Below are 71,016 nucleotides of genomic sequence, written 5' to 3'. Positions count from 1 at the left end.
TTATTGAGAATAATGATATCAGACTAGTTGAGTAAGGTAATATCCAACTTGATGATCTATGATAGGTTCACGAGTTCTCAGAAAACTACAATGCTATTGCCTTGTTAGCTTCTGCTGTACTCTGGTTGTGTTGAACAGTGACTAGCACTTTATTTTTTACGGTATTGTTTGTGTTTGCACTGGTATTTAATAGAAAATCATTTGGTAAAACTGATAGCTACTTTGAAGAATTACAACCATCGGGTGCCGAGTGGCACTTGATTGAATGAATCCCAAAGAAACAATCAAGTAATTTATAGGTTATTACTATGTAGTAACCATTTTATTTCTCAGTAAATACCTGGTCATTTCTGTACTGTAAAATAAAGTACCATCTAGATGTTTTCAGCGAGCCCAAACAGCTTCTCTCTGCTACCTCTCCCTAGTTGGCCTCAGTGAAGTCCCTGCAGATGCCCCTTACAAGGGGCTGCTGGAACTGCTGCAGGCCAGTGAACTCCCTGGTGAAGAATGTGTGGCTATCCTTGGGCTCTGACGCCATAGTTTGCAGGTCATCCATTGGAGCCCAGGCCACCCCCACAGAGTAGATGGTGATCCCTGTAGAAGAGGGGGGGGGGGATGAGATCAAACGAGTGCTGTAATTGGAAGTGATTGGAATAGGAAGAGCATCATCTAAGAAATCTGATAGTTCAGTGTGATGATCTTATAGCTGCGGTTATTGTCGCTAAATTGTCACCTATTTCTCTACTAATAGCACTCAATGTGACAAAACATTTCAGCTCAGCTGTTTTCTTATGTCATACAAACATATTTTGATCTCGTTCTACATGCTAGCCCGACACATGGCAATACTTTTGCCTAAAAAGGAATCCACACACCTTCCTTCTGGGCAGCCAGGGCCGGCCCTCTGACGTCATCGTAGGACTGTCCGTCAGTGACCACTATGAGGAAGTTCCTCCCAGGGCCAGCCTTGCGGGCCAGGAACAGGTTCTGGGTAGCATAGGCAACGGCGTCTCCCGTGGCCGTGCCCCCACTCATGTAGGGGATCCCCTGCAAGGCCCTGAGGGCATCATCTTTCACTGGGTAGTCGTACATGTTAAACTCCATCCGCTGGTCATAGGTGAACTGGACTGCCCCAACACGTGACCCTATGTCTGAGATGTCGAAGCTACGGGCCACAGAGGTAATGAAGTCCAAGATCAGGCGGAAGTTCCCCTCCCCGATGCTGCTGGAGCCGTCAATGAGGAAGCCCAGGTTGACCGAGTTGTAGCAGGTCTTGGAGCAGAGGAGCTGGTCCACTGAGCACAACTTCTGGGCCAGGGGCTTCACATGCTTGGTGGTGCCGAACCAACTGGGTATGGCGTATGTGAAGTAGCCGTTGTCCTTGCACACTGCCTGGCATGGCACACACAAACACAGTCAGTCAGTGACATATCATCATGTAGATTAGAACACAACAGATATGGCTGGATACTGTAAGTGATGACATCACTGTGATATAGGCCAGTGAATTGATCTTTGCATTACAGTATGTGGTGCCCAGCAAAATCTGCGAAAGACTATGGGTAGGGCCAGAACATCATATATTTTTCAAACCACTAAAGTAGAACAGGATGCAGGCAATAAGACAGAGTACCACAGAGTCACACGTCTCTTGGCTCCCTGCTCACCTTCTTCATGTAGTCCTTGTCTCTGACCATGCCTAGCTCCTCCAGGGCAGGCTTGGCCACTGGCACCAGGAACACGTTGATACCAGACTCTCTGGCCAGCACGGCCGCATCTTCCAGGTCGTCTGAGGGCCAGCCATCTATAAACACCACTATGACCCTGGGGTGACCTCTCCTCACCCCCGTCTGGAAGAAGGACTCCACCGTGTGCATGATGGCCTTACCTGTGGGGACCAGACAGACAAGATGGGGTCAGATGAGCTTTGTTGGGAATCCCCACTACATTTGGCATGCAAATCCATCATGTGGTACTATGTGTATACCAGCAATAAAAATCAGTAAGAACCTGTGTTAGTGTTGCCTCCCAGGTATGCTATCTCTTTGATGGCAAACACCACATCTTTGGGTTGAGTATAGTTAGTCAGGATAAATTCTGTCCGAGGTGTGTCACTGGAAGGACAAGAGCGCTGTGTTAGCAAAACAGTACAGTATTGTATGAAGCTATGGAAGTTAGTGGCTAAATGATAACACCTAATTGGAAAATGTGCTAATTGAACACCAAATGAACTGACTCACCTAGCTTGCACCACACCAACATGTGGTCCATTCGGTCCAATCTTTAGCATCACCGCTAACTTGCTGATGAAGTTCTTCTGAAGGTTGAAGCGACGCTGCCCAATGTTGTTGCTGCTATCCAGCAGCAGGGCTATCTCCATCTGGCAGTCTGGAAGGAGAGAGCAAGACGTGGGCATTCTGGAAGCAAAATAAAAATGTTCGACACAATCAAAGCAAAGCACAACATGACACAAACATACCTCTATTTCCTCCTGTAGTCATTTTCTTCACCGGCTTCTTTAATGTTTTCTTCACTGCAAGACAGACAGGCTCTGGTTACGGCATGTGGTGCTCGTACATGTTAAGAGTTTCAATAAAAATACCCGTATCTGTAATGTAAATAAGGAAGACTGGTATCTCTGTGGAATACGTCATGGTAGCTCTGGAGGGTCTGAAAACAGAACCATTTAGTAATGAAGATATCAAGCAATTGTACTTTTGGATACGTAGTCAGCAGTGAAATTCAACTTCTAGTCAGGTATGAGGACCAAGAGAGGATGTGTCCATAAAATATAATGCGTATCCAATGTAGTATTGGTGACCATCATGGGCAGTTTAATCTACATGTTAGAATTGTACCTGGTCCTGGTGCAGGGAGGACAGTTGTGGCTATCTGGGAGGACACCTCCTGGGGCACATGAACAGATTCTGACAACAAAGAGTCAGATGTTTTATCAAAACGTGTCATTAATGAAACTTCATTGCAAATCGTTCAAAAACATCAACATTGAATATGATTAAATACCATTCGAGTCATTCTTCATGCCTACTCAGCCTTCGAGTCACATTTTCCCCTGTGGAATGTACGATATTAAACATGTTTGGTATTTGGCGCCACCTACGGGCCACAGTGAATGATGCGGTCCACCTGGACAGGGCCTGAGATTGGACTCCATGGGAGTAGGAGCCGAGGTAGTTCTGTCTGCCTTGCAGTTTGTGGACCTTCACTGGTCCCCCCGAGGACCTTATCACCCCCCTGAGAAAAGTGGTCAAATACAGTGAAAAATGTAAATGAGTAGTAAGCGGCCCGTCACTGCAAACTGTGAGGGAAGGGAAGATAGATGAAGAATGAAGATGCTGTAGAAACTATACTGACTCTCTCTGTACATCAATACTCATTGAGAAAGAAAAGGAGGTGATTGTGGTGAAACTTTATAGCATGTGCATTAGCCAAACATTATCCCTCTCCTGGCCTACACAAAGCCTCTTATTCTTAGCCCTGCTATCGATCTCTTCCAGCCTTACTGGTGCACGGCTGCGCCACACACGCTGGACACGGCGGCGTACACCCGAGAACCAAACACAGACACCCTCCAGAGGGTGCAGTTAGGTGGACAGAGGACCAACTGCTTCTCCTCCGTCAGGTCTGCCCCACGGGTCGTACAGGTGATGGGGGTGGTAACTGAGACAGAAAGACAGAGACAGAAAGAGGGAGAGAATAAATGGAGAATACTGCCTGCGCTCTGTGTGTTTTCTGCCAGGTAGCCTATACCTATTCGTTTGGTATGGCTTTCCCTTCCTCGGAGCCACAACTCGATACCAAAGCCTGCAGGCTATAATAAAGAACTCTGAAGACAAAATACCCTCAGTCACACCTCTACGTTAATTACATTTTGAAGAAAAATCATAAACATTACCGTTTGCTTTTGAGGAATTTCTTCCAAATCAAACAGACTGGGCTTACCGTTGAACATGTCTCTGAGCCAAAGGCCACAAGGCTCGAGCTGTGGCTCTCAACAATAACATCCTGACACTTCTGCCTTAATGAAATAAGTATCATATTTGGTTTGGAAGTCTTCCAAGTAAAACCGACTGGTTAACAAACTAAATAAATCCACTGATACAACACCATCAAATATATATATATGTTTCTTCACATACAGCAGCTACTGTTCATCAATAAACTCTCACATTTTTAAATATATGACTATCTTGCTGAGCTGTGCAGTTCTCAACGGTCTCTCTGTGGGACTACATTGGATCAAATTCAGATGAGAAACATTAAATGAACACATAGTTAATTCCCAGAATACTAGTAGTATCACACCTACAGTATCTCATCTGCCTAATATTGACAGAGGGGGAAAAAAACAATGTGTTTATGAGATTCAAACCACTAACCACTTGAGTCAGATCCAGATGCTCTGCATGTCAGAGACAGAATGCCTGTGGGAATTAAACAAAGTGATCATTGAAGCTTTGACAATAATGTCAAAGTTCACTCAATAATATTGAATATGCATTCATGAAATCTTAGTTACATATTATAGTTCATTACACATAAAGCTTTGACATATTTTTTTGCACAGTACTAATTTCATCATTATGACAAAACTCTACAATGCCTTTTTGATCAGATATGACCGTTTTTGAATTATTCCATTCCATTGTTATTTTGAGAGAAACCGAAAAAGACATTTCCTAGACAAGTCATACAAGGTAGATGATGTGGCACATTCAGTGTGTCAATTGCACCAACCAGTGCTTACCTAACAGGTGTAGAACAGCAAACAAAATTGGCATGATGACCCAAACACCTACAATGTAATAAGCAACCAGGAAAACATTTTACATTTCAACAATTAGAGATATACAATTACTAGGAGTTGATAAGACTAAATGCATAAGAAAAAAGCACATCAACTAACAATGCAATTAGACAGGTTTGAAGTTTTTGGTTATAAATTCATAGAAAACTACGCCACTCTTATTTAGACAAGTTAGATATCTGCAGCTTGGACGATGTTCAGCCATGCGTTCATCACAACAGAGCACCTCTGTCTCTATGGGATTAAAGCTGAAAGAATGTATGAAAACACATTCATTACAGCCCCCCCCCACACACACACACACCTTACAGACAATTTGTAGAATACGGTTTCCTTGAGATCTAAGATTCCATATGGCAAATTCTTGCAGGGGGAAGGAAAAAGGTGCTATTCATTGGAAGTGTGTAGTATTCCTTGGATCACATCTGAACCTCCAGAGAGAGCTGGCCCCTTAAATAATGTCCTCAAACTTCCCAGTCATCTCCCTGTGACATCAGAGGAGGAGGGGTCTACTAGAGACCTGCGTTCAACCTGAGAAGGGTCATCTGAACCAAGCAGCCAGGACAATAAGGTGGCCTCAAAATTAGCCAGAAATGAAATAGGAGTCAAATAAAGTGAGGTTGACGTGATGATTGCAGGTACCTTGTTAGAATATAAGGCAGATTAAGAAATCAAAAGTAATTAAACATAACAGTAGAAGACTGATCATATTACCAGACAAATACTACGGGGATCACATATACTGAAACATCTGCATTCAAGTCTGTAAATTGCTTTGGATAAAAGTGTCTTGACAATTGGCATAAAGACTCACTGCAATATATGCTGCCATGTGCTTTGGTGACCACGTTTCGATCCTCAGGTCTTCACCTACTTCTAGAAGCTAGTATGTACAGTACTGTCAGAAAGTATTCACACCCCTGGACTTTTTCCACATTTTGTTGTGTTACAACCTGAATTTTAAATGGATTCAATTGATATGTTTTGTCACTGGCCTACACACAATAACCCATGATGTCAAAGTGGAATGTTTCTTTTTGAGCTGAAATGTATTGAGTCAATAAGTATTCAACCCCTTTGTTATGGGAATCCTAAATAATGTTCAGGTGTAAAAAATTGCTTAACAAGTCACATAAGTTATCTGGACTCTTTCTGTGTGCAATAGTGTTTAACATGATTTTTTAAAATCTCTACCTCGTCTCTGTACCCCACACATATAATTATCTGTAAAGGTCCCTCAGTCGAGCAGTGAATTTAAAACATAGATTCAACCACAAAGACAAGCGAGGTTTTTCAATGCCTCTCAACGAAGGGCACCTATTGGTAGATGGGTAAAAAAGAAAAAAGCAGACATTGAACATCCCTTTGAGCGTGGTGGTTATTAATTACACTTTGGATGGTGCATCAATACACCCAGTCACTACAAAGATACAGGCGTCCTTCCTAACTCAGTTGCCAGAGAGGAAGGAAACCCCTCAGGGATTTCACCATGAGGCCAATGGTGACTTTAACACCTTTACAAAGTTAAATGGCTGTGATAGGAGAAAACTGAGGATAGATCAACAACATTGTAGTTACTCCATCATACTAACCTAATTGACAGAGTGAAAAGAGGGAATATTGTAAAGAATACAAATACTCCAAAACAAGCAACAAGGCACTAAAATTATACTGCAAAAAATGCAGCAAAGCAATTAACTTTTTGTCCTGAAAACAAAGTGTTACGTTTGTGGCAAATCCAATACAACACATTACTCATAACACTCTCCATATATTAACAAACATAGTGGTGGCTGCATCATATTATGAGTATGCTTGTAATCGTTAAGGACTGGAGATTTTTCAGGATAAAACATTTACGGAATGGAGCTAAGCACAGGCAAAATTGTGAAGGAAAACCGGGTTCTTTCTGCTTTCCAGCAGACACTGGGAAATTAATTCACCTTTCAGCAGGATAGTAACCTAAAACACAAAGCCAAATCTACACGATGACAGTGAATGTTCCCGAGGTTAGAGTTTTGACTTAAATCTACTTGAAAATATATGGCAAGACATGAAAATAGCTGTCTAGCAATGATCAACAACCGACTTGACAGAGCTTGAAGAATTTTTCAAATAATAATGGGCAAGTGTTGCACAATCCAGGTGTGGAAAACTCTTAAGAGACTTACCCAGAAAGACTCAAAGCTGTAATCACTGCCAAAGATTATTCTAACATTTATTGACTCAGGGGGTTGAATATTTATGTAATCAAGATATATTGGTGTTTTTTTCTTTTTTTCTTCCAAATGATAGCATTTGTGTAGAACGTTGACAATTTTTTTTGCAATTAAATCCATTTGAATCCCATTTGTAAGACAACAAATTGTGGAATTAAGTCAAGGGGTGTGAGTATTTTCTGTGGGCACTGTTACATGCTCCATAGATACACATGTTCATCATTGTTATAAAAATCCCCATCCCTTTCATTGTCAGAGAGAAAAGGAAGAGGTCACCATGACAACCCCTACAGCTGCTTGATATTCTCATCATGTCTTTCTGTCCTCCAGAACAGCAGAGTCTCATGTGCCATCCTCTCAATATTTTCTTCTGGACAGAGTCCCAGTGGAGCTCAGTGAGATCAATGTTAGACAGATAATCTAGGGATAACCTGAACCTCTCCTTTTGTTGAAGCCAAAGCCACTAGGGTGCCATCGGACACCATGGTCCAGGTGTTAGTATGGCCTTTCACCATCACAGCATCAGTGTAGCCAGTGATTATGTTCATTTCAGCTTTAGTTGTTGTAGTTATGTCAAAAAGGCTACGATCACGTAAATCACCTGGGGTGACGTGTCGTCTGCCCTCACTGCCGACATTCAGAAACAAAGAGATTCAATAAGAAGAAGGTGAGTATCTAAAACCTGTTCTACGGTGTCTTTGTACGCTCAAAATCAAGCTCAGTTTGAAGTATTTGAAATAGTATTTGGTCTGATTTGACCTGGGAACGTTCCCTCGAGAGGCAGGTCAGAATGCGTTGGTTCTCTCTGGGGACTGGGACACATATTCCACACATTCTAATGACACACATTTCATTACTCCTCCAGCACTACATATAAACCTCTTGGTGCATGCATTTACAGTACATTACTCCGCCTAATTGAAAACACCAACACACATTTCAGCATGGCAGGAGTTATACTATAAAGCTAACGGAGAGTGTAGGCTTGGCTGGGTGTTGCTAAGTAAAGCAGGTGATGGTCACAAGGAGAACTTGGCCTGTGACTCCATGCTCAGCCATGTGGGGTGAGACTGAGGAGCTGACAAAAAGAGAACTGACATAGCTGTTTCAGCATGGGCCAAGCAGAACGGGCCGCTGTAATGTATTTAGTAGAATGGGAGACTTGATTGGAGAAACACAGCAACCTACTCAAGAGTTCAAGGCTCATCCTCTGACCATGCCACCATAGACCAAGGAATATCAAATGCATTTCTATTCCTTGCCATTAGCCACAAGCAACAAGGCGCATCAGATTGTTATTCGTTTTGGTATACACTTTCTAAACAATTCAACATGATTTAACCTTTATTTAACTAGGCAAGTCAGTTAAGAACAAATTCTTATGTAGAATGACGGCCTACCCAGGCCAAACCCGGACGATGCTGGGCCAATTGTACGCCGCCCTACGAGACTCCCAATCACGGCCGGATGCGATTCAGCCTAGACTTGTGAACGCAGACTGCTTTCAAGTTCGAACCTTGATGGTCCTATGTCTGAGGGAAAATGTATAGTAATTTTCTGTTAAAACATTGTCAAAGTAAAATGAATGAGAAACTATCATCTAAAAAGTTGAATATCACATTTAAACGAACATAGATTAGAGATGCTCTTTCTTCCAGAGAGGGATTTCACTAACAAGCTGATGTTTTTGTGGTATTTTCTTGGAGGGGTGGATTGGTTTATTTTGTGTCACCGTGCTCGTGGTGTTGGCAGGGCTGGGGTAGCTGTGTTTGGTCAGTTATGGGGACCCCTGATGGGTTATTGTGTGCCTGTCCCATGTCATTAGTCCTGCTGAAATTCCAGCTGCCGTGGAGTCCTGAGGTAACTTTCACTCTGAAGTCACTCGTGTGTCCATAATGGCACCCTATTCCCTATAAAGTGCACTACTTTTGACCAGGACCCGCGTCAAATGTAATGCACTAAAAATAGGGAATAGGGTGCCATTTCGGACGCAGCCACTGTGTTGTGGTTTATAATTACTCATAGAAGAGAAAGGGGACTTACGGCAGCCATTACCTTGTCATTATCTTAGACAGGCTGTTATTACAAAGGGAGACTATTGTTAACTTGTTCAGTTATAATTCCATTGTTGAACCCAACTGGATTACAGTGGCTTGTGTTTGTTTTATTGAGGGGAGACTTGGTAATATTTATTCAGCAGACGCACAAGCTGACCAATAAAACCACAGCCTCTGGAGTGGAGTTACCCTCATACAGTATATCCTATATCCTTCCTAATTGCAGGCCACAGTACAGTACACTCCACAGTACTACAGTAATCCTACTTGTCATTTGCACATGACTTTACACTGACATTTATTGCAGTTCCTCTTTCACAGTCATTGTTTTTATGTTACCCGTGTCTATGGATTGTTGCTCTTGTTTCAGTGTGTTGTTGCACTGCAATAAGAGGACAAATGAAGCTGTACTGAATTGAACAGTAACCTCTTTCCATTCTGTGGTTGTTGTGTTGTTTTCCGCTTTCTCCTCTTGGTCCAACAGATTCAGCTGTGCACCAGCCAGTCTCCCTGTGAGGGCTGGCTCACATTCTCCCAGTTTCCCAAGCTCCCTCAGGGCTCCCACAGGGCTCCCACAGGGCAGAAGGGGGACAAAACCCAGATTAGCGACTTCAGGTCAAGGCAGAGCCTTTTCTCACTTCTCCACCTCATTATTTCTGCACACAAGCCCTCTGTGAGTGACTGAGAATTAATGTACAACATCAGCGCCTGATATAACCCCCTTTGAGTCAAGTCATCGTTGATTGATGAGCTATTGGAAGTTATTTTTTGGACGGCGCACAAACCTATAACCAAGTATTTATTTTTAGAAAATAACTAAATTATTTACAGCTTTAGAGTAACATGTAAAATAGTAAAACAAATATGATTTAACTCAGACCCTAAATTGATAGTGCCGCCACATACTGTAAATCCTTCAACATCAGTGACTCCAAATAATTCAGGTGAGGCCAAAACCAATGTCTTCTCTTGATAAAAATGTTTAAAAAAGTACGTCCAGACGGTTGCAGTGCTGTGAGAAAAATGTACGTGTGTACAGGCGATCAGAGTGCTGTGGAGGTGAACAGTTAACAGTGAGAGCTGAGCGCCACTGTGGCTCAGTACGTAGGACAAGAGAGAGAGAGAGAGAGAGTGGGAGAGACAGCGAGACAGAATCAGAGAGACAGAAATAGAGAGACAAATAGAGAGAGACCGAAAACAGAGAAACAGAGGGACAGAGACAGAGCTCACAGGCGCCCAGAGTCACTGAGTTTCCTCAGGAACAGGCGATGACTGGGAGCCGGGGCTATCATCGGGGGCATAAGAGGACTCCTCTGGTTCTCCCCCCTCTCCTCCACACCCCTTTCACTACCCAGCTCTACCCCAGAGTCCAGGTCATCCACCCCACCATTCACCTCCATAATGTCCAGGTCAATCTGCACCTCGTCGGGCCTGTGGGAGAGGTCCGGTTTGTGGCGCAGGCAGTGGAACAGGGCTCTGAAGTCTTGTCTGAACTTGGAGTTCAGGCCCAGGTAGATGAAGGGGTTGTAGGAGCTGGCTGACTTAGCAAACAGGCTGGCCAGGATGCTGTGGAGAGGAGGCACCTGGTGACCACAGGCAGACCACATGGAGATGACTGCGTATGGAGACCAGGCCAGCAGGAAGGCTGAACACAGGATCAGAGACACCTGGGGGAGGAGGAGGGAGTTGGTATAACATGCACACACAGGACAGTTTATTAGGTACACCCATCTAGTAGCGGGTCGGACCCCCCTATATAACATTCTGAAATGTTCGGGGCACAGATTCTAGAAGTCTGAAATGTTCCAATCTCGGGAGTTGATAGGCTTGAAGTCATAAACAGCGCAATGCTTGACGCACAACGAAGAGCTGCTGGCAAAACACACAAAAGTGCTGTTTGAATGAATGTTTACACACCTGCTTCTGCCTACCACCAATCAGTCAGATACTTAGATACTTGTATGCTCAGTCAGATTATATGCAACGCAGGACACGCTAGATAATATCTAGTAATATCATCAACCATGTGTAGTTAACTAGGGATTATGATTGATTGTTTTTCTAAGATAAGTTTAATGCGCGCTAGCAACTTACCTTGGCTTACTGCATTCGCGTAACAGGCAATCTCCTTGTGGAGTGCAACGAGAGAGAGGCAGGTCGTTATTGCGTTGGACGAGTTAACTGTAAGGTTGCAAGTTTAGATCCCCCGAGCTGACAAGGTGAAAATCTGTCGTTCTTCCCCTGAATGAGGCAGTTAACCCACCGTTCCTAGGCAGTCATTGAAAATAAGAATGTGTTCTTAACTGACTTGCCTAGTTAAATAAAAAGGTATCAAGCCAAAAATACAGATTTCCGATTGTTATGAAAACTTGAAATTGGCCCTAATTAAATCGGCCATTCCGATTAATCGGTCGACCATGCTGACGCGCTGGCATCATGCAGTTGCTGCAGATTGGATGGTGGTACACAATGTTTTTCCATTCCTCAATTTGTCCTGCTGTTGGTGATCGCGTGCTCACTGGAGCCGCTTCTTGTTGTTTTTAGTTGATAGGAGTGGAACGTTGTGTGGTCGTCTGCTGCAATAGCCCATCCAGTGATGCCTTTCTGCACACCACTGCACCGTTATTTGCCCGTTTGTGGCCCGCCTGTTAGCATGCACGATTCTTGACATTCTCCTTTGAACTCTCATCAACGAGCAGTTTTCACCCACAGGACTGCCGCTGACTGGATGTTTTTTGTTTGTCGCACCATTCTCTGGAAACCCTAGACGCTGTCATGCGTGAAAAGCCCAGGAGGCCGTTTCTGAGATACTGGATCTGGCGAGTCTGGCACTGACGATCATACCACACTCAAAGTCGCTTAGGTCACTCGTTTTGCCCGTTGTAAATGTTCAAACTAACAGTAACTGGATGCCTTGATGCCTGCTTTATATAGCAAGCCACGTGACTCGGTGTCTGTGGGAGCGATCCAGGTTTGTGAACGGGGTGGTGTACCTAATAAACTGGCCGTCGAGTGTACACTACATACATAGCCACAAGCACTGACCTTGACGAATACCTTCTGAAGACATTATAACCTTGCATTGGACTAAAATGATAATCAAATCAAAGCAGTTTACAGCTAAAAGAGCAGACCATCAGCAGACACAATGCTAGATGCAATTTGTACTTTGAATCCCACAGCATTCACCATTATGTAACATGTACCAAATCCTGCAGCTATGAATCGTTTGTAGACTGGGAGCTCCCTTACTCACTGTTGTTATACTGCGCTCCATCTGATTCTCTCGCTCGCTGGCCGCTCCCCCTCTGCTGGACTTGTGGCTGTTGTTGACTGTCCGGATGATGGACACGTAGGAGAACCATATGACCACGAATGGGATGAAAAAGTTGAAGGTGAAGATGAGGATGACATAGAGTCTGTACGACACAGAGGACCTGGCCTGGACCCAGTCTATCTCACACGTCCCATACTTACGAGCTGCAAGGTGGAAAACAAAGAATTGACCAGGTTGATTGGTTATAATGATCATTGATCAATCAACTCCTTTTAACCACATATTTTTGCATGTGCATATATTACAACAAATATGCACACAATGAGGTCACCCCATCAAATTAGTAGTTTGGGCTATTTCAGCCACACCCATTGCTGACAGGTATATAAAATTGAGCACACAGCCATGCGATCTCCATAGACAAACATGCACCCGGCCCGCCACAGGAGTCGCTGGTGCGCGATGAGACAAGGACATCCCTACCGACCAAACCCTCCCTAACCCGGACGACGCTAGGCCAATTGTGCGTCGCCCCATGGACCTCCCGGTCGCGGCCGGTTACGACAGAGCCTGGGCGCGAACCCAAAGTCTCTGATGGCACAGCTGCAGTAGAGCGCCCTTAACCACTGCGCCACCCGGGAGGCCCCAGTCAAGAGAAATCTTAACACACACACACAGCATACGATGACATTCTAGATGATTCCAACTTTGTGGCAACAGTTTGAGAAAGATCCTTCCCTGTTTCAGTATGACAATGCCCCTGTGCACAAAGCGAGGTCCATACAAAAAGAGTTTGTTGAGATATGTGTGGAAGAACTTGACTGGCCTGCACAGAGCCCTGACCTCAACCCCATGGAACAACTTTGGGATGAATTGGAACGCCGACTGCGAGCTAGGCCTAATCTCCAGCACAAGTGCCCGACCTCACTAATGCTCATGGCTGAACGGAAGCAAGTCACCGCTGCAATGTGCCAACATCTCGTGGAAAGCTTTCCCAGAAGAGCGAAGGAGGGTGTAGCAGCAAAGGGAGGACAAACGCCATATTACTGCCCATGATTTTGGAATAAGACGTTCGACAAGCACGTGTCCACATACACTACATGACCAAAAGAATCTACTTTATCAGAGAGGTGAGCGAGATGCCCACAATGTAACCAATGTTCTAATGCGGTTTCCCTAGGTCTGGGATTTCAGAGGCAACATTGAGAGGGTCCTACCTGTGTAACTCCCCCAGCCCACCAGGGGCGCTCCAGCCCAGAAGAGGGCACACAGCCACACTGCCACAATCACCACGGCAACGTTACAGTGGTTATTATAATGAGCTGAAAGACAAGACATGTAGTTACTAAACAGAGATGGCATTATATGACGAAACATGGGGAATAAACAAATTATTTGGTGATTTCACAAACAACAAGTAGGACAACAGATTATATTTATGATTCTCTCTCTAATAGTGCCATCTAGCCAGCGGTCAGGGAGCACTTGAACAGCATAAGGCCTTAACTTGGAGCAGCAGAATAATGAGTTTATAGTGGCTGCCATTGAGCCAGGGTGCCATGCCCTGAGCAACTTGACCAGGGGAAGCTTCAGCCCCAACCCTGCATGCCCTGGCATGGGACCTAGCCAGCAGCCCTCAGGCTTGGCAGGGCCACAGCATAGACTACATACCATAGCTGGGCTGGCATCCTTTGATGTAGCGAACGACACTGATGGATGTCAGTGTGTTGATGCTGATGAGCCCAAAGAGCATGATCAGGAAGCCGTCCACCTGACGGACACACACACACACACACACACACACACACACACACACACACACACACACACACACACACACACACACACACACACACACACACACACACACACACACACACACAGAGAGATTAGGATGAAGTGCTTGCAGCTCTCTGCCAACCTGAGGGAACGGAAGGAATCTTTCCAAACCATGTTGTGTCATCACCCTCTAACCAGACTCTCAGGGTACAAGCCAGGTAGACTGACTAATGCAGGATAAAAGCACACACTCTTCTCTGGTGGAATGTGATGTTTTTCTTTCTGTCATTTATTCCAGTCATCTGTCAAGTGGAGTGGTGGGAGTCCTGGGTAGCCACGGTAACAGCACTAAGGGAAGTTGCTTTAATTTCCTGTTAAACTGATACTTTATTTCTTAATAGTCAAAAAATGCTAAGTTACAATACCATATATAATATGTTATTGTACAAGTTGTCCTTGAGCTTATTCAGATCAGAGAATCACCTCTTGATTTCACCCTGAAAATTCTAAGATGTTATTGTGCTGATCTTATCTGTGTAGCTCTAATGTAGTGCTGTGTTGAATTTCCCAATATCTGGGATAATGTCAAAAATGCTTTCAATGTAAATCTATTTCGTGCTCTTGAATCTCATTCAAGGCATTAAAATAATTAAATAATAACAACTAGAATTACAAATCTTCTTATAAGTCCATATGGGTAATATGAATCAACAACAACAAAAAAACTACTAACCAACGTTCCTACTGTACCTGGCAGGTCCAGATGGTCTTGATCAGCAGGCCGTCGTCCCTGAACAAGTTGAAGATTTCCAGTATCCCTCTGGAGTAGCCGAAGATCGCGACGCCAGCGTCAGACACAGCTAGATTGATAGTGAGTAAGTCCTGTGGCTCAAGACTGTGTCTCTGCTTGACCAACAGTAGAATCACCACTCCATTACCTAGACAGGAGAGCCACCCTGAAATTGTAAACAAACAAAAAAAAACGTATAACATTACCATAACAATGTCACAACAAAGTCACCCACAGGGTTGGAGAGTAACTCACTACATGTAATCTGTTCAATGTTATCTGATTACAAAAAAAGGAACTGTAATCAGATACGTTATCTGGGAAAACACATTGTAATCAGATTACAGATACTTTGAAAAAACTAGATTACTTTTAAATTCACAAACAAAATAAAATGTTATTTGTCACATGAGCTGAATACAATAGGTGTAGACCTAACAGTGAAATGCTTGCTTACAAGCCCTTAACCAACAATGCAGTTAAGAAAATACCTACAAAAAGTAAGAGAAGAATAAAAAAATAATTCAAGAGCAGTAGTAAATAAAAATAGCGAGGTTATATACAGGGGGTTCCCGGTACAATGTCAATGTGCGGGGGCACCGGTGTCAAGGTAATTGAGATAATATGTACATGTAGGTAGAGTTATTAAAGTGACTATGCATAGATAATAACAGAGTAACAGCAGCGTAGGGGGGCAATGCAAATAGTCTGGGCAGCCATTTGATTAGCTGTTCAGGAGTCTTATGGCTTGGGGGTAGAAACTGTTTAGAAACCTCTTGGACCTAGACTTGGCACTCCGGTACCACTTGCCGTGCGGTAGCAGAGAGAACAGTCTATGACTTGGGTGGCTGGAGGTTTTGACAATTTTTAGGGCCTTCCCCTGACACTGCTTAGTATAGAGCTTCCTGGATAGCAGGAAGCTTGTCCCCAGTGATGTACTGAACCGTAGTGCTCTGCGGTCGGAGGCCGAGCAGTTGCCATACCATGCAGCAATGCAACCCGTCAGGATGGTGCAGCTGTAGAACCTTTTGAGGATCTGAGGACCCATGCCAAATCTTTTAGTGCCCTGAGGGGGAATAGATTTGGTTGTGCCCTCTCTCTCGTCGACTGTCTTGGTGTGCTTGGACCATGATAGTTTGTTGGTGATGTGGACGCCAAGGAACTTAAAAGCTCTCAACCTGCTCGACTCCAGCCCCATCGATGAGAATGGGGGCATGCTCTGTCCTCCTTTTCCTGTAGTCCACAATCATCTCCTTTGTCTTATATGAACTTATATATGCCATTTAGCAGACGCTTTTATCCAAAGCGACTTACAGTCATGTGTGCATACATTCTACGTATGGGTGGTCCCGGGAATCGAACCCACTACCCTGGCGTTACAAGCGCCATGCGCCATGCTCTACCAACTGAGCTACAGAAGGACCACAGTCTTGATCACGCTGAGGGAGAGGTTGTTGTCCTGGCACCACAAGGTCAGGTCTCTGACCTCCTCCCTCCCTATAGGCTGTCTCATCGTTGATCAAGCTTACCACTGATGTGTCATCGGCAAACTTAATGATGGTGTTGGAGTCGTGCCTGGCCGTGCAGTCATGAGTGAACAGGGAGTACCCATACTGTTAAAGGATATTTGCGAAAAATATATATTACGACACCTTTTTGTTTTCTCAATTACATTAAATTCTGTTTTTTTTTTTTTCAAGTGCAAGTTTAAGTTTGTTCCACTTGAGCAAGTCAGAGTTTGATGGATCCTTTATGTCTTCTAATGCCTCTTAACGGGAAAGTAATTCAAAAGTTATCAGATTACATTACTGCGTTTGGGTAACCCAAAAATGATATTACGGATGACAATTTTGGACAGGCAACTAGTAACGGATGACATTTAGAAAGTGACCTACCCAACATAAGTCACCACTTATTTATTTCGTGAAAGTTGTCTACTCTATATTATCAACAGTATGGGAATACATCACTTTGGCAAGGAAGACAGAATAATTACCTATTATCAACAAGTAAACACCAACGGCAGTCTCCCCCTCGGCTGACAACCTGTAGACAGATACATTAGGAGGGAATATGTTGGTGTCCTCCATCAGCACCCTCGTCTTCTGAGCACCTCACGGCCAAGATCCAAGCTTTTATGACGGTCTTATTTCAAAACACACATGGTCTGAAGACCCCGGTCTGTTCTGATCCAGGACAGCTGAAGTGAATGGTGTCCCAGGGACCCCTCAGGTAGATGGTAGCATTCTCGGTCGTAATTCCAACTGAGACAGAGTTGAGAATGCCCCTCTCAGTCTCTCCATAGAATGACCCTGTCTGTGTATGCAAGGCAGGTGTACAGTAATAGTACTGGCATGGTTGTGTCCTACATACATTAGCCTAATCCCTTGATCCGGTTAATGAGAGTGGCTGCTGCAACGCTAGCCACGGAAGTTAGGTCAGCTAATAATACACTTCGATACATACTTGGTGGCACCTAAATCTGGTCAAGGTAGCAGTCTTAGTGTATGGTGTTTGGCAATACAGAAAATAAACCGCAGCACCTTGTGTAATAGTGGTGAGTCCTCCATGCTTACAACTCTAACTCAGCAACTAAACTGACACTGGCTTCTTGGCTCATTCGAGATCAGCTCCAACTCGCCTCAGGGGAACGGACACAGACAAACAGGGTTATTTGTAGACTGTAAATATTATTTATTTGTATCCTTGTTCGCTGCAAGAGGAAGTCTACTAAAACACCCTGTCCTGATCCTGAATAAGATTAAACAAAGGACAAGTTGAAAAAAACTCTGGTTGATATACTACACAGCAACCGTGTTGAGTAAAGACTATTCAACTTTATTTGTTGAGAGTGCAAAGCAAATTAGTTAAAGGCCCAATGCAGATGTTTTTATATCAATATCAAATCATTTCTAGGTAACAATTAAGTACCTTACTGCGATTGTTTTCAATTAAAATGGTCAAAAAGTAACGAAAATAGCTTCTTAGCAAGAGGAATTTCTCAAACAGGAATTTTGGTAGGACTGTCTGAGTTTTCTGAGTGGGGAGGGGAAAACTGAAAACTATCTGTTATTGACAGAGAGGTACGGAACTCTCTCATTCGCCTATTAACTAATTTACCACCTGGTGATCTCACCAGGCAGGACAAAACTCCATCCCACCAAAACAGGCAATAATTTCAGGTGGTCTTTTCAAAAAGCTCTTACACTAAAAGGGCATTATCAGAATTTTTGCAATATTTTCCCCAACCTCATAGTATGGAAATATAAAACACAGGAAAATCATGTTTTTGACTGGAATGGGCCTTTAAACAAACAATGTAAGTATAGTACACATTATAAAACACATGGAATATCAGAGAGAGAGAGACAGGATCTAGTGTAACTGAAAACGATCATCAATGATTAGAGAGGTCTTGATTGCAGTTGTGAGTATTTAGGAGAAATGGAATCCAAGAAAAGAAAGTGTTGATATGTTTTCTTGCTTTTACTTTTGGCCGAGTGAGGATAGCTGTGGAGACAAACACGGAGAAACAATAAAAACTACATTGCACTAAAGAAATCTAAGATCAACTTAGCAGTGTAGGTGATTTAACACAAACCCACAGTATGGGTGTCATCATTCCATGTTATGAGTCAGGCTTAAATGATTGATAATTACTCAACAAAAAGCCTGCTTCCCAAATGGCACCCTTTTTTAAATCAAGTCACATTTTATTTGTCACTTGCACCAAATACAACAGGTGTAGGTAGACCTTTACCGTGAAATGCTTACTTACAAAGCCCTTAACCAGCAATGCAGTTTCCCTATTCAGTGCACTACTTTTGACCAGGGCCACATATGGTAGTAGTGCACTATATGGATAATAGGTTGCCATTTGGGACGCACACCTAAGGCTGGTGGTCCTCCTACCTGTTTGATGAACTGCCCTGCATTGAAGAGCTCACTGCATCCGTACAGCACCCTCTTCCCTGGCTTTGCCTAAAAGGATGCCACAAAATACACATTGTTCAAAAAAACTAAACTGAAAATATGAAGAGTTTTCACAAAATACAATGAAAACTTTTGTCACAATGTCACTTTTGTCACAATGTTACATGTAGATATGTTACATGTAGATATAAAAAAACGAAAACCATTTGGAATGATAGTTTACCTTTGTGTAGTCCACCAGGTTTTGATATTCTATGTAGTTTCCTCCTCCGACCACAAAGACAATAGCCTGAAACAGAAGGCGAGATCTCACTGACAGGTTGAGGCTGCTAGGTTCATGTACATTATACACACAGATTAGTGTGCCCCCCCGTCACACAGTGAGTCCAAGATAGGCACCAGGCACCAGGACAACACACAACAGTTGCTGGATTTAGTGGAGGCCCTGTTTGTGTGTTTGTGCTGACCATGGCAGGACTCACCTCTTGAAACGGGTTCTTGTTCCTTGGGGTTGAGCTGTTGGGAGAACAGGAGTGTTTAGACACAGATCTTACGGACAGAAAATGCACATTACTATTTAGAGGCCTTAACTGTTATCCTTGGAGCTCTTGAAGTCTTACCTCTCACTGCCGCGCAGCATCTTGGGATCAAAGTATCTGTAGTCATCAGTCTCCTTCACATCATAAAAACATCATCAATAAACCAACAAACGTATACATCACATGAACAACAAGAAAGAGACCATTTTCGGACAACTCTAGAAACCCCCCAAAATCCCCCCCATTGCTCAAGGTCACCCAGTTCCTCTTATTAAAAGCAACTCCTGCATAAGCATGGGTCCTGTGAGACAAAGTCAACCAATTGACTCAAGTGCGATCAGATTCAGGCAGAATTCAGATTCAGGCAACACCTGCTTGATTTCAACAGAAACGTCACATTTACCAGAACTAGTTTTAAATAAGATCAGTGAAGTTAGTTTCTTCCCTCCCTCTCTCTCTACTCATACATCCTCCTTAAACCCAGAACCAAGTCTTTAGTCTGGGTTGATTCCCAAAATGCATCCTATTCCCTATAGTGCACTACTTTTGACCAAATCAAATTGTATTGGTCACATACACATGTTTAGCAGATGTTATTGCGGGTGTAGCGAAATGCTTGTGTTCCTAACTCCAACAGTGCAGTAGTATCTAACAATACACAACATATCTAACAATTCACAACAAAGCCTTATTGCCACTGGTCAAAAGTACTGCACTAAATAGGTTGCCATTTAGGATGCATCCCTAGTCTCTCTCCTCTCTTCCCAATGGACCGAATGCATCTACCTCTATCTGGCAGAGCCGTGGCCCACTCACATTCTTCACCAGAAGAGAAAATACTTTGCAGTCAGGCTGGTGAAAGAGGAGCTCCCTGTCTCTCTGAACTGACTAGATGCTCCAGATTTTTGTGCTATCGTCTTTCCCCACACAGGAGAGAGGCAGTTCAGCAGAGGGCTTCTGATATCAAACCTGAACACACTGCTAAACCTGCCTGGGAGAGGAATGGCATTGTGTTCACACAGAAGAACCACCGATAGATTACACCTGTCCAAGAGGGCCATCGGATGCGGGACAGGGGTGGGGAGAGGAGGATGGAGGCTGTTGAATTTGGACTGATGTGCCCCTCTCCTTCTCGGCTCACCGAACAAGAAGCGCTTTGTACAGTGCACTGTAATTCCAGTAGCTGAGAAAATGATAATATTGTTATGTCCAATTCAGTGTTTGGAGAGGTGGGGATAGGGGTTGGGGGGCATCTAAAGCCAGTAACAGAATCCTGTAATCCCTGCTCCCTCCTGGCTGTAGACACACGGTATGAGTGCCAAATGGTACCCTATTCCCTATAAAGCGCCCTACTTTTAAGTAGAGGCACCCTATTCCCTTTGAAGGGAATAGGGTGCCACCTGGGACGCTGACAAGATGGAACGGAGCTAATGGAAATTGAAAAGCGTTTGTTCATATTAAATGTTTATGGACCTGTGAGAGATGGTAATCACAAAGGGACTAAGTTGATGTAACACCTCTATAGATGTAGCAGCTGATCCAGGGAAAATTAGACACCACAGAGGGGAATAGGGGACCTGCCTCAAGCCTGGTGGCCTACACTAACAAGTGTAGTGTTGAGTATACAGAGGATGGCTTGTGAATGATTTTCAGTGAAGTGGACCTTCCCTCTGCTTCAGGGTAAGCTGGTAAGGAGCTGAGAGAGAGATGAGGAAGTGTAGAGAGAGCTTCTGGGTTAGCTGTAACCTAATCTCCAGGTTCAGTGTGCGCCTGTCCTCCCAGAGAGAGGATTGAGAGTCCACAGTGCTGCCCATGTGCTCTATTGCAGCCCTGCAGGCAGCTAGCGGCTAGGGTTTCGCACCACAGTGGAGCCCCCAGAGTAGATCAGGCCAGGCCACCCTCACAGAGCTGTTTTTAATCACTGGGGTGGCATCCCAAATGGCACCCTACTCTCTACATAGTGCACGATTTTTGACCAGGGCCCATATGGCTCTGGTCAAAAGTAGTGCACTATATAGGGAATAGGGTGCCATCTGGGAAGCATACCTGCCATTTCTATATTGTTATGCACATGACTGACCGACTTGACAAAAACACTACTACACTGTGAGGTCATAGGTCATCTGCAAGTACAGTACCAGTCAAAAGTTTGTTAAAACCTACTCATTCAAGGGTTATACTTTATTTTTCACAAATTGTGAAGACGGACTAGATTTTGTAATATAGGCAGCAACTGTAGCTAATGCATTCCAGGTGACGACCTTATGAAGCTGGTTGAGAGAATGCCAAGAGTGTGCAAAGATGTCATCAAGGCAAAGGGTGACTACTTTGAAGAATCTCAAATATATTATGATTTGTTTAACCCTTTTTTGGTTACTACATGATTCCATATGTGTTATTTCATAGTTTTGATGTCTTCACTGTTATTCTACAATGTAGAAAATAGTAAAAACAAAGAAAAACCCTGGAATGTGTAGGTGTGTCCAACCTTTTGACTAGTACTGTATGTACACGACAGCAGACAGCTACTTTACATTTTACAAAGTAGCTTAGCTACAGTTGCTGCCTTTATTAAAAAATATAGTCACGTCTTCACAATTTGTGATGACTAGTTTCCCCCAACATATTCAGAAGTGATCTAATCAGAAGGGGGCATGATTGGAGAAGTCTCCGACTGCAGACATGAGACACCCATCAGGTTGTTCATCTTGTTGCCACTGTATTCATGCATCCCTCCTGAATGTGATGGTGCAACAAAGCAGAAACATAGAGGAATGTCCACAGTAGAGGGGGAGGAGAGAGGAGAGGAGACGGCTCACCGGATTGGACTTCATCTCCATCAGGTTGTCCAGGATACGCGTGACCGGCAGGTTCTGAAAGAAAAACACTTTAAAAACTCCGTTCTTTCTCACCAGGTAATTAATCACTACAGACCGACTCCAACGAGCAGCCGCGTGAGATATTAACATACATGTCTCCAGGCAAAACCTTCCCATCAAAGCCAAGGGACATCTGGACATTTTGAAAACACATATACAGAGAGTATCATGAGACTGCTCCTCTCATCTGTCTATTAAGAGACATTCAGTATCACTCATTCTGCATGCGTGTGTTTTTGTGCATAATTCTGTGTGTGTGTGTGTGTGTGTGTGTGTGTGTGTGTGTGTGTGTCTGTGTCTGTGTCTGTGTGTGTAAAGCTACTCACATGCTGTTTAAGCACCAGGTGTTTCACCCCCTCCATGACAAACTGGGAGCCAGAGTTCATCACTCTAGAGAAGAGGCTGTGGGATAGAGAGCCAGGAGGAGGACAGGGTCAGCACGGGGGTTAGGTCAAATGGCACCCTATTCCCTACATAGTACACCAACCTGGTCAAAGGTAGTGCACTGTGTAGGGAATAAGGTGCCATTTGGGACACACACAGAGAGTGCTCTCTCTTTCTTACCCCATAGGTTTCACACCGCTGTTCCCATAGTTAGATGGTGTGGCAGCAATCTTTGTGAAAGCCCTGGAAAAACAAATGATTCATAAAAAGCTCCTTGAAGGAACCCAAAACAATGTGTTTTATTATCTGTATGTATGAAGCATCATATGCTGAAAATGCAAGCTTGTTTGTAATGCCTTACTTCCACTGCTTGATGTAGTTGAGAGAGGACAGGTCGCAGCCAGTCTCTAGAAGAGCCTTCTTGTATTGGTCCAGATCAGTCTGAAACACAGAAAAACCCCAGTAAGATAACAGTATGCCTGTTTTCACCAAGGTAAAACATACATACAAGTGATTGAGCAGGCATTCGAGTATTAGTAGGGAATTTACCGACCAGGGACTTTAAAAAAAGCTTGAAGAAATAAAAACCTAGTCATCCTAAAGCAGAGTGTGACACATGTATGGTGGTATCATCAGTACATTACGATGGCAGAGACAAGTACTTTTTAATGTAACTAAACGGATGTTACACCACAGCATCCACGGAAAACAAATAACCTTAAAAATGTACATACTGTACATACTGGACCAACTGGAGAACGGAACAGAGAGGGGATGGTAATCCCATGGTAATAAATCGGCCCTGGACGGGTTCAGGTTAAGGGGGGGGGACAGAGATGAAAGGAGGAATACCACAAGACGTTGGCGGTGGAAAAAGATTTCCTGCTTGACTTCAGCTGTCAGGCCGGGAAAGCAGAATGGCATCTCAGAGGAGAAGGGCTATTAGGAAGACCATTGATCAACATGATGCACCAGGACAGCCTGATCCTAACGCTGTTCCCAGCCTGCAGCCGCAGCCAGAACCCTGGGCCCATCTGGGATCAGTTTTGTCTTTTAGATGATAATGAAAACGATTATATGGACGAGCAGGGAACTGATCCTCGATCCGTACTCCTACTCGGAGACTTTGTGAATACGGCCCCTGGCATCCTCCCAGCTCTTTGGAGCTGGCGGCTGGAGGGACTTGACTTCACTCCTCTGTGGTGAACTGTGGTTACTGAGGTGGTGGTGACAGGGCTTGAAGCAGAGCCAGTATTAAGGTCTTCCAAGTCTTAGCAGGGTCCCTAAGCGGCTAGTCCCCGAGCTGCGCCACCTCCCTGAAGAAAGCAGACGTAGAACCCACAGTCACAGTGGAGAGCTGGGTGTCCTCCTATACAGAGGGCCTTGAGATGCTCAGAACAGAACAAGCTAGCATTATTGGACTTCTTGAGTAATGACATTTGGCCTCGGCTTCAAAGGGTATCGATGTTCCTGGAATCTGCTCCAACGTGTCATATCGAACAATAAAGCTTTTGAATGTTGTAAGAAGAAAAGCTGGTTTGAATATCATACGAAAAAATGATTTGAGAATTGATGTTTGGTGTTCTAAACAATGAAACGCAAGCCAGGGCCAAGGTTTTTCATATTGTATATTGTGCGGTTACTAAGACTACCACATCCAGTGAGACCACAAAGTGTCTCCATTGAGGTTGCTATTGTGCCATTTTTGGTTCCATTGGACATGAAACTGCATATGACCGTAGTGAATCAGACAAATCAACAGAGTTCCCTGACAAAGGGGCCTGTATCTTGTGGCTCCACTCTGACCTGTGATTGAGTCTAGTTTGGCATGTGTTTCATGGTGAGAAAATGTGTGACTTGAGTCTAGTATGTTTTTGATAGGGTAAGGGTTAAGTGGGGGACAGGCCTCACCTCTGAAGGGGGTTGCAGGGCTGTGATGTAGAAAATCAGAAACAGTCTCATCTTGTCCTCTGGTGTTCCCGCTGTCACAAAGACAAAAACAAAGTTGTTTAACAAACCTTACATCAACAGGCACCTCAGGTATTTCCGACTGTATGATTTATGTTATTTCTGGCCAAGATAAGCACAGAGGCACATCTACCGTCAGGGTCACTGATTATGTCCAGCAAAGACTTCTCCAGGGTGGATTTGCTCATCAGCTTCTCCTCGTACTCAAAGTACACGTCCAGTTTACGGCTCTGTAGATGGGTCACAGAAGTTACACATTAGAGAAAGAGTACCTATAAGTATGTGCCCACCAAAAATCTAAGTTGAGATATTTTATTTTAAAATGATCAAATGAAGGGCTCCCCGAGTGGTGCAGCGGTCTAAGGCACTGCATCGCTACAGACCCTGGTTCGATCCAGGGCTGTATCACAACTGTCCGTAATCGGGAGTCCCATAGGGCAGCGCACAATTGGCCCAGCGCCGTCCAGGTTAGGGGAGGGTTTGGCTAGGCTTTACTTGGCTCATCGTGCTCTAGAGATTCGTTGTGGCGGGCTGGGCACCTGCAGGTGAACAGTGTTTCCTCCGACACATTGGTGCGGCTGGCTTCCGGGTTAAGTGGGCTGGTGTTAAGAAGCGCGGTTTGGCGGGTCATGTTTCGGAGGACGCATGACTCGACCTTGGCCTCCCGAGCCCGTTGGGGAGTTGCAGCGATGAGACAAGATCAAAATTGGGGAGAAAGAGGGGGTAAAATACACAACAAAAATCAATTAATTCAATTGAAAGATTCATCTCTCATGTGAAGTTTTAGGACACCATTTTTTTTTCTGTGAGAAAAATATTTGATAAAATGTGTGAAGTGTGGACTGGGTTTAATGAGAACTTAATGTACCTTTAAGCCCATGGGTGTTCCAATAATTCCCACCTCTTAAATAATCAATTTTATTTAATTTCTAAATGTTGAAAACTGATATTTTTTTATGTAAACTTGAATTATAATCATCTCCCCTAAAGTTCAAATCAATTGATCATCACTATTCATCATGGAAGCAGCATTCATAACAGGGGTTGTCCAATCGTATCCACAGAGATCCATTTCGACCCAGGCTTTTGTTCTTGCCAACCAATACACACCTGATTCAATTGATCAACTAATCATAAGACTTCAATCCAGACTTGATTAGTTGAATTAGGTGTGTTACTGCTTGGTTAGAACACAACCCTGCACCCACACTGGACCTCTGTGGATAAGAAGCCATGCAACAAAGATCATAAGGCACACAACTTTTAATGAATTAGTTGAAAGCTGGTTAACATTTTCTGTACTGCTATTCTTGTTAATTAGTTCAACTTGTCTCCCTAAAGCCTGTCTGAAGACAGTTTCACATCACCCACTCTACTGTTGCATGACAAAAGCACATGTGGTGAACCAAAAGATAGAAACGCATGGATGAATGAGGGACAACAATATGAATATCTCCCGGTCCTAACTGCATTAAATCAAATCAAATTGTATTTGTCACATACACTCGCATTAACATCTGCTAACCATGTGTGACGAAATGCTTGTGCTTCTAGTTCCGACAATGCAGTAATAACCAACGAGTAATCTAACCTAACAATTCCACAACTACTACCTTTTACAGTACCTTAGTTGTCCAATAGTAATCTTCTTGTCCCTCATGTTGATCCACCACAAATCAAATCACATTTTATTGCTCACATACATTTACATTTAACACGAGTGTAGCGAAATGCTTGTGCTTCTAGTTCCGACAGTGCAGTAATATCTAACAAGTAATCTAACAATTTCCCAACAACTACCTAATACACACAAATCTAAAGGGGTGAATGAGAATATGTACATGTAAGTATATGGATGAGCGATGGCCGAGCGGCATAGGCACTATGCAATAGGTGGTATAAAATACAGTATATACATATGATATGAGTAATGTAAGATATGTAAACATTATTAAAGTATACTGTTGTGGTTCACCAAGCTATGTTGCCACTGTATTGACTGTGACATGTGGTACGACTGCTAGCATGACACATCTACTTTCAATTGGCAAGAAATAGTCATTAATACCCATGTAGTATGCCATCATGTGCATAGATCAACACATTCATCTCTTAGGTGTGATCACTTATCTGAGGTACTAAAAATATGTTTCTGAGTCGCCTCCACACCCAAAAAAATTTTGCAGCTGAAATTGGCCACTAGTAGGACCTTACACATAACTGTCAATAACTTAATAAGAAAACATTTAATTGGCTTAGAATAAAAACAACCACATGAACTGGTTGAAACATTAGATTTAATAAAAAAATGGAAGTGGGTTGAATGTGTATATGGGCTTATTAGGTACGCTTAACTTAGTCCAAGTCAAGAGGATGCTTCAGAAGTCCTTTACTGGCAGATTTAGTAACAACTTTATAGTGAGTGCTCTGAGATGTACGAGGTCACACGGACTGCACAGCAGTCTTCCATACATGTTTAATATCTGGGAAAAAAGTGTTCGTTGGATGCAGTGCACTATGGACAGAGAGAGAACCCCCTCTATCTAGACATAGAAAACACATTGTCAGGCCATGACCGGATTTAATACTAACCTTAATGTGATCCAGAACGGCGGTGGCTACGTTAGTGTGGAGGTCAATCAGCCTCTTCTTCTCCAGAAGCTCTGGTAGGGAGCTAGTAGAGGAAACACAGAGCAGTTTTGGTCCAGACTGGGCAGTCAATAACAGCGTAGCAATTAATAAATAATAATACAGAAATACTGTATATTTACATATACGGGTAGGCCGTTATTGTAAATAAGAATCTGTTCTTAATTGACTAGCCTAGTTCAAATAAAATGGAAATTCTACAATGATGCTCACCTGACAGCTGAGGTAAGTTTTGCGGTGTTGTCTGACATACTAATACTACTAATGGGTCCATCATCCTCACCCTCCAACCCCTGGAGAAGATCAAAAGTATTATTTTAGTGGGGAATTTGCAGGTGTCAGTGTCGTCCATTGTTTTCAGTGAGACTACTTCATTGAACAGCTCTAGAAACCGCCTGTGCGCCATCTTACCATGATGCTCTTGAGGCGTTTCACCTCGTCCTCTTGGGCTCGGTACGTGTCTAACTCCTCCTGCACAGACTCAGCCACCTCCGGGAACGGGCTGGAAGAGTCAAAACAACCGCTCAGCCAAGAAGAACTTCACTACAGCAAAGATTGAAATATACTGTTGCTACCGAGTTATAAAGCATAACTCAATTTTTTTTTTTTTAATATACAGTTACTATTGAGTTATAAAGCATCAAACGTAGAACTACCTTCTAAATCAGTAGTTTAAAAATCACACTTTAGCCAATGGAATGGAGTTTCTAACAAGCAAAGCTTGGAATATACTGTTGCTACCTAGTTATAAAGCCTTGGCCACAAGCTACCCTCTGAATCAGTAATCACCACAAGTGAGTTCCTAACCTGCCCTTGTGTTTCTGCCAGAATTTGTCTGCGGCTGTGAGGTCATAACTCTTCTTATTTTTCTTCTTGGGTCTGGCTCCGGAAGGGGAAGCTTCTGACCCCACAGATTCGTCCATACTGACCCTGTTCAGGTGGAAGTCCTAGGACACACACACACAGAAATACATTAGTGTCACACACACACACACACACAGCAAAATAATTTCTACTACGGATAGTGTTTTTCCTGCAAATAGTCATTTCTGAGTGATTATGTTTTTCAGTGTTGGGATGATGGTTGGCGTCTGGCAGAGATCCTATTGGATGTGTAGTCTGGTCATATTTCTGCTTGCATCATCGGGAAAAAAGACTGGTCCATAGATACCTCTGGGATAAACACTGATATCTACTTACATCATCATAATACCTACATTCAAAATAACAACCGTTGTCATAAATATATTGAGGTTTAAACAAAGGACTCTGAAAACTAAGGATAGGAGACTGGATTGTACATTTTACACCAGAAATAATTTTAAGGCAGAGATGCTGGAAAATGATTTGTCACAAATATTTATGACCTCTGGCACAGGTCACCGCACTGAGCACATACCACATACCACAGCATTTACCCTATTCTTAATCTTACACACAAGGTAATTGCAGTAGCGCTACCTTGAAAAAAAATCAAACCTTGGCATATATATATATACAGTTGAAGTTTACATACACTTAGGTTGGTGTCATTAAAACTCGTTTTTCAACCACTCCACAAATTTCTTGTTAAAAAACTATAGTTTTGGCAAGTCGGTTAGGACATTTGTGCACGACACAAGTAATTTTTCCAACAATTGTTGACAGATTATTTCACTTATAATTCACTGTATTACAATTCCAGTGAATCAGAAGTTTACATACACTAAGTTGAATCTGCCTTTAAACAGCTTGGAAAATTCCAGAAACCTTCAAGCCTCTTTGCTTGACATCATGGGAGAATCAAAAGAACTCAGCCAAGACCTCAGAAAAAAAAATGTGTAGGCTGGTTCATCCTTGGGAGCAATTTCCAAACGCCTGAAGGTACCATGTTCATCTGTACAAACAATAGTACGCAAGTATAAACACCATGGGACCACACAGCTGTTATACTGCTCTCTGTCTCCTAGAGATGAACGTACTTTGGTGCAAAAAAGTGCAAATCAATCCTAGAACAGCAGAGGACCTTGTGAAGATGCTGGAGGAAACAGGTACAAAAGTATCTATATCCACAGTAAAACGAGTCCTATTATCGACATAACCTGAAAGGCCGCTCAGCAAGGAAGAAGCCACCGCTCCAAAACCGCCATAAAAAAATCCAGGCTACGGTTTGCAACTGCACATGGGAACAAAGATCGTACCTTTTGGAGAAATGTCCTCTGGTCTGATGAAACAAAAATAAAATCTGTTTGGCCATAATGACTGTTGTTATGTTTGGAGGAAAAAGGGGGAGGCTTGCAAGCCGAAGAACACCATCCCAACCGTGAAGTACAAGGGTGGAAGCATCATATTGTGAGGGTGCTTTGCTGCAGGAGGGACTGGTGCACTTCACAAAATAGATGGCATCATGAGCATGGAAAATGTGGATATTTTGAAGCAACATCTCAAGACATCATTCAGGAAGTTAAAGCTTGGTCGCAAATGGGTCCAAATGGACAATGACCCCAAGCATACTTCCAAAGTTGTGGCAAAATGGCTTAAGGACAACAAAGTCAAGGTATTGAAATGACAAAGCCCTGACCTCAATCCTATAGAAATTTGTGGGCAGAACTGAAAAAGTGTGTGCGATCAAGGAGGCCTACAAACCTGACTCAGTTGCACCAGCTTTGTCAGGAGGAATGGGCCAAAATTCACCCAACTTGTTGTGGGAAGCTTGTGGAACGCTACCCGAAACGTTTGACCCAAGTTAAACAATTTAAACGCAATGCTAACAAATACTAATAGAGTGTATGTAAACTTCTGACCCACTGGGAATGTGACGAAATAAATAAAAGCTGAAACAAATCATTCTCTCTACTATTATTCTGACATTTCACATTCTTAAAATAAAGTGGTGATCCTAACTGACCTAAGACAGGGAATTCTTACTCGGATTAAATGTCATGTATTGTGAAAAACTGAGTTTAAATGTATTTGTCTAAGGTGGATGTAAACTTCCGACTTCAACTGTATAAATCCCAATTCACACTACTGAGCCGTGCATACTCATAGTTCATCCTATACAGAGCGCAAAATACCATACACCCAACAACACCACGCACCATAAATTACTCAAGACTGGAGTGGACGTTTCTCATGGGTAAGCCCTTAGTTTTTGTCAGTGTATGTTGTGTCTGTTAAGTCCATCATAACAGAGTGGTGGGAGTATGACAGACAGATATGCTTCTCTCCCTCCCTCCCCCCTGATTCCCTGGCTTCCTGTTAGTCTTACCAGCACATCGTGGATGAGGGCCTGGTAGGTCCATGTGTGGTGGAGAGGGGTGGCAAGATCCAGGTTGCGGTCAGCGAGTACAAATAGGGGTCTCTGGAAGCTGGAGACAGACAGAGAGCGAGATGAAACGAGAGGATGATAAATGTACCCAGAGTTTCCCACTGGCTAGGCTCTCCCTCTGCTCCACCAAAGCTGAAACAAAAGAAGACCTGAAATAGATCCTGCTTAGAGCTTCCCAGAGGAAGCATGACTGTTTTCACTTCATCCACCACTTAGCGAAGGCCTAGCGAACCACTCAGTGAGTCTGGAGAGCAGAGGAGAGGAGAAAAGCAGAATAGCACATTTCCACTTCCGAGATAGACAAAGACATTGTGTAGCACAGTGTGTGGGTGGGAAGCCATTTTATGTCTTTGTCTTAGGGAATGGAGTAGGTCTTCCGTGGTACAGTACAGAATCATGATATTAATGTCTACATCTAGGCTGCTCTCTTTATCGTTCATACCCAGTGTACTAATCTGCACCCTGACCCACCTGAACTGGCCGGCCCCCATATTGTCTCCAGTGAACAGGCTGTTTCTGGCGTCTCGCAGGTTCTCCCTCAGCTTCTTGTCAAGTTTCTGCAACAAAAAGAGAAACTGGGTTAGATAGTTTTGCTTCTTATGCAGCTAGGTAAGACGCCTTACATCTTCTTAACCGGATATACGCTTAAGCACACAGTCTTGCAGCGTTTCACTGAGCTTAGAGACCCTCACCACAACACAGCAGTACAGTATAGGGAACAAAGAGCAGTGCTGTGTAACTGGAGGAGAAACACTGCATCCATCCATTAAGGCTCTTGGAGGATCAGCTTCCACACTGGCTGCATCAACATTCCTCCCCACATCAAGAATCTACCTGCAAATACTGTCTGCAAACAGTGAGATTTTGGAGGTGGGTGGACTTGGATGTCATCCTCAAATGACTAATTTCCTCTTTCACTGTACCCACTGGGGATGGGTACTACTCTCCCAGCCCTGTCTGCAATGCCAAGACATAATACAAAGTGTATTTAGACTGACAGACAGACTGGGCCCCTTGACAGCGGCTGAGGGGAATTATAAATGAGGAAGGATGATGCTCACCACCGCGACCATCTCCGCAGCATTCCCTCTTGGACAGCGGATTATGGGGACAGCACCTAAGAAAACAAAACGGATCTGTTAACTGCCAATAGAGGGCATTGACGACTTTAGCAGAGCGTGTCTATAGAGAATATGAGGACGTGCTGTGAATCCCATGAGGATAAAACTGAGAATCGTATACAACCTGCAAGTTAGGGATGCAGTGGGTTTACTTTGCTCAATGCATCATATAGTCACACTATCCCCATTGGCCTTTACTTTCAAAATGTTTTCCTCTCTAGGAAATATGATTTTGGTATCGCTTCGATTCAGGTGAGTAATAACAAAAGTGATGCTGCCATCTAGCAGGGAGAAAATGGTACAACCATGAACCACCTGAGTAAATGAAACAATCTTACAGTATTTTGAAATACCAAACAGTGTTCTGTCAAGGAGTCTCAATAGTGTTGTGGGACTAATAATATTATGTGGAAAGACCCACCCAGAGTGACAAAGAAGCAGAAAAGGCTGTCTACAATCGTATCCATGATGGCCTCCATCTCTGTGTCCATGATGTCCGGTTTGTTAATCGCTAATCAAAAGGGAATAAGAAAACAGGAAGTCAAATACAATCATGCCAGCTAATCATGAATAAGATCTGATGAAAATGGCAAAGTGCAATCTAGCACAGTTTCTGAATCCAATGAACTTACCATGGTAGGAGATGAGCTCTTTATTTTGATTACAGAGGATAAACATATCATCTTCGAGTGTGATGAAATTCAAATACTGATCAAACACCTACGAAAGCAAAAAATACCTTATGGTTACAAGGCTGTTCAATATCCTATAATGTGTTAGAAAATTACTAGGATGGAGTCACAAATGGCACCCTATCCCCTACATAATGTACTACTTTTGACCAGAGCCCTACAGGGGGAAAAAAATAGTGCACTATATAGGGAATAAGGTACCATTTGAGAGACAGCCTAGAAGAGAGGTTAACTAGTGTGTGGTGGACTCACCTTGGTAACCTGGGTGACAGCGTTGGCTGAGAGAGCTGCACTAGCAATATCCTCTAGTTTACTTCTGGATATGGCTGAGATGAAGTTCAAATAGTATGACTCATACAGCTGGTTACGAAGGTCCTGAGAAAAATAAACAAAACAATGGAATGTACCAATATACTGACTAGTAGGATGTTACATGTCTGAGATGTAATGTTTGGACAACAAATAATTGTATCTGGCCAAGGCCACCAAATGGATAGGCTCAGTGGCCCAATACAATTTTTCTTATCATCTCTAGACCTATCCTGAGTTTAATCATATCTGATGATGTAATGTTGATATTCTGAGTGAGGGATGCTTACTTGGCATATCCGGTCAATATTCTCCTCTGTCGGCATAACAAAATAGATGGCTGGCACATCCGGGATGGGATCTCTGTCTGAATGAAGCAACCTATAGAGAATGATCAAATATATTGAAGACCTTTCTAGATGAAGGTGTCGTCCATTGATTGACACCAAGTCAATGCTGTGTTTGTGGACTTATTTGCAATTACTCAATTCAACTTCTCGCAAAACTGTTGTTGTCCTTTGAAATATACTGCACTGGTAGATCATTCATTTTCAATAGATACTGACCAGTTGATGGGTTACATTACTCAAATTCAAAGTCTTTACAGCCTCATTAATTATTTGTCTGGTGCATCATGATTTTACATTTACATTTAAGTCATTTAGCAGACGCTCTTATCCAGAGCGACTTACAAATTGGTGCATTCACCTAGTTCTCTACATTTACCTTTTGTGAAGGGGATTAATAGATTATTAACAGCGATGTCAAATTGTGAGTTACTCACAAGTGCAAAGTGATTCCCATGTCCCGTAGTTCTTTGACCGCCAGTAGAGGGGAGATTATGTCCTGGCCAAACCTGTCGTAGATCAGAACCTTCCATACTGGCTCAGCAGCAGTGTTTTTCAACGGAGAAGTGTTGAAATTCAGCATGCGCTTCAATGCAGCTGGGGACACAGAAGAATACAGTATAAAGTCATGTTTGGCCAATGTTTAAGATGATGTAAATTGGAAATATTTGTGCAATAGGTGCTGCACATCCCACCACACCCTTGGGACAGCCACCACAAAACCCTTGGCACAACCACCACTTTTGCCATACTAAACATGGCACAGGACTGGGGGAACTGGGACTTTGCCATACCATACTTTGCCAATCAACGAGTGAAATTGTTTGATGAGTGAAATAGCTCGTGAGCTAGCGTTAGCTAGTTAGCCACTCATCCAAAGGAACAATACTGCAGTCGGTTTAGCTATATCTGTCAGTCATTCACTGCGTGGCATTCCTGTTCCTTGACATGACAACCACATCAAAGTGTCTAGTGAAGTCAAGAGTAGTAGTAAGTGTAGGTTAGCCATCCGACTTGTTGCTGCTTCATAATATTATTGTAACGCTTTTTACGATAGCTAGCTAATAAGTTAGCTTAGCATTGATTTCCTCGTGAAGATGGCTGATGGCCATCGTGGAAGTTCGTATTTTATTCAACAGGCTATGGTCAGAGAAAATAGTCTGTTTTACAATGTGAATAAACAATTCGACAACTTATGTTCAGCAAAAATCTATGACCGAAACCATTGACAGACCTGCCTGCTTTTCCCGGACGGAGGCGGCCATCTTTTCTGTTTATGCAGTGACGGGGCAACAGATGACGTGGCAGCTAAGTGCGGCTTGGTTGAGAGGCAGTGTGTTGTTCGGGACTTGACTCAATGTGAGCGGAGGGAAACGTCTGGGCCGGACTCAATGTGGCCAGAGTGAACCGAGGTAAATACAGTTTCAGGTTGGATATTCGCATGAAGTTTTCCTTACGTTCACCAACAGCAGTTAGGGACCGTCAACATATTGACAAGTCACATTTTTCAAATTTCAATAGCTCTTTAACCATTACTCCAAACACTTTCAAAACGATTGTAGCTACCCCGATGGCATAGACGCACATTGCACACCCTTTAGTTTGTCCATTTTTTAAATATATATATTTTTTTATCTCACATGGTTTTCCATTAATTTTTCAAAATGTAGATTTTCAATAGCTCCTTGGTCATGTGAACTCGTGACTTCAAACAAGGTTCAGAATGTCCACTCAGTGGGCCTACACATTGCACACCCTTTAGTTTGTCCATTTTCATCTCACAAGATTTTAAAATATTTTTTCAAAATGTAGAATTTCAATAGCTCCTTGGTCATGTGACTTAATGTCCTCTGACTACCCTTCTATATTGCACACTCTTGTTTGTGTACTGTAAAATCACGCGGTGTAACGTACATCTTTCATAGTTTAAAATTTGCAATAGCTCCTTGGTCATGTCAATTAAACATCTAAGAAGCATGCAGTGGATATACACCCATATTGCATAACCTCTAGTCATGTATCTTCTATATTGTTGTACATTATTATTAGTTTGACAATTAGGGGGTTCAGTCCAGTGTTGTGTTTACCCTTTTTCTTTAATATTTATCTACAGTAATTGGTAGTTCTAAGTACTTATTTTCCCAGTTTTTTTTCTCCACAGTATTTAACAGTGGTACACAATAGGAGAGAGACAGATAATATCTCCTTTCATCGTTAATATCAACCATAAAGGAAAAGGGAGAGTCATGCTCTTAATTGTCCAAAGCAGGGATGGAAAGAGCTAGTGAGGTAGTCTGCAGTGGGTTTGCTGGGCAATACATATACTGAACATGTGAACATCGTAATTAATGGTGGCCAGTAAATCAATGAATAAAAATATAATATTGACAAATTAAACCAATTGTAGACCTTTAATCTTTTCCAACATGTCAACAGACACTTGACTTCAATTAAGTATGAAACATTTCACCGTGTTAACTTTCTATGTATCCCTGCTGGTTGATGTACTTTTCAGAGCCTCTTCATTGTGAATGGGGTATAGCATACATTTTCAACAACAAAGACTGCACTTCCAGTTTGTGTTCTTTACTCTGTTGAACTCTTGTGTCTTCATTCCTAGGCACGCACATGGAACCACCGTTGGAACGCAAAACATTCAAACAAAACAAAGTGTAACAAGTTATAAATAATATCAAATATCAATGCAGTACGACAAATGACGAATTGGCCATCCATTGTGTTATATCATAAATTGTCTTACATGCCGTCACTGTTGTCAAACGATTATAAACATGTTAAATAAAGTTACTAACCCAGTCCGTCTTTAGGCCACATCTAGGTTCTTTATCTGTGGCACACATGAAGCAGTTGTTGGCTTTGTTGAACTCTGAAATCATAGGCATGAACTGAACATATGGCTGTCCCACACAACTACATAAAAATAAAGAATTTACATTTACTTTGAATTAAATGTCATTACCAGACATTTCTTGTATTATCCTCAGTCATTTCTTTTCCCAGTTGCTCCATGTGTTTTTGAAGGTTCCATATCAATTTGGGAGGGGATGTTGGGGAAGTTCTGTGCAACTTCCTTGGCCATCTATACAAAAAAATAAAATATAGTTTTTTTTAACCTAATTGTCACATAACAGCTAACCATTCATTATTGAAACTATAACTATCAAACCTGTATTATAAAGACCCCACAGCTGAATGTGTCCTGCTGCATGGTGTGAGTTATGTCCCCTCCTTTCCACTTTATGTCCGCCCAGTCGTCTTTTCCATGGCAGGATCTTCTCATTTTGAAGTATTGTCTTTTTTTATGTAAAAATAATGGTATTATGATTAGTTAAAGGCAAATGAATACACAAGCCAAATTTGTATGCTGTTTTCCTTATCACTATATTTAAGTAGTAATTTATTAGTAGAGGTCATTTCCTTTATAACCCATTCTACACACATCCTAAATTATAGGCACTGAAACATTTACAGGACAATAAACGTGGCATATAGGATCCAACCCTATCACAGAGTGAATAAATGTACAGTCGTGGCCAAAAATGTTGAGAATGACACAAATATTAATTTTCACAAAGTCTGCTGCCTCAGTTCGTATGATGGCAATTTGCATATACTCCAGAACGTTATGAAGAGTGATCAGATGAATTGCAATAAATTGCAGTCCCTTTTTGCCATGCAAATGAACTGAATCCCCAAAAAACATTTCCACTGCATTTCAGCCCTGCCACAAAAGGACCAGCTGACATCATGTCAGTGATTCACTCATTAACACAGGTGTGAGTGTTGACGAGGACAAGGCTGGAAATCACTCTGTCATGATGATTGAGTTCGAATAACAGACTGGAAGCTTCAAAAGGAGGGTGGTGCTTGGAATCATTGTTCTTCCTCTGTCAATCATGGTTACCTGCAAGGAAACACGTGCCATCATCATTGCTTTGCATAAAAAGGGCTTCACAGGCAAGGATATTGCTGCCAGTAAGATTGCACCTAAATCAACCATTTATCGGATCATCAAGAACTTCAAGGAGAGCAGTTCAATTGTTGTGAAGAAGGCTTCAAGGCGTCCAAGAAAGTCCAGCAAGCGCCAGGACCGTCTCCTAAAGTTGATTCAGCTGTGGGATCGGGGCACCACCAGTACAGAGCTTGCTCAGGAATGGCAGCAGGCAGGTGTGAGTGCATCTGCATGTACAGTGAGGCAAAGACTTTTGGAGGATGGCCTGGTGTGAAGAAAGGCAGCAAAGAAGCCACTTCTCTCCAGGAAAAACATCAGGGACAGACTGATATTCTGCAAAAGGTACAGGGATTGGACTGCTGAGGACTGGGGTCAAGTCATTTTCTCTGATGAATCCCCTTTTCGATTGTTTGGGTCATTCGGTGACCAGTGAGCTGAGATAAGGCGGGGCTTTACCTAGCAAGGACTTATAGATAGATGACTTGGAGCCAGTGAGTTTGGCGACGAATATGAAGAGGCCAGCCAACGAGAGCATACAGGTCGCAGTGGTGGGTCGTATATGGGGCTTCGTTGACGAAACGGATGACACTGTGATAGACTGCATCCAATTTGCTGAGTAGACTGTTGGAGGCTATTTTGTAAATGACATCACCAAAGTCAAGGATCGTCAGTTTTATGAGGGTATGTTTGGCAGCATGAGTGAAGGATGCCTTGTTGCGAAATAGGAATCTGATTCTAGATTGAATTTTGGATTGGAGATGCTTAATATGAGTCTGGAAGGATAGTTTACAGTCTAATCAGACACCTAGGTATTTGTAGTTGTCCACATATTCTAAGTCAGAACCGTCCAGAGTAAAAAAGGGCTGGTTTAGATGAAAAACTATTGCCCTGTGTCCCCGTTCATAGGAGCATGAGAGACTAGTCAGTGGTAGAATTGAGTTGGCACTTTATTGGCCCAAACACCCATAGACCCACAAGGTTGAGGTTACTCATGGACAGTAATTAGTAATACATTTGTTTTTGCATTGATGCATTGTGTCTTCTAACTGTCCAAGAATAGGATCCAAAGTGTTAGGAAACATTTGTTCCCATAAATACAAAGGAGGATGTCTCTCCTCATACCTCTGGCACTTTAGTCAGACTGCCAGACTGTGCACCACAGAGACAATCAGGAGAGAATACATACAAGTCAACTGTGCCAATTTAAAGTCAAGGGGTGTGTTTGTGCCTTTTGGGTTCATCTCTTTACATAGAACCCCTGTGGTTCAAGTCTGCTCTGAGCATGTCTGAAAGTGACAGAGCCAGCAACCAAGAAAGTGTTTCACAGTATGTCATAAAAAAGTATTACACTTATGAATGTATGTAAAATGCTCATATGTATTAGATCCAGTACAATGGAATAACTAAGAGCTGAATTTGAATGCAGCGTGTTCCGATTCCTCCTTCTCTTTCTGTCCAGCAGGGTCAACCAAAAACACTTGGCCTGATGGTTCATGCAAATACTGGGGAAGCAATATAGAAATGTATTGATCCCTTAAATTATTTTACTATTATACGACCCATATCACAACCCTCATACCTATTCACAAACGTACCTAAATCAATTTTGGAAAAAGGATTTGACCCACAAAAGACATAGGAATTTATTTTACCAGTTAGAAACAGTAGGCCATGCATCAAATAACTATTTTAATCAGAAAAACGAACCCTCAAATGCAATATTGCATATTGTAAGTTGTCTGCAGGTGGCTTGTTGGGAATGCACTGAAATATCAAGTCATTATCAGGTTATGTTAACTGCGTTCTAATACTCAACGTAGAAGGACTTGTCTTAATGTACAGTATATGAAAGTGATGCTATGAAAGCGAATCTTAATCTAACCTACATGGATAAAAATAGAAACCATGGAAGTGAGACTGTCATTATGCATAATGTACTATGTAATATTCATGTTATACCAGTGCGGTGGTGTAATTTTATATGACCAACTTCCGCGCAGATGTTAGCATAGCGTTAATTAGCACCCAATTGCACGTGAGTTAGCTAATTGCTCACAATGAGGAAATCTTATTTGGACAAATTTGCCTATTTGAGCAGTAAGCCTAGGTTTACATGTACAGTTATGTAATCGATTTGGTCGTTGTTTTTTCTGTGTTCAATGTATGCCTTGTTGTGTTTGGCTGGCTCTAAATATGTATCGTTGATGCCATTCCCTTAGTTACACACAGGGAGTCTACACATAGTACACAAACTCAGCAAAAAAATAAATGTCCTCTCACTGTCAACTGCGTTTATTTTCAGCAAACTTAACGTGTAAATATTTGTAGGAACATAACACGATTCAACAATTGACACAAACTGAACAAGTTCCACAGACATGTGACAAACAGAAATTTAATAATGTGTCCCTGAACAAAGGGAGGGGGTCAAAAGTAACTGTTAGTATCTGGTGTGGCCACCAGCTGCATTAAGTACTGCAGTGCCTCTCCTCCTCATGGACAACCAGATTTGCCAGTTCTTGCTGTGAGATGTTACCCCACTCTTCCACCAAGGCACCTGCAAGTTCCGGACATTTATGGGGGGAATGGCCCTAACCCTCACCCTCCGATCCAACAGGTCCCAGACATGCTCAATGGGATTGAGATCCGGGCTCTTCACTGGCCATGGCAGAACACTGACATTCCTGTCTTGCAGGAAATCACACACAGAACGAGCAGTATGGCTAGTGGCAATGTCATGCTGGGGGGTCATGTCAGGATGAGCCTGCAGGAAGGGTACCACATGAGCGAGGAGGATGTCTTCCCTGTAACGCACAGCGTTGAGATTTCCTGCAATGATGACAAGCTCTGTCCGATGATGCTGTGACACACCGCCCCAGACCATGACGGACCCTCCACCTCCAAATCGATCCCGCTCTGAGTACAGGCCTCAGTGTAATGCTCATTCCTTCGGTGATAAATGCAAATCAGACCATCACCCCTGGTGAGACAAAACTGTGACTCGTCAATGAAGAGCACTTTTTGCCAGTCCTGTCTGGTCCAGCGACATTGGGTTTGTGCCCAAAGGCGACGTTGTTGTCGGTGATGTCTGGTGAAGACCTGCCTTACAACAGGCCTACAAGCCCTCAGTCCAGCCTCTCTCAGCCTATTGCAGACAGTCTGAGCACTGATTGAGCGATTGTGCGTTCCTGGTGTAACTCAGGCAGTTGTTGTTGCCATCTTGTACCTTTCCCGCAGGTGCGATGTTCGGATGTACCGATCCTGTGCAGGTGTTACACGTGATCTAAGACTGTGAGGACGATCAGCTGTCCGTCCTGTCTCCCTGTAGCTCTGCCTTAGGCGTCTCACAGTACAGACGTTGCAATTATTGTCCTGGCCACATCTGCTGTCCTCATGCCTCCTTGCAGCATTCCTAAGGCACTTTCACGCAGGGACCCTGGGCATCTTTCTTTTGGTGTTTTCTTTTGGTGAGTCAGTAGAAAGGCCTCTTTATAGTGTCCTAAGTTTTCATAACTGTGACCTTAATTGCCTACTGTCTGTAAGCTGTTAGTGTCTTAATGACCGTTCCACAGATGCATGTTCATGAATTGTTTATGGTTCATTGAACAAGCATGGGAAACAGTGTATAAACCCTTTCCAATGAAGATCTGTGAAGTTATTTGGATTTTTATGAATTCTTTGAAAGACACTGCAAAATGAAGTTAAATAAGAAAAACCTCAAAACACATTTATGAAGAAAGCATACACATTGCTTTGAAATGGTGTGTTTGAAGTCAAATACATTTTCTGGTCCAGAAACACCCATATATTTTGTGAAAAATACTTGGGCTAATTCAGTTCCAACTGTTTTCAAACTGTTATGCACGCTGGAGTATCAAAAGCTGTTGAATTGTAGTTTTTCTTTACTTTCACAGAAACATTGCTCAGATCTTGTCCCCTGGACCTTGGACTTTTGGTGTGGATGATGTTCATGATATTCCTTTAAATTATTCCACTGCAGTGTACCATTTGATTGTCATTTCTGCCTTGTTGCTTTTAATCTTTTTAAATGAATTTATCTTATTAACACTTTGTTCTAGCTAGCTATTTGTGTAGGTAGCTATCAAGTAAACGCAATGATTTACTTGAAAATACATCTAAGAATCCCAAATGAAGCAACAAACATTACCATTCAAACAAATGTAGCACCTACCGTGAATACATTTCTTTATTGAAAATTGCACCTTATTCACACCACAGGGCCTACCAAAGCAAGGTGGGGTGTTTGTTTTGATGGTAAGATGCTGGCTATTCAGTATATTATATACGTCATATTTTCTGTTATAACACGTGAAAAGTTATTATTTCTGTGCTTGCAGCCTGCAAAGCACATTATTGTTATTGCTCATACTTTTTCTTGTTTATTATTTTTGGGACCTATTTCCTACAGTTTTTACACTACATAAAACAATTCATATCTCAAACTCCTGCAGAGCTTGATGCTGATGTGTCATCTACATTCTGAAATATATTCCTGGAAGGGGGGCTGGTATTATGATTTACTACTATTGTTATCATAGCTATCAAACTTAACCTACTCCTTCTTAACTTACAGTACACTGTACATTGCAATGGAAGCACAGGTATGTATGAATTATGAGATTCTCATCACTAGTGGATGTTTTTTTGGGATACTCATCTGATTGTGATTTTCTTTTTCAAAGGAAACATGCAGAAAATTGGGTGACGGTGGTGCCTCGTTCTCCTGCAGAACTTTCCCATGCAGTAAGTCTTGAACATTATTTAAAAAAATATATACATAATTTGCATCCTTAAAATCACTTGTTTCACTGTAGCCAGACTTGCTTTGAATATATGTTCATATTGAGTGGATGTCACTAAGGTCTGAAGAAGAGGTTGAAAGATTGAAAAAGGCGGCGAAAACAAAACGCACTACAGGTAGGTGTCATAGGATGAGTGGTAGTCATAAACCAATGTTTAAAGACTTAACCCCCTTCCAATATATTTCAGGAATATGTAGAAGTTGTCCCCCTCCCCCCCAAGAAAACTCTGCATGTCACATCAGCATCCAGCTCTGCAGGATCAGGTACGTTATAGGATATTAGCTAAAGTAAGGTGCATTCTTGTACACACATCTTTAGAGGTTCTCTTACATTACTTAATGACCACAATCTGTTTCCTTTCTAGACAATACTGAAAACAAAATGCATGGTGAACTGGGTATATAGTCTACTGTGTATAATGCTGAAGGCTTGATGCATGGCAAGATATAATAGTTGTGATGACTTGTTGAGTAGTTCTACATATCACTGAAAACCCAATTAGTAATAGTGGCATTGTGAAAGTGGGGTGTAGTTTGACTTGATCACCCAATGAGGTACTACTCTTAATATTTATTCTTCCTTTTTCTTCAAGGAAGCAGATGTTCTTTTCAGGGACACACTAGAGGCAGCAAGGTGGTGCGAACTCAGTTTTAAAGGCACTGTTTTCCCTCCCTAGTGTAATGGGGATGGACGGGGAAGACCGCATTACAACCTTTAAAGAACTACGCTTGTATGAAGAGGAAAACACTCTCCTCGAGGAACCATTCATGTTACAGAGAGAATTTGAGATGTTCTATGTGGAGGCAGTTGACAAGAATTAGTGTCTTTGCCTCTTTTGAGGAGCAGGATTGAAGCCATTGTTGAGGTGTGGTCAAACCTTGTTTTTGTCTGTGGTGTTAATGGTTTCATGTTGTTCAGTAAAGATGTAGAAGTCACCCACGTCTCTGATCTCTTTACTGGAGCTGGTATAACTTCATGTACAAAGCACATTCAGCTTGTCAGTATATTCCTGTCTTGTAGGAAATCACGCACAGAACAAGCAGTAGTCTGTCTCCATTCTCATTTGGAAAGTAAATGGCAAATCAGGATAGGTAGTAACTGTATATATGCTCAATGAAATATAATTACATTTATAACATTTATCAACACAATTTTAACAGTACATGACAAGTCTTTTCACAGCAACCCTATCAGTAGATTGTATCAAATATAGCATGAAACAAAGAGTTAACACATCTGCTGGTACCACTTTAATATTTCTTACAATCTTCAAAAATGACATACGTTTGTATTCAACGTGTGACTGTCAAACCTCAGATGAAAAAAAAAAAAAAGTGGATGGGGTCAAACATTTGACTGCCCACATTGAGCCTGGCCCTGAATTGCACACTGCAGTCGGGTGCGTTTTGGAGGACGCACGGCTCTTGACCTTTGCCTCTCCTGAGTCCGTATGCGATAAGACAAGACTGTAACTACCAATTGGATACCACTTTTTTTTAAGTCTCCTAAATATCCCCATCTACTGAACCTCTGGGTGTTGCTACCACAACTTTCGATGACGAGTAGCCCCACTTTACTCTTGGATTCTTTGTGTGTGTATATATATCACATCACTGGTCTGCATGATTCAAATAGGTTTCCAAAACCCTCACTAGGAGAGATGACTGCAAAATTATAAGTGCATATCAGTGGATTCAGCACCTAATACATTCTGAATACTGCTGTGATGGTTGAGATTTTTCCCCTAAGTATATAACATGCAAACATTTTATTTGGCATGAGTAAAGTTACTAAAAATATAAAACACAAAGCCAACACAAGGAAGCTAAAACAATCACAAAAACATCAACAGTAGCATAATTAACTTTACAGAAAACATTGATACACACTTCAGTATGTACAACATAAAATACATCTAAGAATCCCAAATGAAGCAACAAACATTACCATTCAAACAAATGTAGCACCTACCGTGATCCGTCTGATTTATTAAAGTAGTGTAAAATTGTTCCTGAAATTCAACAGCTGAAGCCTATAATAGAAAATGCATATCTGTCATGATGGAAATACCCTACCCAAATCTTCTATAAAAGTCTATGAGGTTGAGCCCTTTTAAATTGAAGTCCAAAATCCGAATGAAACACGTCCCTCATGTTCAGTAATAGTCTGTTAAAGCTGTGTTCATATAGAACAAGACGGTCTGTGATCAAATGGCCTGCATCACTGTGAGCTGGCACACTGCATACTCCATATTCTTCTTAAAGACTTGGTAGGATGGCACCACAGGCAGCACCAGGTGGTTAGAGCTGGGTTGGCTCTTGGGAAAGGCCCCGGCAGGGTCCAGGGGGTTGAGGAAGGATAAGGTGGGGTTGGGGCTGAACCCTATGGCTGGCACCACATCAGCGGATGTGGCATAGATGAGCACGTCCTCTAGCGATGTTGCACATCTGCCAACTGAAACCAGTGAACAGAGACTGGTGAGGATGGGTAATATATGGAGACAGACAGGGACATGCATGTGCTTGTGTTAGTTTTACTGAATAGACTTGTAATAGTAGTGTACACTGTCTGAATGGCCTTTGAGTGTGTATTTTTAATCATCACATAAATCAATCAGTCATTGGAGGTCAAAGTACCTTCACACTCCACTAGGTAGTGTCTCCAGAAGGTGACCACAGCACTCTCCTTCCCTGTGGTCTCTTCCTGTTCTGAAAACTTAACAGTGAAGAGGGCAGACATGGTCTCAGCAGTCAGCTTGTCAGGAGAGGAACAGAACAGACTAACAAAGGCCCCCGGAAACATCTGGACCTGGTCAAACACACCAAGGGTTTTCAAACCTTCACAGAACCTAAAAACACAAAAAGGTTCAACAAAATATAGTTAAAATAAAGTAAAATCCAAATTGTGATCTTCCTGAGTTATATATATATATATATATATATATTTATCTCCACACTATGAGGTTGGAATAAAACGGTGAAAATTATGATAATTCCCTTTAAGAGCTGTTTGAAAAGACCGCCTGAAATCTCAGCCAGTTTTGGCCTGCCTGGTGACATCACCAAGCAGTAAATTAGTTAATCAACCAATAAGAAAGAGTTTCAAACCTTTCTGCCAATAACAGCTAGTTTTACGTTTTCCACTCCCCACAAGACCAGTACCAGACAGTTCTAGCAAAACTCTTGCTTGAGAAATTGCTCTTTGCTAAGAAGCTATTTTGTTTTATTTTTTTACCATTTTAATTGAAAACACTGTAACACTGAACCCAAACCGGCTGCGGGCGTGCGCCATCGTGCATAAATGTATTTTGTCCCCCTACACCAAGCACAATCACGACACACAGGTTAAAATATCAAAACAAACTGAACCAATGACATTCATTTGGGGACAGGTCGAAAAGCATTAAACATGTATAGATAGCTCTGTAGCTCAGTTGGTAGAGCATGGCGCTTGTAACGCCAGGGTAGTGGGTTCAATCCCCGGGACCACCCATACGTAGAATGTATGCACACATGACTGTAAGTCGCTTTGGATAAAAGCGTCTGCTAAATGGCATATATTATTATTATATTATTATTATGTATGGTAATTTAGCTAGTTGGCTTGCACTTGCTAGCTAATTTGTCATATTTAGCTAGCTTGCTTTTGCTAGCTAATTTGTCCTGGGATATAAACATTGAGTTGTTATTTTACCTGAAATGCACAAGGTCCTCTACTCCGATAATGAATCCACACTTAAAACGTCCAACTTAATCGTTTCTAGTCATCTTTCCTCCTTCCAGGCCTTTTCATCTTTGAACTTATAGGGTGATTGGCATCTACACTTTTACCACGAAAACCGGCAAAACATTTCGTCTTTCAATCACCCACGTGGGTATAACCAATGAGGAGATGGCCTGTGAGTACCTGCTTCTATAAACCAATGAGGAGATGGGAGAGGCAGGACTTGCAGCGTGTTTTGCGTCAGAAATAGAAAGGAGTTCAATTTTAGCCCTTGGCATCGCAGATGCTCGCTGGCGCGTGCAGCAGTGTGGGTGCAATAACTGAATAACATGGATTTCTAAACTTATTTTGCAACGCACGCGACGTGTCCGGTCTGGTCTGGTCAGCATGTAGGGTACTTAATTGTCACCCAGAAATGGCTGCATTGGCCCTTTGACATACAGCTAACAAAAACCAGGCTCACAATGTCTTAAACATAGTTAAAGTGCATTCGGACCCCTTGACTTTTTCCTCAATCTACACACAATACCCCATAATGACAAAGCGAAAACAGGTTCAGAAATGTTAGCCAATGTATTTAAAATGAAAAACAGAAATACCTTATTTACAAAAGTATTCAGACCCTAAGCTATGAGACTCGAAACTGAGCTCAGGTGCATCCTGCTTCCATTGATCATCCTTGAGGTGTCTCTACAACTTGGAGTCCACCTGTGGTAAATTCAATTGATTGGACATGATTTGGGGCGGCGCGTAGCCTAGTGGTTAGAGTGTTGGACTAGTAACCGGAAGGTTGCGAGTTCAAACCCCCGAGCTGACAAGGTACAAATCTGTCGTTCTGCCCCTGAACAGGCAGTTAACCCACTGTTCCTATGCCGTCATTGAAAATAAGAATATGTTCTTAACTGACTTGCCTGGTTAAATAAAGGTTAAAAAATAAAAATAAAAAATTGGAAAGGCACACGCCTGTCTATATAAGGTCCCACAGTTGACAGTGCATGTCAGAGAAAAAAACCAAGCCACGAGGTCGAAGGAATAGTCTGTATAACTCTGAGACAGGATTTTGTCGAGGCACAGATCTGGGGAAGGCTACCAAATAATGTCTGCCGCATTGAAGATTCCCAAGAACACAGTGGCCACTCTTAAAATGGAAGAAGTTTGGAACCACCAAGACTCTTCCTAGAGCTGAACGCCCGGCCAAACTGAGCAATCAGGGGAGAAAGGCCTTGGTCAGGGAGGTGACTGTAGTATCTGGAATCTACATCTGTTTATATTAGTTACTGTGCTGTTACTAAGCAGTAATGCATTACGGCAGTGTTACGTTACTACACCTAATAGGAAATGCACTGGAATGCCGGGAACTGTAGAGCACGAGGGGTTTTTGACTAAAGGACAACTAACTGTACTCCCGTCTCCTGCCTGGTCATTTCTCCACAACACAAATATTACAGTGGCGACGAGGATGGGATTAAACTACATAACAACATTGCTTGAAGGGAAGAATGTTGCGTGAGTAATGAAACTCAAAATAATTATGTAATTCGTCAGTTATTTTTTATTTTCTTTCGCCAGTAGAGAGGGCTAAGCACTGCTAGCACTGCTAGTACAGTATTCAGGAGCTGCCAAGTAGCAAGACTATTGGAGTCCAGAATAGCGACACTGCCCCCTGGTGGTTAAATAAAATAAACTGTCATTGAACCCATTGAAATTAGGCGATCTCAGTGGAGAAATATTGTCAAGGGGAAAAAAAAGGAAGAAGAGACGTAACACGGTGTGTACATTAATACAAATGAGTGCAGTGAATGAAGTAATTGCAGAAACTTCTGAAGTGAAGAAGTAGATGAATATTCAGAAAATTAAGGAATATAAGGAAACTGAACAATTAACTGTGAAAATGGCAACCATTGGTCGAGTACCAGAGTTTGAGGCTACAAAAGAGGATTTTGATTCCTATTTGGAGCGTTTTGAGCGTTGGCTGGTTGCAAATGAAATCAAAGATGGAAAGAAAGCAGAACGTTTCAGATTTTACCAACGTCACCAGAGTCAAGGGGAAACCGTGGTTGACTACATCCTTGCTTTGAAAAGGCTGGGAAGTACATGTGAGTTTGCACGATTTCTTGATGATGCTCTCCGAGACAAGGTTGTATGTGGTCTCACAGGTGAAGCATATCACAGAAGGCTCCTGTCAGAGAAGGACCTGACCTTTAAGAAAGCCTGTGATATAGCACTTTGACTCGAGCTAGCCCACAGGGATACTATTGAGCTATCGGGACATGCAGAACGTCAGAAAGGTGTTCACAAGGTCAGTGATGCACGTGGTGAAAAAAGCTAACAAAAGTCACACTTTTTTCAGTCCCGTCCTCAAGGTTACACAAGAACAAAGCAGCCCACATCTCAAAGGTCTAAGCCAAGTTGCTACAGATGTGGGGGAGATAATCATTAGCACAGTGAATGTCGATTCCAAAAGGAAAAGTGCCACAATTGTGGAAAGGTTGGACATTTACAGAGAGTGTGCCTCGAAAAGCCTCGAAACGCACGGCAAGAGCGCACAAAGTGTCAGACGCACAAGACGAGGAAGGTACAACTGAAACAGTAGTGGAACTGTTCACAGTGTACACGGCTCAACAACTAAAAGATGGAATCTATCTCAACATGGAGTTAGCGGGAAAACCAGTAAAAATGCAGCTGGACACCGGAGCGTCTGTATCCCTGGTTCCAGAGAGACTCTACAAAGAAAAACGGAAAGAGTGCCCTCTTCAGCCCGCGTCCATCCGCCTTTCTTCATACACTGGTGACACTATTCCTTTGTTAGGGCAGATCCAGGTACCAGTCCGGTATGAGGGGAAGGAGTGGACGCTACCGCTTGTCATTGTTAAAGGAGAAAAATCAGCCTTGCTAGGCAGAAACTGGCTACAAAAGATCAAGTTGAACTGGGGAGAAATCTTCAGTCTGAAAAATGACAAACCAGTGAGTCAGGCTACACTCACTAACATGCTGGAGAAGCACAAATAACTTTTCAAAGATGGCTACGGTGAAATACAAGACTTCACAGCAAAAGTCAGAGTGCAAGAAGGAACCAAGCCTATCTTTCACAAACCACGTCCAGTTCCCTATGTTCTTAAGGAAGCAGTAGAGAAGGAAATGGACCGCCTACAGAAGAATAACATAATAACGAAAGTAGCGAGGAGCGACTGGGCAGCTCCGATTGTTGTAGTCCCAAAGAAAGACAAGACCGTCAGAATGTGCGGTGACTACAAGGTCACAGTAAATCGCTGCATACTACCAGAGGAATATCCACTACCAAACGCTGAAGATCTGTTTGCCACTCTAGCTGGTGGGAAGGTTTTCAGTAAGCTGGACCTGGCATTCGCTTATCAGCAACTGAAGCTGGATCCGGAGTCAGAACAGTATCTGACCATCAATACACACAAGGGGCTATTCAGATTCAATCGCTTGGCCTATGGAATCTCGACAGCTCCAGCGATATTCCAACAAACAATGGATCAGATCTTGGACGGTATAGACCATGTTGTGTGCTTCATGGACGACATCCTCGTGTCAGCACCAACCATTGGAGAGCACCTTGTAGTGCTGGACAAAGTGATGTCAAGACTGGAGAAATACGGAGTGAGAATGAAACGCAGCAAGTGTGAGTTCCTCCAGGACTCAGTGGAGTATCTTGGATTGATGCACAAGGCCTGCACCCAACCAACAGCAAGGTGGAAGCAATCGTAAACGCTCCAGCACCCACAAATATCTCAGAGCTGAGGTCATTTTTGGGGCTCCTGAACTATTACGGAAAGTTTGTGGCAAACTTGTCCACATTGTTGCATCCGCTTCACCAACTGCTGCAGGCCGATACAAAGTGGAATTGGTCCCCACAATGCGAAGAAGCATTCAAGACTTGCAAACAGCGTCTGCTAAAGAGCAAGTGGCTTGCCCACTATAACACAGAGATGAAGCTGAGACTCGCGTGTGATGCATCTCCCTCCGGAGTAGGAGCTGTCATCTCACATGTTCTACCGTCAGGTGAAGAACACCCTATTGCATTTGCATCACGGACTCTGTCACCAAGTGAGAAAAATTATGCTCAAACTGAGAAAGAAGCCCTGAGCATAATATTCGGAGTGAAGAAGTTTCACAAATACCTCTACGGAAGGAAGTTCCAACTGCTGACAGATCACAAGCCTCTGTTGGCCATCCTTGGACCAAAATCAGCTATACCAACCCTTGCTGCACTTCGAATGCAACGTTGGGCTCTGATATTGTTAACCTACGACTACGAGATTGAGTACAGACGATCCAGTGATCACGCAAATGCCGATGCACTATCAAGACTACCATGCAATAGTGACTCTGACAGTGAAGATGATAGAGCAGTCTTCCAGAACTCTCTCATTGATGACCTGCCCATATCTGCTTCTGACATAGCAGAGGAAACAAGGAAAGACCCAGTGCTTTCCAAAGTCTTGGACTTAACATTAGGCGGTTGGCCAACCTTCGTAAATGACGATAACCTTCGTCCATTAATTGACAAGAAAGACCAGTTGTCCACTGATCAAGGGTGTGTTCTGTGGGGATCAATGGTGGTGGTACCTCACAAATCCCAGAGGAGACTGCTATCTGACCTGCATGAGGGACATCCAGGGATCACTCGAATGAAAGCACTCGCTCGCAGTTATCTGTGGTGGCCTGGACTGGATCAGGACATTCAACAGCATGTAGGCCACTGCTCACCTTGTGAAGCTGTTCGCAACAAGCCTGCTGCTGCACCTCTTCATCCATGGTCCTGGGCTGCTACACCTTGGGAACGCATCCATGTGGATTACGCCGAAATTGACAAATCCATTTTAGAATAAATGTAACGTAACAAAATATGGAAAACATCAAAGGGTCTGAATACTTTCCGAATGTTTATTTATCTGTTATTTTACCAGGTAAGTTTACTGAGAACACATTCTCATTTGCAGCAACGACCTGGGGAATAGTTACAGGGGAGAGGAGGGGGATGAATGAGCCAATTGTAAACTGGGGATTATTAGGTGACCGTGATGGTTTGAGGGTCAAATTGGGAATTTAGCCAGGACACCGGGGTTAACACCCCTACTCTTACGATAAGTGCCATGGGATCTTTAATGACCTCAGAGTCAGGACACCCGTTTAACGTCCCATCCGAAAGACGGCACCCTACACAGGGCAATGTCCCCAATCACTGCCCTGGGGCATTGGGATATTTTTTTTCGACCAGAGGAAAGAGTGCCTCCTACTGGCCCTCCAACACCACTTCCAGCAGCATCTGGTCTCCCATCCAGGGACAGACCAGGACCAACCCTGCTTAGCTTCAGAAGCAAGCCAGCAGTGGTATGCAGGGTGGTATGCTGCTGTATGGTACAATTCTAACAGTTTAAAATAGTCACGTGTATATACTGAATATACTGTACCAGTCAAGGTTTTTTTCTTTATTTTTTACTATTTTCTACATTGTAGAATAATAACGAACACATCAAAACTGTGAAATTACACATGTAGTAACCCAAAAAATATGAAACAAATCTAAATATAGTTTATATTTTAGAGTCTTCAAAGTAGCCACCCTTTGCCTTGATGACAGCTCTGCACACTTTTGGCATTCTTTCAACCAGCTTCACATGGAATGCTTTTCCTACAGTCTTGAATGATTTCCCACATATGCTGAGCATTTGTTGGCTGCTTTTCCTTCACTCTGCGGTCCAACTCATCCCAAACCATCTCAATTGGGTTGAGGTCTGGTGATTGTGGAGGCCAAGTCATCTGATGCAGCACTTCATCACTCTCCTTCTTGGTCAAATAGCCCTTACACAGCCTGGAGGTGTGTTGGGTCACATTTGAAATCTTTTAAATGGGTTTGGAAGAACGGGGAAAGAAAATACTTAATAGGGCTGACTGACCTATGATCTCTGTTCTGACTTTCTGGTGAGGCCTCTCACCTTCACTAGAAACACTGAAGACAATGGGTGAGATTTACAGTTGAAGTCGGAAGTACACATGCACTTAGGTTGGAGTCATTAAAACTAGTTTTTCAACCACTCCACAAATTTCTTGTTAACAAACTATAGTTTTGGCAAGTTGGTTTGGACTTCTACTTTGTGCATGACACAAGTCATTTTTCCAACAATTGTTTACAGACAGATTATTTCACAATTCCAGTGAGTCAGAAGTTTACATACACTAAGTTGACAGTGCCTTTAAACAGCTTGGAAAATTCCAGAAAATTATATAATGGCTTTAGAAGCCTCTGATAGGCTAATTGACTTCATTTGAGTCAACTGGAGGTGTACCAGTGGATGTATTGCAAGGCCAACCTTTAAACTCAATGCTACCAAATACTAATTGAGTGCATGTAAACTTCTGACCCACTGGGAATGTGATGAAAGAAATAAAAGCTGAAATAAATCATTCTCTCTACTATTATTATTATGACATTTCACATTCTTAAAATTAAGTGGTGATCCTAACTGACCTAAAACAGGGAATTTTTACTAGGATTAAATGTTGGGAATTGTGAAAAACTTCCGACTTCAACTGTAAATGGGCATTGTAATAATTACAAAGAAATGTATAATTAGTGTAATTTGGAACACGAGAAGGAGGGAGAGAACGCTGCCCTGAATGAGGGACACCCCTCTCTAGTATATTTTACCATTACCTTATTGCAGTGGCTCCCAACATTTTTGTAGTCCCTTACCCCTTCAAACATTCAACCGAAGCTAATGTCCACAGAAACATGTCAAACGTTTTTTTATAATCATTCCTCAGGTAGTTTTCAAAAGATATATTCGATAATATATCAACCGAGTGTGTAGGTTTTTCAATAACAGCGTGAGAAACAATGGCCGCTTTACTGTGTAGCGCAAAAACTCACTCTGAGAGCCTCCACCTATCCACTTACGCAATGTGATCTTTCATGCTAATTTTTTCAAAATAAAAGCCTGAAACTATGTCTAAAGACTGTTGACACCTTAGGGAAGCCACAGAAAAAGGAATCTGGTTGATATCACTTTAAATGGACGATAGGCATGCATAGGAACAGAAGGGTTTCAAAATAAGAGGGCACTTCCTGATTGGATTTTCCTCAGGGTTTCACCTGCAATATCAGTTCTGTTATACTCACAGACATTATTTTGTTTTCTATCCTAATCTGTCAATTATATGCATATTCTAGTATCTGGTCCTGAGAAATAGGCCGTTTACTTTGGGAACGTTATTTTTCCAAACATAAAAATAGTGCCCCCTAGCTTCAAGAGGTTAAGAAGATGGTTGATTCTCCATTTAGCAAATTTTATAATAAAGTGTTGTTTAAAATAATCTGCAGTCTCTCTTCCCTTTGATTAGAATTACCACGACAGTGGCTACTTTGAAGAATCTCAAATATAAAATATATTTTGATTTGTTTAATACTTTTTTGGTTACTACATGATTCTATATGTGTTATTTCATAGTTTTGATGTCTTCACTATTATTCTACAATGTAGAAAATAGTAAAAATAAAGAAAAACCCTGGAATGAGTAGGTGTGTACAAACTTTTGACTGGAACTGTATGTTTGAGCAACAATAAAAACAAATTGAGAAATGGTGAAACTAGGGATGCATGAAATATCGGTAAACATATCGGAATCAGCTGATATTAGCTAAAAATGCCAACATCGGTATTGGCCCGATGTCTAGTTCAATGCTGATGTGCAAAACCGATGTCAAAGCTGACGTGCATACCTATATAACGTACATGACGTAATGACGGCAATAAAGGTCTGCGCTACATTTGCAACACAGCATTTCTAAACTCGCCCACAATGTCTGCTGTGTGGATCTAGCAGTCATTTGAAAGAGTAAGAAAATTTCCGCGAGACAACTCAAAGGTTGAAATCCATTAACGCCAAGATAATGGGATTCATTGCCTTTGACAATCAACCGTTCTCTGTCGTGGGTGATGTTGGCTTTCGCGATTGGTCGAGCACCGGTACACACTAACGTTACCAAGTGCTCTATTTTTCAGATGTTGCCCTACTGGAGTTACACAGTAATAGCGTCACTGCTATTAGCTTCACAACATACTACGGAACGCTGTTTGGTTCTTTGCATGTCAAAAAAGACACACGTCAAAGATCTAGTACAATGCTTTGTATTACTCCCTTCGCAGAACTGCGCAAACTGGCTCTAACTAGAATAGAAAGAGTGGGAGGCCCCGGTGCACAACTGAGCAATAGGACAAGTACATTAGAGTGTCGAGTTTGAGAAACAGATGCCTCACAAGCCCTCAACTGGCAGATTCATTAAATAGTACCCTCAAAACACCAGTCTCAACGTCAACAGTGAAGAGGCGACTCCGGGTTTCTCTGTCCAGTGTCTGTGTTCTTTTGCCCATCTTAAACTTTTTTTTTTATTGGCCAGTCTGAGATATGGCTTTTCTTTGCAACTCTGCCTAGAAGGCCATCTCTTGCTCAGTTGTGCACCGGGGCCTCCCACTCCTCTTTCTATTCTGGTTAGCCAGTTTGCGCTGTTCTGTGAAGGGAGTAGTACACAGCGTTGTACGAGATCTTCAGTTTCTTGACAAATTCTCACATGGAATAGCCTTCATTTCTCAGAACAAGTATAGACTGATGAGTTTCAGAAGAAAGTTCTTTGTTTCTAGCGATTTTGACCCTGTAATCGAACCCACAAATGCTGATGCGCCAGATACTCAACTAGTCTAAAGAAGACCAGTTTTATTGTTTCTTTAATCAAAACAGTTTTCAGCTGTGCTAACATAATTGCAAAATGGGATTCTAATGATCAATTAGCCTTTTAAAATGATAAACTTGGATTAGCTAACACAACATGCCATTGGAACACAGGAGTGATGGTTGCTGATAATGGGCCTCTGTATGCCTATGTAGATGTAAAACATCAGCTGTTTCGAGCAACAATAGTCATTTACAACATTAACAATGTCTACACTGTATTTCTGATCAATTTGATGTTAGTTTAATAGATAAAAAATGTGCTTTTCTTTCAAAAGTGACCCCAAACTTTTGAATGGTAGTGTACGTAAATGCCAACAAAATAACTTTTTGGTCAGTGTGGTGTTGTGTGTGTAACCTTTATTTAACTAGGCAAGTCAGTTAAGAACAAATTCTTATTTACAATGACGGCCTACCCCGGACGACGCTGGGCCAATTGTGCGCTGCCCTATGGGACTCCCAATTACGGTCGGATGTGATACAGCCTGGATTCAAACCAGGGACTGTAGTGACGCCTCTTGCCCTGATATGCAGTGCCTTAGACCGCTGCGTCCATGTGTGTGTGTTAACTATTTAACTGTACTATAATGATTAAAAGGCCGCAATTCTTTTTTATATATCGGTATCGTTTTTTGGCCAAGGAAAATATTGGATATCGGTATCAGCCAGAAATGTTATATCGGTGCATCACTCGGTGAAACGGTCAAAAAGGTAATCGTAAAAACATTGACATTACGAACCTTTGGAAGGGTAACTGCAGTCTTGTGATTAGGTGGAAGCTCACAATATCTTCAACAAGTGTGTCTTTGTCAGAAAGGCTGTCAACTGGTCTCATGCACCCAGCCACTTCCAGGTATTCTGAAGCTGACTGCATTGCCTCTCTCAATTCCTCCAAAGATCTAGATTCCCGAATCTGAAGAAAAAGAGTTGGCAAATGAGTTAAAGCCTTTCAGTGTTTCCCCTGGGATTTCTTTCTTTCTTTCTGTGAGAATGACTGTGAGGTCACTTCTGTTGACATTTTTAAAGGACATTCTAAGAAAAATGTATAATATGACCTGTAAACCAACTGATGCAGCATAGCTGCTTTAAATAAATATGCTGAAGCATGACGCAGCTATCTGCATTTACCTAATTGAAAACGCCCAAGACTCAATGCATCAAACGCTACAAATATACATTGTAACTTGTCACGCCAGGGTTTTTCTGGAACAAAACGGGGCTTAGGTGGTGGGCATGATGGGGGTGTGGTAGTGGCTGTGGCCAATGGCATGGTATCCGACTGAACATTTTATATGTTGCTGTTTTAAAGACAATTTCCTGCAATTCTACACATTTTGCTACAGGGCGGAGAGAAGACTATGGTTTTCAAGCTAGTTTCCTAGCTTGCGTTCTTATGCAATCTGAGTGACTCAAACATTATAACAAGATCAATGTCAAACCATGATATTTGGGGAATTTTTTATTCTGCCTGACTGTCTAGTTTTTAATTTGTCAATTATTAGTTCTCAAAGATGATCTTATTTAAAAATATATTAGGTTCATTATGTTTTCATACTTCATATTTGGTTTTAGTCGTTTAAGTTTACACTGAAAATGTTTCATATTTTTTGAGTGGCAATGATTTAGCAATGAATAGGTAGCCATAGGGTGGTCCAGCGGTCATATTCTGCAATAGCGGTATCTTTATCTTTCCTCCATCTGTCCTATCCAATTATTAACTATTATTAACTATTTTGGGGGGGAGAAGTGCGACTGCCCCACATTTAAAAATAATCTATCTAGAATCTATTCAGCATCTAAGAGAAATAATAGACATGGTAAAAGATGTACCTTCTTGACTTTGTCTGTGAATCCAGTGTTGCCCATGTCCTCCACAGTGAGAGGAGTATCCCTGGGGAAGTTGAACAGGTGCTGGTATAGAGCCCTGGAGAAGAAGCCCAGAGGAGGTCCCCCGTGGATCAGACTCAGGGACAGCAGACACCCTACGTCAAAGTAGACATCCTCCCTCAGAGCTAGGAAAAACATGACATAGAAATGAGACAATACATAGAAGCTGAGAACCTATAGAAACCACATCCCCCGTGTTTGATAACAATGTAACTCCAAAATGTATTGCTGAGAGATTAACCACATTTTCAGTTAATTTTTTGTTTTTAAAACAACTAATTGACCAACGCCGGTTCAATATTTTTTTCTCTCTTTTTTTGTTGGTGACTTTTGTTGATCAATGCGCATATGGTACAGTTTCTCTAGAGATAAATCAGATCTAGCCTGAACTGGGCAATGTAGTAGGGAGTTGTAGTTTCCAACAGGCCAATATTCTACATAGTTTAGCGCATAAAACGTGGTAATTAAAAAAAACAATGACCATAATCCATTGCGCATCTACTTGTCCGGTCTGTGTTTCTTTTACGCCTGCTACAGAAGAGATGGAAAAATGCACGATCGATATTACAGTGAAACAGACAGATCTTAGTACAGATATTACAGTAACAGACAGATCCTAGCACAGCTCTTACAGTAACACAGACAGAAATAGATTGTGAGGGGATATAGAGAGCAGCTGTTGCTTCGAGAGGTATCTCCATCTAAAAATACTAAATCTAAGTGATTGATAGTTGGTATTCAGCAGTCATAAAAGTATGCTTTATTTACTTTGAAGAATTACAAAATAGTGATTTTGTCAAACAGCATAGGCAGCTTTATAGAGATAAGATGACTTGGAATGAAATAATAAAGTCATCAAATACAACAAATGTAAAATACACAACTGAAATAATTTATGAAAGAAAAGTGAATAAATGGTCATTAAGTGGCTTGTAGTAATGGGCAGTCACTATCATCATGGGACTTTTATTAATTGTTATATTCTGTGCTGATACAGCATTCAATCCCAATAATCGAAACCAATATCTGTGATTCTTTTTTTTATAACCGAACACAAAAAGCATTCATCGCTCAGCACGACCAAAACATAACTACGAATGTGAGTTTATGACACCAGACTCAGCAAGGGATGGTGGTAGTGTGAGTTTATGATAGAGAGCTGGAGCGTGTTGTGTACAGGGGGGGGAGTTATTGACCCACCTTGTGCATCGAGAGTCAGGTTCTTGGCACCATCGGGACCTTCAAAGATGGTGTTTTGCAGCTGCTGCACCAGGAGGCTGAGGAAGTGTCGGGTGTTGCCAGAGCTGGGAATGTGCTTGCTGCTTGTAAATCTCACCGCCAGGGCATTGGATGGCTTGAAGTCGCTCCTCTTCACTAGCTCCATGGCAGCCTCCAGGACCTTGTTCCCACTCACCACCACTGGCATGGACGGGTGGTGCTGTGATATCTGACTGGCAAGCTCCTGTAGGATCTCTTTAGCAGAGCTTCCCGACAACGATGGCCTACCCATCATTAAAAACAATCTGTTTATCTCCAATATGGTTGATGTGTTCTTAGCACAGCATGTAATGAAAAACTAAACAATTGCTCTGGAAAACATATGGACTTGGTCTATGTCGCCAATAATAATAATAATTATTTGTACGTATTTAGTTTTTATTGATAGATACCGTGAATATGTAGTTATTGAGATATGGAGAGAGGGACATAGAATGCAAAATGGCGCATTTGAACCCATGCCTCCAGGGACAATGTGTGGTCCAGGGCCGACAGCACTATCAATAGACCAGCCCCTGACCGAAGGGCACCATGGATTTTTGTCTAAAGACAATGCTAGACAATAACGTACAGTACCTTTTACAGACTATGGGTGATTGGCGAGGGGTCAGGATAAGACTCCTTTTCGAAGACCTGCTTCTTCTCTGCCCAGCGGGCTGTGGAGAGTCAGTGTGTCTGGGTAGTGAAGCTAAACAAGAAAGAAGACTGATTATAACAAATGTAGAGACTTCATACACACCATAATAAAAATCAGTTCTATCATAACTGGTCTGGTCATAACTTCACTGTCCAGTTAGACCAAAACAAAGACAGTACGGCAAATAGACCACCTGTTGCATCCACAGCTGCTGCACAGTCCTCACAAGCCCAGTCAGTCTCAAAAGCGTTGAGGGAAGCACACTTTCGGTGTGTACCTCTTGAGCCACAGAGCATGCAGCGCAATATTTGAAACCATCTGAAAACCAAAAAGACATACGAGACAAATCAAATGAAATTTATTTGTCACATACACATGGTTAGCAGATGTTAATGTGAGTGTAGCGAAACGCTTGTGCTTTAGTTCCGACAATGCAGTAATAACCAACGAGTAATCTAATCTAACAATTCCAAAACTACTACCGTTTACAAGTGTAAAGGGATAAAGAATATGTACATAAAGATATATGAATGAGTGATGGTACAGAACGGCATAGGCAAGATACAGTAGATGGTATCGAGTACAGTATGTACATATGAGATGAGTAATGTAGGGTATGTAAACAAAGTGGCATAGTTTAAAGTGGCTAGTGATACATGTATTACATAAAGATGCAGTAGATGATATAGAGTACAGTATATACATATGAGATGAGTAATGTAGGGTATGTAAACATTATATTAAGTAGCATTGTTTAAAGTGGCTAGTGATATATTTTCCATCAATTTCCATCAATTCCCATTATTCAAGTGGCTAGAGTTGAGTCAGTGTGTTGGTAGCAGCCACTCAATGTTAGTGGTGGCTGTTTAACAGTCTGATGGCCTTGAGATATAAGCTGTTTTTCAGTCTCTCGGTCCCTGCTTTGATGCACCTGTACTGACCTCGCCTTCTGGATGATAGCGGGGTGAACAGGCAGTGGCTCGGGTGGTTGTTGTCCTTTATGGCCTTCCTGTGACATCGGGTGGTGTATGTGTCCTGGAGGGCAGGTAGTTTGCCCCCGGTGATGCGTTGTGCTGACCTCACTACCCTCTGGAGAGCCTTACGGTTGTGGTTGGAGCAGTTGCCGTACCAGGCGGTGATACAGCCCAACGGAATGCTCTCGATTGTGCATCTGTAGGAGTTTCTGAGTGCTTTTGGTGACAAGCCGAATTTCTTCAGCCTCCTGAGGTTGAAGAGGCGCTGCTGCGCCTTCTTTACGACGCTGTTTGTGTGGGTGGACCAATTCAGTTTGTCTGTGATGTGTACGCCGAGATCATCTCCTGTTTTGTTGACGTTGAGTGTGAGGTTATTTTCCTGACACCACACTCCAAGGGCCCTCACCTCCTCCCTGTAGGCCGTCTCGTCGTTGTTGGTAATCAAGCCTACCACTGTAGTGTCGTCCGCAAACTTGATGATTGAGTTGGAGGCTTGCATGGCCACGCAGTCGTGGGTGAACAGGGAGTACAGGAGAGGGCTCAGAACGCACCTTTGTGGGGCCCCAGTGTTGAGGATCAGCGGGGTGGAGATGTTGTTACCTACCCTCACCATCTGGGGGCGGCCCGTCAAGAAGTCCAGTTGCACAGGGCGGGGTCGAGACCCAGGGTCTCGAGCTTGATGATGAGTTTGGAGGGTACTATGGTGTTAAATGCTGAGCTGTAGTCGATGAAGAGCATTCTCACATAGGTATTCCTCTTGTCCAGATGGGTTAGGGCATTGTGCAGTGTGGTTGAGATTGCATCGTCTGTGGACCTATTTGGGCGGTAAGCAAATTGGAGTGGGTCTAGGGTGTCAGGTAGGGTGGAGGTGATATGGTCCTTGACTAGTCTCTCAAAGCACTTCATGATGACGGACGTGAGTGCTACGGGGTGGTAGTCGTTTAGCTCAGTTACCTTAGCTTTCTTGGGAACAGGGAAAATGGTGGCGCTCTTGAAGCATGTGGGAACTGGGATAAGGATTGATTTGATATGTCCGTAAACACACCAGCCAGCTGGTCTGCGCATGCTCTGAGGACGCGGCTGGGGACGCTGTCTGGGCCTGCAGCCCTGCGAGGGTTAACACGTTTAAATGTTTTACTCACGTCGGCTGCAGGAGAGTCCGCAGGTTTCGGTTGCGGGCCATGTCAGTGGCACTGTATTGTCCTCAAAGCGGGCAAAAAAGTTAGTCTGCCTGGGAGCAAGACATCCTGGTCCGTGACGGTGCTGGTTTTCTTTTTGTAATCCGTGATTGACTGTAGACCCTGCCACATACCTCTTGTGTCTAGGCCGTTGAATTGTGACTCTACTTTGTCTTTATACTGACGCTTAGCTTGTTTGATTGCCTTGCGGAGGGAATAGCTACACTGTTTGTATTCGGTCATGTTTCCGGTCACCTTTCCCTGGTTAAAAGCGGTGGTTCGTGTTTTCAGTTTCATGCGAATGCTGCCATCAATCCACGGTTTGTGGTTTGGGAATGTTTTAATCGTTGCTATGGGAATGACATCGTCAACGCACTTTCTAATGAACTCGCTCACCGAATCAGCGTATTCGTCAATGTTGTTGTTGGAAGCAATGCAGAACATATTCCAGTCCACGTGACCAAAGCAGTCTTGAAGCATGGAATCGCATTCATTAGTCTCAAATTTATTTGAGTAATAAACACATTTTTTGTCAGTCAACCATTTCAGCCATACCCACACTACAGTAGAGCTTACCCAGTGCGTGAAGAGTTTGTCCGACCACTGTGGGAGAGACATTTATTGGCATCACAGTGTTGGTACACCTGCAGTAGCTCTCCATAGGCATTTTCTTCCAGCTCCCAGGCTGCATCTCTATGGCACACAGATACAGAATACTTTAGCTAAAACTCATAATGCCACAACACTAATACAATAGAAATGAGTCTTCTGCTCTGCTTTCAACACCCCCAACACATCACACATTCTGTAGACCCTGGAAAAGGCACAGTGATGTATAATGTTCTAGAAGGTGACTAATACCTCTCTGGTATGTGGATTCCCATCCTGAGCATCTCCTGCTGGAACATGTCCTTGTTGTTGCACAGAGTGCATCTGAAGAAGAACATGGCAGCACTGTGAGCCTGGTTCTGGTGGAATAGATAGAAAATAGATAAGAGACTGCATGCAGTCACAATTAACAGTTTTATGAAGCATTCATAAACCCTCTGTATAGGTGCTTCACAAACCACTTATATGCCAATGTAAGGCTAGATAGAGGTTGGAATAAGGGTTATGCCACACTATGTAAAGCCCTGTTACACCTTCTATATAGTATGAAGTTGCTTATAAATAATGTGTTCACACATTCACTCAAGAGGGTCAATGCTAGTTTGGATGTAAGTACCTGCACACAGTCTCTGTGAAACCAGCTGCCATGGCAGGCAGGACACTTGAGGACGGAGTAGGAGAGAACGGCCTCTATGGGATCCAGACACACTGAGCAAGACAGGGGCTCACTGACACAGGACGAGACTGGCAGCGACTGGGTGGGACTGTGATCCTTGCAGTAGGAGCTGGGGAAAAACAAGCAGAGGTGCACCAAAGCATTAAATAACATTTCTGTTTCTGTGAGATAAGAGTGCGGATTTCATTCTGATGAAGACCCATAAGACTTAACCATTATTTTTGAATAAAGGATATATTTCTAATCTCAAAAACTAGAATGGAGCAGAATTCTTCCCTTGTTACTTCGTTTGCCATGGCTGCTGTGGATTATGTTTAGAATCTCTAGACACAAAACACACTGGTAAAATATAATCATGGTCACTTACGGAAATGGGTCTGTGAATTGAAAGATGAATTGGTGTTGTTTGCCACATGGAAAATGGACCATTTTCCGGCAGCTTTTGATGTAGCACCCAACTGAGGCACCGTTCTTCTTGCAGACTGCACACTTCTAAAACACAAGGTACACAGAAATCAAAAATGTACATTGACGACACAATAACGTTTTTGAACAAGAATCCAAGCAACCAGAAACTATTGAAGGCTAAATCAAAAACGTTTCTCGTGATAAAAATGCTACTTGGGCTTGGAGTGGACAAACACTTTAGGATTAGGCTAACCCTGATACAAATGTACACCATACTAAACAACTTGTACAGACTTCACTACTTTCAGTGGTCTCTCAGCAGGGGTGAGCAGCAGTTCTGCTCGGTGAGTGATCAAGCTCCTGACCTCTACCTGGTGTGTCAAGCCACTCTGTAAAACTCTATTCTACTGAAACAGCTCGGAGACCATGCGGGCCATGGCAAGCACAGATTTAAATAGAACACATGTTTGTGTGTGTTTTGTACCGTATCTCTATGACAGAAAGCGTGAAAGTGCCCGCTCAGCTGAAGAGGGTGAATGGTACCTAGCCTATAAAGAAACAGTAAAGTAGGCTATATAAATACTCACTCAACATGAATGAACACACTGACTTACTAGTCTGTAGGATCTGCTGACTTCCTGTTTGATATCATCCACCAAGAAGCCATAGATGCCTTCGTTTTCCTCTCCACGCTGATACACTCCACTTGACATCAGCTGGAATATTTTTTATTTTTTTTAATCAGACACCGAAAACATTCTGTACATTTAAGCTTCCTTTCGTAAACAACTGAACAATAAAACAAATAGATTGCTACTGTTTGAATAATGATATTCCACAATGAAGAAATTATTTTGGTCCAAGCTAGGCCATAATCAATTACTTTGGCAATGAGTAATTCTAGCATACACACACAAACACACTCCCTCTCTCTTACCAGGCAAAAGTAGTGCACGGTGAGTTCATGTGACTTAAGTGTGATCTTCTCGCCATATTTGTCCGGACAATTTTCATTGAGTTTACAAAGTGCACAACCTTAAAATAGAGAGAAGTATCATAACTTTCTGCTAGGGTGGTTTGATCATGCGCGTGTGTTCGTTCACCATTGTCATCAAAATGTTATACTACAACAACATAATGGCCTTCATACTGATCACTCACAGTCTATTGAGTATTCCTGCTCAGATCTTCGAATCCTCCTCTTCATTTTCAATAGTCAGACCGAAACGTAATTCTTCACGTGGAAATTGCCTGAAAAATGAATGTCATAGCTGTATTAGAGAACTTTCAAGATACTAGACTGTCAAATACACACTGGGGCTGAGCTCTCTGCCATTCAGGTCCTCTATACCAGGCGGTGTCAGAGGAAGGCCATACAAATGGTCAAAGACTGTTGATTCCAGTCACCAAGTCTGGACCCTGAACAACTTCTACTCCCAAGCCATAAGGCTGCTAAATAGTTAAACATTTAACAATTTCTGCACTTACTTTTTTGACTCATCACATACACTAGACTCGGTACTGGTACCCTGTGTATATAGCCAAGTTATCGTTACTCATTGTGTATTTATTACTTGTGTTATAATTGTTCTATTATTTATTTAGATTATTTTCTCTGCATTGTTGGGAAGGGCCTGTAAGTAAGCATTTCACTGCTAGTATACACCTGTTTTTTACGAAGCATGTGACAAATAAAATGTCATTTCACCTAAGCTAGTTTGCTTTGTAGAATGGAGCCAATGGAATAGTCCCAAAAGTACAAACCCCCAGCTGAATCAAGCCCACCTCAAACACTCTACTGTTGCATGGAATGTAATTCCTTGAGCACTACAGATACATCATACCAATAAGTGCTATTTGCATGTGAAAATGTCTTGGTATACTTTGTCTCCATTGTTTACTTTTTGTTGGTGGGCAAGGGCCCACTCTCTGTGATTGTGTTAGCTCTGGTCCATGTGCATGCGTCTAACACACATGCAGCCAAAGATGGTCCAAGGCTTGCCTAATAAATCAGACTGACACTAATTCTTGGTATACAGTCTAAAACAAATGCCTGCAAAATTGTGGAAATTAACCTTGAAAGCCAGAATTTTCCTTAAAATCACATTTGAACTTAATTTACCAGTTGTCTGGGAATAACACTATATTTTAACTTACTCGCCAGACTGTCCATGGAGTCGTTCAGCTGGTCCAAAATTGGGGCAAAATATCCACAGGAAGTAGTATTATTAAACCAACAAGCTGGTCTGGATGTGTTTAGACAAGCAGCACAATTCTGACATTTTTCCCACTCATTTATATTTTGCCTAAATACAGATTTTCTCAATCAGATCTGATTGGTCAAAAGACCAATTAGTGAATAAAGATCAGAATTGGCCTGCATGTCTAAATGTAGCCGATTGTGTGAAGCGATCAAGATGTTTCGTCATGACCCTAGGCACTTGCACACCATGGACACATACTAATGTGTGTTTAACATCATTCTGTGCATGTGCCAGGTGATAAAAATGTATTCTTCAGTAAAGCACTAAAAGTTGAGTAAACAATACGTTCCTGTGGACATGTTTCAAAATTCGAGCAGCTGAATGAGAAACACCATGGACAGTCTGCAGAGTAAGTTCGAATATCATTTTATTCAACGTGATTTCACAATTGAAGCCATCACCACGTTTCGTGACTAGTCCGAGGCTTGAGCATGGACCTGACAAAGTTCCCAAAAGTTGTTCGCAATGCTACCAAATACTAATTGAGTGTATGTAAACTTCTGACCCACTGGGAATGTGATGAAAGAAATAAAAGCTGAAATAAATCATTCTCTCTACTATTGTTCTGACATTTCACATTCTTAAAATAAAGTGGTGATCCTAACTGACCTAAGAAAAGGAATATTTACTAGGATTAAATGTCAACAATTGTGAAAAACTGAGCTGAAATGTATTTGGCTAAGGTGCATGTAAACTTCTGACTTCAACTGTGTATTCATATACACACACATATATATATATATATATATATATATATATATATATATATATACACACACACACGTATATACATATATATACACACACACACACACACACACACACACACACACACACACATATATATATATATACATACACAGTGCCTTGCGAAAGTATTCGGCCCCCTTGAACTTTGCGACCTTTTGCTACATTTCAGGCTTCAAACATAAAGATATAAAACTGTATTTTTTTGTGAAGAATCAACAACAAGTGGGACACAATCATGAAGTGGAACGACATTTATTGGATATTTCAAACTTTTTTAACAAATCAAAAACTGTAAAATTGGGCGTGCAAAATTATTCAGCCCCCTTAAGTTAATACTTTGTAGCGCCACCTTTTGCTGCGATTACAGCTGTAAGTCGCTTGGGGTATGTCTCTATCAGTTTTGCACATCGAGAGACTGACATTTTTTCCCATTCCTCCTTGCAAAACAGCTCGAGCTCAGTGAGGTTGCATGGAGAGCATTTGTGAACAGCAGTTTTCAGTTCTTTCCACAGATTCTCGATTGGATTCAGGTCTGGACTTTGACTTGGCCATTCTAACACCTGGATATGTTTATTTTTGAACCATTCCATTGTAGATGTTGCTTTATGTTTTGGATCATTGTCTTGTTGGAAGACAAATCTCTGTCCCAGTCTCAGGTCTTTTGCAGACTCCATCAGGTTTTCTTCCAGAATGGTCCTGTATTTGGCTCCATCCATCTTCCCATCAATTTTAACCATCTTCCCTGTCCCTGCTGAAGAAAAGCAGGCCCAAACCATGATGCTGCCACCACCATGTTTGACAGTGGAGATGGTGTGTTCAGGGTGATGAGCTGTGTTGCTTTTACGCCAAACATAACGTTTTTGCATTGTTGCCAAAAGTTCAATTTTGGTTTAATCTGACCAGAGCACCTTCTTCCACATGTTTGGTGTGTCTCCCAGGTGGCTTGTGGCAAACTTTAAACAACACTTTTTATGGATATTTTTAAGAAATGGCTTTCTTCTTGCCACTCTTCCATAAAGGCCAGATTTGTGCAATATACGACTGATTGTTGTCCTATGGACAGAGTCTCCCACCTCAGCTGTAGATCTCTGCAGTTCATCCAGAGTGATCATGGGCCTCTTGGCTGCATCTCTGATCAGTCTTCTCCTTGTATGAGCTGAATGTTTAGAGGGACGGCCAGGTCTTGGTAGATTTGCAGTGGTCTGATACTCCTTCCATTTCAATATTATCGCTTGCACAGTGCTCCTTGGGATGTTTAAAACTTGGGAAATCTTTTTGTATCCAAATCCGGCTTTAAACTTCTTCACAACAGTATCTCGGACCTGTCTGGTGTGTTCCTTGTTCTTCATGATGCTCTCTGCGCTTTTAACGGACCTCTGAGACCATCACATCACCATCTGACCCCAGGACGACCTGACATCATGACTCCTTGCTGTCCCCAGTCCACCTGACTGTGCTGCTGCTCCAGTTTCAACTGTTCTGCCTTGTTATTATTCGACCATGCTGGTCATTTATGAACATTTGAACATCTTGGCCATGTTCTGTTATAATCTCCACCCGGCACAGCCAGAAGAGGACTGGCCACCCCACATAGCCTGGTTCCTCTCTAGGTTTCTTCCTAGGTTTGGGCCTTTCTGGGGAGTTTTTCCTAGCCACCGTGCTTCTACACCTGCATTGCTTGCTGTTTGGGGTTTTAGGCTGGGTTTCTGTACAGCACTTTGAGATATCAGCTGATGTACGAAGGGCTATATAAATAAAATTGGATTTGATTTGATCACAGTGTAGGTGCATTTATACGGAGACTTGATTACACACAGGTGGATTGTATTTATCATCATTAGTCATTTAGGTCAACATTGGATCATTCAGAGATCCTCACTGAACTTCTGGAGAGAGTTTGCTGCACTGAAAGTAAAGGGGCTGAATAATTTTGCACGCCCAATTTTTCAGTTTTTGATTTGCTAAAAAAGTTTGAAATATCCAATAAATGTCGTTCCACTTCATGATTGTGTCCCACTTGTTGTTGATTCTTCACAAAAAAATACAGTTTTATATCTTTATGTTTGAAGCCTGAAATGTGGCAAAAGGTCGCAAAGTTCAAGGGGGCCGAATACTTTCGCATGGCACTGTATATATATACACACACACACATACATATATCGGCAGACTCAGTAGCCTCGGTTTTTCTGATGACTGCCTTGCCTGGTTCACCAACTACTTTGCAGACAGAGTTCAGTGAGTCAAATCGGAGGGCATGCTGTCCGGTCCTCTGGCAGTCTATGGGGGTGCCACAGGGTTCAATTCTCGGGCCGACTCTTTTCTCTGTATATATCAATGATGTTGCTCTTGCTGCGGGCGATTCCCTGATCCACCTCTATGCAGACGACACCATTCTGTATACGTCCGGCCCGTCTTTGGACACTGTGCTATCTAACCTCCAAACGAGCTTCAATGTCATACAACACTCCTTCCGTGGCCTCCAACTGCTCTTAAACGCTAGTAAAACCAAATGCATGCTTTTCAACCGTTCGCTGCCTGCACCCGCACGCCCGACTAGCATCACCACCCTGGATGGTTTCCTGTACTGTATACATGTGTGTGAAAATATACAGTCATTGTTTTAACAGCAACTAAAATCATTTATATTGGACATATTCAGGTATGTCCCTCCCCGTGTCATTTAGAAACGCTTTGTAACCAAAGTAATGAATACACCCTAGAGCTATGGGTATGTAGCTAGGTAGTTAACGTATGCACATTTAGCTAACAGTTCAATTAACTAGATTAAACTCTCATTGTATAGGCTTCCTCAAATGGTATCTGCATGTAGCAACGAGATTTAAGAATTCGTGGAATGACCCAATTACTCTCTCGTCTTCGTTATTTAGCTAACTTTGGCTGTACATTCTAGCTAGTTCATGCAAAAAAATGCATACCATAGGCTAACGTTGGCAAGCTAACGTTATCAAATTTGTAAACTAAATTAGACGTGCATAGCTAAACTATAGCCAACGAGCTACATTACAAATTGAGTATATTCGTGTCTTGTAAACGTGCATCTTACTTTTACTCGATTTCTATCTTAATCAAAAGTGTCAGCTTTTCCAATATTTTAAAATTTCCCTCGTCGCTCTTCAAGTTCTTACTTTGGTGTTTAAATTTCAAACCGAACCGAAACATTCGGAAATGGGAGGAGTCAAAGTGTCTTCCGGTAGAATTGTCGAAAGCTTTTCAAAATAAAAGACAATCTGAAAAAGACTATTAAAAGTCAACTACATTACAGGTGCTATACAACTTTCTTTGTCCCTTGATTTTCTGTGCAATGATTTTTTTAAATATTTTAAAATGGCTTGGGGGTAGAAGCTGTTGGCACTCCGGTTTTTGCTTGCCGTGCGGTAGCAGAGAAAGCATTCTATAACTTCGGTGACTGGAGTCTCTGACCATTTTATGGGCTTTCCTCTGCAATACATGGGTAAATAAATAAACAACCGACTGATATGTCTTTCTATCTAGCATATAACATGTTCTTAGTATGCTTGATTCATAGGCATACTCAGATATGTTTTGTCTTATTCGGATATATTTTATTTGTCTGAAATACCGGTACTGTTGTATTGTGAAAAATGAATGGTGAGTTGCGAATGTCAAGGTAAATGTCACTCACACTCAATTCGAGCATATGATTAAATCACAAAAACGTGCACCAAGTTACATAAAATCAAAATTCCCTATGCTGTAAAAAAAAATACATTGCTTTATAGAGCTGCATAACTTATTCATCATTACATTAATTGTATGTACACTAGGCTATGTTCTGCATCTGTTGGACAAAGAAATGAAAATATTTTGGTATCATTGCAGTGACATACCAATAGATGGCGCTAATAGACAATCAATTCCTTTTAATATGTACTTTTTTCAGGCTTTTGAAAGTGTCAAGGTCCATATTTTTGGATGTTTGACATATTCATCTGGCATACAGTATACAAAGAAAATTTCACACTATGCAGATAAAAGTCATAGACATATCCATACTGCAGCACTGTTCACTAAAGTGTCCCTTTCATGTCCCCAGCTGGCCACCAGCAATCTTGTTCTTTGGGTACCCTAGCTTGCGTGAAGACCACATGAAACATATGTGGACAACATCTGCCCAGACACTAGTCACAGAACAGAGGACCTACCAGCTGTCATGAGCAATGGAGAGCTATGATATGCCATCGTCAGGCTCATAGCACCACCATATGTAAAGTAAATAAATCCCATTCTAAAATAAGATAATACTACAATGATATTCCCTCCCTGTCACTTTTTCAGTTTATCCTGGATTTCATTGATTTGACGATGTACAGTAGCCATCTTACACAGTAACTGGAACCTGCCATGAATACATGAGAATCATACAGGAGGACTATGGATAGTCTGATGTAATTTCATTGGGCAAGGAGGCACGGCACACTGTAATGAGACTCAATGTATGCATCTTAAACGCAACACAAGTGGAGTTTATAAACTAAATAGCCACACAAGTTTTCTCTGCACTGTAATATAAGCAGTACTGTACGGCTATCTGAACTACCTGATTTACCTCATGTTTGTCAACAGCACTCTGAAGACACACAAGTGTTCCTTTGCCATGAGCTCCGAGATTACAGACTATTCCTCTCCTCCCCTGACAAGTTTCCTAAGGAAGTCTAAACAACAACCTAGATTTTCAACACCACACACCTCCTCCCCCTGAAGTCCACCACTATTCAGAGCTGGCGTTATACAAGCTAATTTAGCCAATTATACACAGGTGTGATGCTAATTCCCCTCTCACATCTCAGCTCCTGGCAGTAAAAATAGTATAATTACACATCTGTCCTGTTAGCTTCCTGTGCCTTTTCACTAGCTTCTGTCTCATTTGAAAAACACCTTTTCATATGAAAATACCATTTTGTTGTCTTGGTCTGACAAAATACAATGCTGCCTGTGGAGAGGAAGGAGTTGGTTTGTTGTGTGCTGGAATGTTACAGTTTCTCTTGTGTTTGGAGGATTCAATAGATTTTCTATGATTAGACACAGATTTACACAGATGAATACGCTTACCTGGTACTGTAATACTCTTCAGCATTTTGATAGATATAATAACAGGCGCTACATTGTTCACACCATGTGCAACTAATGTGCAGAAGTGTCTATAAGACCAGCTCATTTGACTATGAATATACATAACAATGGCAAAATAGTTAGTCGAAACCACACATCAGATCACACATCAACACATGTATATTTCAGACCTGACACAGAAATACATGTTACATGTTGTCTCAACCAACCTCACCTTCAACAAAAGCAAAGTGCAGTACATTGACATGAAAAACAATAGTGAAAAGGAGGTCTCTTCCTTAAAATGGTCTTTGTCGTGTTGACAATGGATTTATAGATTGGGATACAGTGCATTCGGAAAGTATTCAGACCCCTTCCCTTTTTTCACATTTTGTTACGTTACAGCCTTATTCTAAAATTCTTTAATTATTTTTGTTCTCATCAATCTACACACAACACCCCATAATGACAAAACAGGTTTTCAATATTTTAGCAAATACATAAAATAAAAAAACGACACCTTATTTGCATAAGTAATCAAATCCTTTTGCTACGAGACTTCAAATTGAGCTCCAGTGCATCCTATTTCTGTTGATCATCCTTGAGATGATTCTACAACTTGATTGGAGTCCACCTGTGGTAAATTCAATTGATTGAACATGATTTGGAAAGGCACACACCTGTCTATATAAGGTCCCACAGTTGACAGTGCATGTCAGAGCAAAAAACCAAACCATGAGGTTGAAGGAATTGTCCGTAGAGCTCCAAGACCGGATTCTGTCGAGACAGATCTGGGGAAGGGTACCAAAACACTTCTGCAGCAATGAATGTCCCCAAGAACACAGTGGCCTCCATCATTCTTAAATGGAAGAAGTTTGGAACCACCAAGACTCTTCCTAGAGTTGACCGC

The 71,016-nt window shown here is 42.2% G+C and overlaps 4 protein-coding genes across 10 annotated transcripts in view; all 4 read right to left on the bottom strand.

Annotated features, from left to right (window-relative positions):
• Positions 1-6,107, bottom strand: part of coch (coagulation factor C homolog, cochlin (Limulus polyphemus)) — a 6,545-nt gene extending 438 nt beyond the window's left edge. Inside the window, exons 1-12 of one of the 2 annotated variants that reach the window (XM_035743297.2) lie at positions 5,138-6,107; positions 4,769-4,816; positions 4,401-4,445; positions 3,525-3,681; positions 3,122-3,255; positions 2,859-2,927; positions 2,480-2,533; positions 2,241-2,388; positions 2,011-2,114; positions 1,668-1,888; positions 876-1,392; positions 1-594 (exon numbers count right to left, since the gene is read on the bottom strand). The exon at positions 1-594 is cut by the window's left edge and continues 438 nt beyond it. In XM_035743297.2, coding sequence (XP_035599190.1) covers positions 422-594; positions 876-1,392; positions 1,668-1,888; positions 2,011-2,114; positions 2,241-2,388; positions 2,480-2,533; positions 2,859-2,927; positions 3,122-3,255; positions 3,525-3,681; positions 4,401-4,445; positions 4,769-4,802 — 1,656 coding nt within the window. In that variant the 5' untranslated portion in view covers positions 4,803-4,816; positions 5,138-6,107 and the 3' untranslated portion in view covers positions 1-421. Of the gene's footprint in view, positions 595-875; positions 1,393-1,667; positions 1,889-2,010; positions 2,115-2,240; positions 2,389-2,479; positions 2,534-2,858; positions 2,928-3,121; positions 3,256-3,524; positions 3,682-4,400; positions 4,446-4,768; positions 4,817-5,132 lie in introns of both variants that reach the window. The other variant, XM_035743296.2, reaches the window with a different exon arrangement.
• A 3,779-nt stretch (positions 6,108-9,886) lies between these two features.
• On the bottom strand, positions 9,887-17,627 carry opn6b (opsin 6, group member b). Its single transcript, XM_035743289.1, has 6 exons — positions 16,947-17,627; positions 14,911-15,116; positions 14,053-14,152; positions 13,599-13,703; positions 12,361-12,584; positions 9,887-10,771 (listed from the first exon to the last, which is right to left on the bottom strand). The coding sequence occupies exons 1-6, from the start codon at positions 17,038-17,040 to the stop codon at positions 10,331-10,333; spliced, it is 1,170 nt and encodes a 389-aa protein (XP_035599182.1). The 5' UTR covers positions 17,041-17,627; the 3' UTR covers positions 9,887-10,330.
• Positions 17,628-17,767: 140 nt separating this feature from the next.
• On the bottom strand, positions 17,768-34,496 carry scfd1 (sec1 family domain containing 1). Of its 2 annotated transcripts, none has more exons than XM_035743287.2 (24): positions 34,316-34,496; positions 33,519-33,678; positions 33,025-33,115; positions 32,678-32,800; positions 32,366-32,453; positions 32,155-32,244; positions 31,674-31,729; positions 31,084-31,169; positions 30,553-30,652; positions 28,110-28,249; positions 27,714-27,804; positions 27,516-27,595; positions 27,246-27,327; positions 24,787-24,883; positions 24,597-24,667; positions 23,047-23,126; positions 22,866-22,928; positions 22,628-22,703; positions 22,242-22,295; positions 19,504-19,556; positions 19,366-19,399; positions 19,107-19,172; positions 18,863-18,931; positions 17,768-18,460 (listed from the first exon to the last, which is right to left on the bottom strand). In XM_035743287.2, exons 1-24 carry the CDS (start codon positions 34,344-34,346, stop codon positions 18,437-18,439), a joined length of 1,905 nt encoding a protein of 634 aa, XP_035599180.1. In that variant the 5' UTR covers positions 34,347-34,496; the 3' UTR covers positions 17,768-18,436. The 2 variants fall into 2 exon arrangements, with proteins under 2 accessions (XP_035599180.1, XP_035599181.1); XM_035743288.2 differs by lacking the exon at positions 34,316-34,496 and adding an exon at positions 33,876-34,204.
• Positions 34,497-42,982: 8,486 nt separating this feature from the next.
• g2e3 (G2/M-phase specific E3 ubiquitin protein ligase) lies at positions 42,983-68,225 on the bottom strand. 5 transcript variants are annotated; one of them, XM_052486432.1, is made up of 16 exons: positions 68,080-68,176; positions 67,218-67,599; positions 63,163-63,252; positions 62,939-63,036; positions 62,616-62,717; positions 61,961-62,085; positions 61,534-61,702; positions 61,170-61,276; positions 60,885-61,001; positions 58,350-58,474; positions 58,096-58,207; positions 57,442-57,743; positions 56,185-56,366; positions 55,095-55,267; positions 44,514-44,725; positions 42,983-44,331 (listed from the first exon to the last, which is right to left on the bottom strand). In XM_052486432.1, exons 3-16 carry the CDS (start codon positions 63,206-63,208, stop codon positions 44,084-44,086), a joined length of 2,118 nt encoding a protein of 705 aa, XP_052342392.1. In that variant the 5' UTR covers positions 63,209-63,252; positions 67,218-67,599; positions 68,080-68,176; the 3' UTR covers positions 42,983-44,083. The 5 variants fall into 5 exon arrangements, with proteins under 5 accessions (XP_052342392.1, XP_052342393.1, XP_035599174.1 ...); XM_052486433.1 differs by having other exon boundaries at positions 67,218-67,511; positions 68,080-68,170; XM_035743281.2 differs by lacking the exon at positions 67,218-67,599 and having other exon boundaries at positions 68,080-68,225.
• Between the last annotated feature and the right edge of the window lie 2,791 nt (positions 68,226-71,016).

Source organism: Oncorhynchus keta, chromosome 29 (genome assembly GCF_023373465.1).
Source record: "Oncorhynchus keta strain PuntledgeMale-10-30-2019 chromosome 29, Oket_V2, whole genome shotgun sequence".
NCBI classification, from domain to species: domain Eukaryota; kingdom Metazoa; phylum Chordata; class Actinopteri; order Salmoniformes; family Salmonidae; genus Oncorhynchus; species Oncorhynchus keta.
This window is presented reverse-complemented; position numbering and strand designations above follow the sequence as displayed.

What these genes read in the sequence shown, in the direction of transcription:
- scfd1 (XM_035743287.2), bottom strand. Translation starts at nt 34,346, where the DNA reads ATGGCCGCCTCCGTCCGGGAAAAGCAGGCAG. An exon ending in AACGCCTCAAGAGCATCATG is followed by an intron (nt 27,596 to 27,713) that starts GTAAGATGGCGC and finishes GATCTTCTCCAG; the next exon opens with GGGTTGGAGGGTGAGGATGA. An exon ending in CATAATCAGTGACCCTGACG is followed by an intron (nt 24,668 to 24,786) that starts GTAGATGTGCCT and finishes TCTTTGTGACAG; the next exon opens with CGGGAACACCAGAGGACAAG.
- opn6b (XM_035743289.1), bottom strand. Translation starts at nt 17,040, where the DNA reads ATGGAGGACACCAACATATTCCCTCCTAATGTATCTGTCTACAGGTTG. An exon ending in AGGATGCCAGCCCAGCTATG is followed by an intron (nt 13,704 to 14,052) that starts GTATGTAGTCTA and finishes CTTGTCTTTCAG; the next exon opens with CTCATTATAATAACCACTGT. An exon ending in TGGAGCGCAGTATAACAACA is followed by an intron (nt 10,772 to 12,360) that starts GTGAGTAAGGGA and finishes CTCCTCCCCCAG; the next exon opens with GTGTCTCTGATCCTGTGTTC.
- g2e3 (XM_035743281.2), bottom strand. Translation starts at nt 63,208, where the DNA reads ATGAAGAGGAGGATTCGAAGATCTGAGCAGGAATACTCAATAGACT. An exon ending in TTCACAGAGACTGTGTGCAG is followed by an intron (nt 61,277 to 61,533) that starts GTACTTACATCC and finishes CTATTCCACCAG; the next exon opens with AACCAGGCTCACAGTGCTGC. An exon ending in CTACCTAGTGGAGTGTGAAG is followed by an intron (nt 44,332 to 44,513) that starts GTACTTTGACCT and finishes CACTGGTTTCAG; the next exon opens with TTGGCAGATGTGCAACATCG.